A 72,089-nucleotide genomic window follows, 5' to 3' on the forward strand; every position below is an offset into this window, starting at 1 on the left:
ACATGATCGGGGAGGATGGTTGCCTACCCTGGCTATTTAAATGAGCCATCGAGCTCGGAATCGCAGTAGCTGTTTGGCATGCGGCCCCCATTCTGATTGTGCGGCGGCCTTATAAAATTCAGCCTATATTTTATATTTTCCCAATTACCATCTTTCTGGTTCCCTTTGCTGTTTTCTAAAACACCCCCAATCCTCAGGCTTACTACAATTCTTTGCAACATTACTAGCCTCTTCTTTTAATTTAATATTATAACTAACTTTCCTAGTAAGCCATGGATCGATCTTTCTTGCTGAGTCTTTGTTTTTTAATGGAATGTATTTTGGTTGAGCATTTTGAATTGTTTCTTTAAAGTTTCCCACTGTTTGTCTTTCGCCATACCTTTCATTCTATTTGCCCAAGCAACCTTATCCAGCTCTCCCCTCATAGCTATATAATTGACTTTAAGTTCAAGATTCTTGCTTGGGACTGGAGTATGTTGCTTTCAGGTTTAAGATAAAATTCAATTGTATTATGATCACTTTTTTCCCGAGGATATTTTACTATGAGATTACGAATTAAACCTGCCTCATTGCACAATATTAGATCTAAAATAACTTTCTCTCTTGTTAGTTCACAATGCATTGTTCCAGGAAGCTGCCACGAAAGCATTCTTCCAGACTATCTTTGCCAATTTTATTTTGTCCAGTCTACATGAAGATTAAATTCCCCCAAAATGATTACATTGCCTTTGTTACAAACTCCAATTATTTTTTGCTTAATGCTGTGTCCAACAATATAACTACTGTCAGGGGGCCTATAAACTACTCCCACCAGCCTTTGCTAACCCTTGCTCTTCCTATTCTCCACCCAGTATGATCCTAATCTCCACCCATACTGATTATACTGCCTGATCTTCTGAAGCAAGAAGCTTACTCACTACTATCCTTATGTCATCCTTTACTATGAGGGCTAATCCTCCTCCTTTGCCATTCTGTCTATCTTTTCAAAATGTTGTGTACCCTGGAATATTTATTTCTCAATCTTGGTCACCTTAGGGGAGGCGGTGGCAAAGTAGTATTGTCACTGGACTAGTAACCCAGAGACCCAGGGTATAGCTCTGGGGACATAGGTTCAAATCCCACCACAGCAGAAGGTGGAATTTGAATTCAATTAATAAATCTGGAATTAAAAGCTATTCTAATGATGGCCATGAAACCATTGCCGATTGTTGTAAAAACCCATCTGGTTCACTAATGTCCTTTAGGGAAGGAAATCTGCTGTCCTTACCTGATCTGGCCGACATGTGACTCCAGACCCACAGCAATGTGGTTAACTCTTACATGCCCTCTGAAATGGCCTAGCAAGCCACTCAGTTGTATCTAACTGCTACAAAGCCAATAAAAAGGAATGAAACAGGACGGACCACCCAGAATCGACCTCGGCACCGGAAACGACACCGGCAAACCCAGCCCTGTCGACCCTGCAAAGTCATCCTTACTAACATCTGGGGGCTTGTGCCAAAGTTGGGAGAGCTGTCCCACAGACTAGTCAAGCAACAGCCTGACATAGTCATACTCACGGAATCATATCTTACAGACAATGTCCCACACACTGCCATCACCATCCCCGGGTATGTCCTGTCCCACCGGCAGCACAGACCCACCAGAGGTGGTGGCACAGTGGTATACAGTAGGGAGGGAGTTCTCAACATCGACTCTGGAAGCACTGAGGGTGGCGAGGGCACAAAATGTACTCTGGGTGGAGGACTTCAATGTCCATAACCAAGAGTGGCTCAGTAGCACCACTACTGACCGAGCTGGCCGAGTCCTAAAGGACATATCTGCTAGACTGGGTATGCGGCAGGTGGTGAGGGAACCAACAAGAGGGAAAAACATACTTGACCTCGTCCTCACCAACCTGCCTGCCGCAGATGCATCTGTCCATGATAGTATTGGTAGGAGTGACCACCACACAGTCCTTGTGGAGACGAAGTCCAGCCTTCACATTGAGGATACCCTCCATCGTGTTGTGTGGCACTACCATCGTGCTAAATGGGATAGATTTTGAACAGATCCAGCAATGCAAAACTGGGTATCCATGAGGCGCAGTGGGCCATCAGCAGCAGCAGAATTGTACTCAACCACAATCTGTAACCTCATGGCCCGGCATATCCCCCACTCTACCATTACCATCAAGCCAGGAGATCAACCTTGGTTCAAAGAAGAGTGCAGGAGGGCATGCCAGGAGCAGCACCAGGCATACCTCAAAATGAGGTGTCAACCTGGTGAAGCTACAACACAGGACTATCTGCGTGCCAAACTGCGTAAGCAGCATGCGATAGACAGAGCTAAGCGATCCCATAACCAACGGATCAGATCTAAGCTCTGCAGTCCTGCCACATCCAGCCGTGAATGGTGGTGGACAATTAAACAACTAACTGGAGGAGGCTCCACAAATATCCCCATCCTCAATGATGGAGGAGTCCAGCACATCAGTGCGAAAGATAAGGCTGAAACATTTGCAACAATCTTCAGCCAGAAGTGCCGAGTTGATGATCCATCTCGGCCTCCTCCTGAAGTCCCCAGCATCACAGATGCCAGACTTCAGCCAATTCGATTCACTCCACGTGATATCAAGAAATGACTGAAGGCACTGAATACTGCAAAAGCTGTGGGCTCTGACAATATTCCAGCAATAGTACTGAAGACCTGTGCTCCATAACGTGCCGCGCCCCTAGCCAAGTTGTTCCAGTACAGTTACAACACTGGCATCTACCCTGCAATGTGGAAAATTGCCCAAGTATGTCCTGTACACAAAAAGCAGGACAAGTCCAACCTGGCCAATTACCGCCCCATCAGCCTACTCTCAATCATCAGTAAAGTGATGGAAGGTGTCATCAACAGTGCCATCAAGCGGCACTTGCTTAGCAATAACCTGCTCAGTGATGCTCAGTTTGGGTTCCGCCAAGGCCACTCAGCTCCTGACCTCATTACAGCCTTGGTTCAAACATGGACAAAAGAGCTGAACTCAAGAGGTGAGGTGAGAGTGACTGCCCTTGACATCAAGGCAGCATTTCACCGAGTATGGCATCAAGGAGCCCTAGCAAATGGGAATCAGGGGGAAAATCCTCCACTGGCTGGAGTCATACCTAGCACAAAGGAAGATGGTTGTGGTTGTTGGAGGTCAATCATCTGAGCTCCAGGACATACACTGCAGGAGTTCCTCAGGATAGTGTCCTAGGCCCAACCATCTTCAGCTGCTTCATCAATGACCTTCCTTCAATCATCAGGTCAGAAGTGGGAATGTTCGCTGATGATTGCACAATGTTCAGCACCATTCGTGACTCCTCAGATACTGAAGCAGTCTGTGTAGAAATGCAGCAGGACCTGGACAATATCCAGGCTTGGGCTGATAAATGGCAAGTAACATTTGCGCCACACAAGTGCCAGGCAATGACCCTCTCCAACAAGAGAGAATCTAACTATCTCCCCTTGACATTCAATGGCATTACCATCGCTGAATCCCCCACTATCAACATCCCAGGGGCTACCATTGACCAGAAACTGAACTGTAGTAGCCACATAAATACCGTGGCTACAAGAGCAGGTCAGAGACTAGGAATCCTGAGACGAGTAACTCACCTCCTGACTCCCCAAAGCCTGTCCACCATCTCCAAGGCACAAGTCAGGAGTGTGATGGAATACTCTCCACTAGCCTGGATGGGTGCTGCTCCAACAACACTCAAGAAGCTCAACACCTTCCAGGACAAAGTAGCCCACTTGATTGGCACCCCATCTACAAACATTCACTCCCTCCACCACCGACGCACAGTGGCAGCAGTGTGTACCATCTACAAGATGCACTGCAGCAATGCACCTAGACTCCTTAGACAGCACCTTCCAAACCCGCGACCTCTACCAACTAGAAGGACAAGGGCAGCAAATGCATGCGAACACCACCACCTGCAAGTTCCCCTCCAAGTCACACACCATCCTGACTTGGAACTATATCGCCGTTCCTTCACTGTCACTGGGTCAAAATCCTGGAACTCCCTTCCTAACAGCACTGTGGGTATACCTACCCGAAATGGACTGCAGCGGTTCAAGAAGGCAGCCCACCACCACCTTCTCAAGGGCAATTAGGGATGGGCAATAAATGCTGGCCTGGCCAGCGACGCCCACATTCCATGAATGAATAAAAAAAAACCTTGTAACCATGTCTCTGTGCTGGCAATTAGATCTAAACCATTCATCTCCATTTATGACACTAGTTCATCTATCTTATTGCGCATGCTTTCCACATTCAGATAAAGACCCTTTAATTTCATTTTTTTACAACTATTCTTTGCATGGATCTTATTTTCTGATGCATTGTTACCATTAAACTTTCTGTTCATTCCTGTCCCACTCTGCTCGTCTTTACCCAAATCACTACACTGCTATGTTGCCTTAACTTTTGTCTTTAGATTTTTAAATCTCCCTTCACATAACCTCTCCCCCTCCTCTTCTAGTTTAAAGCCTTGTCCAGAGCCCTAGTCATTGTTACGACTAAGGCAAGAGGATGCACTGTTAATTCAGTCCCACTTCTCCACAGATCACAACATGTCAATAAATGTTCTCACTTACCGAAACAGCCAATTAGATACGCTACTTATCCCCAGAATAAAGCACACCCCACCAGGTTTTTTAACAAACAAAAAAATTATCCGTTTATTATAAACAAAGTCTTAACCAATAATGAAATAAATATATACGTGAATTGAGATATGCAAGACCCATATTTTTATCCTAGCCCACATGCACATACATCCAAAAACCGGTGAACCGGGAATAAAGGGTTTTTTGGTTTACAGCAGTTACAAAGAAATAGAAAGAATAAAGAAAAAACTTAGTCTGCAAAGATATGGAAGGAAGTCCTTTGTTTTTGTGAGGTGTCCCAAAGTCGAATAATTGGCTGCCACTAGGAATCTTTCCAGGCGAGATTGATGAACAGTCTGTTTGGGGTAGGCGTTCAAGAAATTCAACTGCAGAAGGCTTCACATAGGTCTTACAGCAGGTGTGCAGCAACAAAGGTGTCAATTCTCACACATTCAATGTAAAGTTCTTTTAAAGATACAAGGTTTGTGAAAACATTCCAGATGTCTTCAAAAATACAGGAGGCAACAATACAATTTCATACAAGCTTTTGCTTTTCAAGAGCAGGGCTTCTTCAAACAGATGCAACAGTGGCCTGGATGTTCTTCTGATCACCAACAATTCCTTTCGTCCAAAAAAAGTTGGCTTTTAACAGTTCAAAGTGAAACCAAAAACATTTCACCAACCGTCCTGTGACAGCCATATATTATGGTCTGTCATTTCCTTGTCAACATCTGTCGCTTCAGGTTAGAACCCCCTGTGGTGTTTACTTGAAGTCACAAGCTTTCCAGTGAAAACTTGTTTACTGGTCAGCCTTTTGTTGAACTTCCTTTTAAAAAAACACCCAAAGTTCATCAACCTCCAGATGATTCAATGTCCATGAAATCCTTTTTTAAAAAAATATAGATCCCCAAGTTTTAACATAAAAATGGAAATTCTCGTGATATATATGATTCGCCAAGGGACTGATTCCATCCTGGTTTAAGTGGATCCCATCCCAATGGAACAGCTCCCTTTTCTCCAGTACTGGTGCCAGTGACCCATGAATTAAAACCACTTATTCCCACACCATTCTTTGAGCCACACATTTATTTCTCTAATTTGCTTGACACTGTGCCAATTGACGCGTGGCTCAGATAACAATCCAGATATTATTACCTTTGAGGTTCTACATTTTAATTTGGACCCTAACACCTCAAATTCTTTCAGCAGAACATCATTTCTAGTTCTACCTATGTGATAAGATTTGCCTGATAAACACTTAACATTGATCAGTATTGATATTGAGATTGAAATTGAGAATCTGTGCATCCCTAGGTAGTAGGACTTTTTTTTTGTCTCTGTATTAAATATTGTTTTTTCTACATATCTATAGTCCAAATAATTAGAATTAGAATTAGAATATTACAGCGCAGTACAGGCCCTTCGGCCCTCGATGTTGCGCCAATCATCTGACCTACACTATTCCATTTACATCCATATGTCTATCCAATGACCACTTAAATGCCCTTAAAGTTGGCGAGTCTACTACTGTTGCAGACAGGGCGTTCCACGCCCCTACTACTCTCTGCGTAAAGAAACTACCTCTGACATCTGTCCTATATCTTTCACCCCTCAACTTAAAGCTATGTCCCCTCGTGTTTGCCATCCTCATCCGAGGAAAAAGACTCTCACTATCCACCCTATCTAACCCTCTGATTATCTTGTATGTCTCTATTAAGTCACCTCTCCTCCTCCTTCTCTCTAACGAAAACAACCCCAAGTCCCTCAGCCTTTCCTCGTAAGACCTTCCTTCCATACCAGGCAACATCCTAGTAAATCTCCTCTGCACCCTTTCCAAAGCTTCGACATCCTTCCTATAATGCGGTGACCAGAACTGCACGCAATACTCCAGGTGCGGCCTCACCAGAGTTTTGTACAGCTGCATCATGACCCCGTGGCTCTGAAACTCGATCCCCCTACTAATAAAGGCTAACACACCATATGCCTTCTTAACAGCCCTATTAACCTGGGTAGCAACTTTCAGGGATTTATGTACCTGGATACCAAGATCTCTCTGCTCATCTACACTACCAAGAATCTTCCCATTAGCCCAGTACTCTGCATTGCTGTTACTCCTTCCAAAGTGAATCACCTCACACTTCTCCGCATTAAACTCCATTTGCCATCTCTCAGCCCAGCTCTGCAGCCTATCTATGTCCCTCTGTACCCTACAACACCCTTCGACACTATCCACAACTCCACCGACCTTCGTGTCATCCGCAAATTTACTAACCCACCCTTCTACACCCTCATCCAGGTCGTTTATAAAAATGACAAACAGCAGTGGCCCCAAAACAGAACCTTGCGGTACACCACTAGTAACTAAACTCCAGGATGAACATTTGCCATCAACCACCACCCTCTGTCTTCTTTCAGCTAGCCAATTTCTGATCCAAAGCTCTAAATCACCTTCAACCCCATACTTGCGTATTTTCTGCAATAGCCTACCGTGGGGAACCTTATCAAACGCCTTACTGAAATCCATATACACCACATCCACGGCTTTACCCTCATCCACCTGTTTGGTCACCTTCTCGAAAAACTCAATAAGGTTTGTGAGGCACGACCTACCTTTCACAAAACCGTGCTGACTATCGCAAATGAACTTATTCTTTTCAAGATGATTATAAATCCTGTCTCTTATAACCTTTTCCAACATTTTACCCACAACCGAAGTAAGGCTCACAAGTCTATAATTACCAGGGCTGTCTCTACTCCCCTTCTTGAACAAGGGGACAACATTTGCTATCCTCCAGTCCTCCGGCACTACTCCTGTCGACAATGACGACTTAAAGATCAACAACAACGGCTCTGCAATCTCCTCCCTGGCTTCCCAGAGAATCCTAGGATAAATCCCATCTGGCCCAGGGGACTTATTTATTTTCACTCTTTCCAAAATTGCTAACACCTCCTCCTTGTGAATCTCAATCCCATCTAGCCTAGTAGGCTGTATCTCAGTAATCTCCTCGGCAACATTTTCTTTCTCTACTGTAAATACTGACAAAAAATATTCATTTAACGCTTCCCCTATCTCCTCTGATTCCGCACACAACTTCCCACTACTATCCTTGATTGGCCCTGTTCTAACTCTTATCATTCGTTTATTCCTGATATACCTATAGAAAGCCTTAGGGTTTTCTTTGATCCTATCCGCCAATGACTTCTCGTGTCCTCTCCTTGCTCTTCTTAGCCCTCCCTTTAGATCCTTCCTGGCTAGCTTGTAACTCTCAAGCGCCCTAACTGAGCCTTCACGTCTCATCCTAACATAAGCCGCCCTCTTCCTCTTGACAAGCGCTTCAACTTCTTGAGTAAACCACGGCTCCCTTGCTCGACAACTTCCTCCCTGCCTGACAGGTACATACTTATCAAGGACACGCATTAGCTGCTCCTTGAATAAGCTCCACATTTCGTTTGTGCCCATCCCCTGCAGTTTCCTTCCCCATCCTACACATCCTAAATCTTGCCTAATCGCGTCATAATTTCCTTTCCCCCAGCTATAATTCTTGCCCTGCGGTATATACCTGTCCCTGCCCATCGCTAAGGTAAACCTAACCGAATTGTGATCACTATCGCCAAAGTGCTCACCTACATCTAAATCAAACACCTGGCCGGGTTCATTACCCAGTACCAAATCCAATGTGGCATCGCCCCTGGTTGGCCTGTCCACATACTGTGTCAGAAAACCCTCCTGCACACACTGGACAAAAACAGACCCATCTAAAGTACTCGAACTATAGTATTTCCAGTCAATATTTGGAAAGTTAAAGTCCCCCATAACCACTACCCTGTTACTCTCGCTCCTGTCGAGAATCATCTTCGCTATCCTTTCCTCTACATCTCTGGAACTATTCGGAGGTCTATAGAAAACTCCCAACAGGGTGACCTCTCCTCTCCTGTTTCTAACCTCGGCCCAGACTACCTCAGTAGACGAGTCCTCAAACGTCCTTTCTGCCGCTGTAATACTTTCCTTGATTAACAATGCCACACCCCCCCCTCTTTTACCCTCTTCTCTGTTCTTTCTGAAACATCTAAATCCCGGAACCTGCAACATCCATTCCTGCCCCTGCTCTACCCATGTCTCCGAAATGGCCACAACATCAGGATCCCAGGTACCAACCCATGCTGCAAGCTCACCCACCTTATTCCGGATGCTCCTGGCGTTGAAGTAGACACACTTTAAACCAAGTTCTTGCTTGCCAGTGCCCTCTTGCGTCCCTGTAACCTTATCCCCTACCTCACTACTCTCAACAGCCTGTACACTGGCACTGCAATTTAGGTTCCCATTCCCCTGCTGATTTAGTTTAAACCCCCCCGAAGAGCACTAACAAATCTCCCCCCCAGGATATTGGTACCCCTCTGCAAAATCAGAGTTCTAACCAAACATCTCAGGGTTTGGATAAAGGATTTTTTTTAAGTTGTTTTAAAGTTGTTGCTGCATTAATTTTGCATTCCAAACAACAGAAGCAGTTAAGCTGTGATTTTAACCCAACACCCCTGGTAAAAACAGGGCACATTCGGGTCAGACACCTGATTTACGCTGTCTATTCTCATTAGTTTAAAATCATGGCTTTTGATTTTCATTGAAATTACTTATTGGTGGCAAAATTAGTCACACAAAACTGGTGAAAGCTAATTGGCAGCCAGTTTTACACACGCCCAATATTTTACCAATGGCAAAGAAAGTTAGGCAGAGTGTATCATGGGCTGACAAATCGTTTGTACCTGGTTTACGTGATCAATTTAATCTCCAATATCCATACAGGAGGATATATACTTTTCATGTCTTCATGACTTCTGCTTTTGTTGTATCGATTTAGAACTTAAGTTCAACTTGATAATAGTCTCAAAAGTTATGCTTGCGCTATCATAACATTGAATTTATTTATTTCTTACTTAACTACATTAAAATAATGTGCCAGGCTCTTGAAATCTATCTTCAAGTCCACCACCACAAGATGGCAGTCTTCAGGAAAAAAGAATGATAGGTACTGTTTGGGATGAAACCTTTAACACTGTGATCATCATGTATTCGGTTAAGTTCCCACAGAACCTTTATAGTTGATAGTCAAGCTTTAAACCCTGGATTCTACCTTTTACCTTGAGAAGAAATGCATGACATCTGCAAATTTCCTGTCCACACCTGTATTTTAGGTTGTATATTTCATATTCCTCAACTGTAGGCCAGAAACTGCTGTGGATGATCATCAAACTTACCATGAATCCACACACATGAGTAATGCAAACAGTAATGAACAGATGCAAGGCACTTTTCTACATGAATTCATATCCTCCCTCTTTCACTCACCTTTTCCTTACTGTCTTCTCACAGACTTGACTTCCTTTCCTCTTATTTGGCAATTTAATTTTTAGGCTGGATAAGCACAGGCATAAAGCTGTTGTGGAATCCTTTGCAAACTTGATCTCATTTCCATGAAAGCACTCAGTTCCTAACAACATAGAATTACATGTGGACGATGATTTGTGTTGCATTAAGTGCTTCCACTCTATTTTGTCAAAAAGGTTTCAGTTTCAATTTCAGATGTTAGTCATCAGACTCTAAATCATAATAAAACAGCCACCTTAGTATTGATCCCAGCCACATTCACCCATGAAAAATTCATTAAAAATTAAGTTCCTAATAAAGTAAAAATGGGAAAGAGGGTTCCATACCATTTAGGATGTCTTCCATTTTCTGACTTTATCCAGCCAAGACTGCTATCAAACTACATAGAGGATATGTAAATGTGTTTATTATATATATTGTGGAAAAGCCTAAATTTCAAATTGCTCTTTTCTCATGCCTGTAGACACTTCTGGCATTGTGCCTCATTCTTATGCCTATGATTATAGAGGCAAAATTATTTCCCCCCCCTTCCAAATGTTTGAGGAAAAACAATCTTAGTTTTATCTTTAACAGAGCGGATTTACTCATTTTCTCCACCGATTGTAGAAAATTAAATCAAAGGAAACATTTAAGCATTTGGAGCATATGAACACATGGTTTAACAAGTCCACCAAATACCAGAGAGAGGAGAGATATTGGCTGTATCCCATCAATAACTTAGTTCAGCTTTGGTTAATAGTTTTTTATTTATGCTCAGCTGCAAAAAAACATAACTAAAGAGATTTGAAGTATTTTTTTATTACTAGTTCTCAACAGTCTGATTTTTAAAGTAAATATGAAGAATTTTGATAACTATGAATATATATTTTTCATTTGACTAACTGGTTGTTTTATAGTTTATCTTGCTGTGTTCACATAATGGAGTGTGCAGTAATCTACAGTATTTTCTATAATCAACATTACATCGTCTTTTCACCTGTCTCTCGTTACCAACTGCTGTTGATCTTCTTAATCTCTCCATTTGTTTTTTTCTTCTTACTGGAATTCTGTTAAAATGAAATTTTGCTGTAAGCATTGAATGTGACCAGTGTCTGTAGCATTGTTTATAATAGTTCATTAGATTATCCAATATTTGACTTTCTAAGTTCTACAAAGTGTATATCCATGTAACACTTTGGTTGTTTGTTTTCTCTTGCCACAGGTTCAGTAACTGGCAGCGTCAAATTTTCTACGTTGTTTAGTGCAGAATTCAGTCTTGAGTCTGTGGCCACATAATCTGCCTTTGTATTAGATTTGAAAAGGGTTATTACTCAGCTTTTTAATAAACTTTGTTTTTATTCCTGCTAATTGATAACACATTTGCTTTCTTGTTTGCTGGGACTATTCATTCAATCTCTTTCCTTTCTCATCTTCAGAACTTCTTGGTGGCAGCAGCCTACGGGGAAGCCTTATGGGATTATCCTACGGCGATCTGACCCAGCTCTGGCTTTGCTAGAGTAACTTTGTTCATACTAACACTTCTGACCCCTGGTGTCAGTGATAATCTCCAGTGTGCAAACTACTCTATGAAAAACAAAATCAAGGTCTTTATTTTAAATCACACATTAACAATTATGCTCTAACATAGCATGCAATGCAGAATCCAACCAGAAGTATAGTTACTGTCTTTATTTTTCATATTCTTCATTTCAAAAGGGCAAAGAACTGAAAGAAAGTTCACCAGATATACTGCAACAGAAACAAAATCACTCCTGTGCTTTAGCTTCAGTATTTAAAGACACGAATCTGACTTGCTTTATAATGCAAGACAAATCTATTGGAACAAGATGCTAGAATGGATCCAAGTAAATTGAAAATCTTTGTGATTTCATGTCCTGGGTTAGGAATATGAGTATCAAATCAAATTCTAATATCCAAGCCAGTATTCTTGGGAACATTACCACAGAATTTAGCACTTTGTTTTCTAACTAAATACAGATAGTGTTTTGTGCATGCTTTAACATGTATTTTTTCAGGAAGATAATCTGTGTGAGGCAAAGGAAAACAGGACATCAGTTGAATCTAGGTACCAAATCTTAATCCCTTCCCAGGAGGAGCTGTAGACCACAGGAAGTGCTCTGCACAGTGCTCAGTCCAAGACCCCCAGAGATGTCCTATTTTGATGCCTGCTGATAGGTTGCCTTCAGAGCAAGAAGTGGTCACAAATGCAATGTACATTTCCACAGATGATTAAGATGAGAAGCAAATTCCATAAGATTTTTGCTAAATTAGGATAACATAGTTTTTAATGCAGACTAGATCTTTTTAAATTTTTTCACCCTCAAGCATTTCTTTCTTTCATTTTTAACACTTTTTTTGCCATTTTTGTTCTCTCTCCTAACACTGTCTTTATTTTGAAATTGTCACAGTTGCTTTGTTTGATATGCAAGGTCAAAACTTATTTTTCAACAAACTAAGATACCAAGTCCTCTTATTTGTTGTTGGCTGAGTGAGCTTGAGAAAGAGTTTTATTTGCATTATAACTGCAGACTCAGTGCAAGTAATCTAATCCTTCAAGGCCGACTACAATTAAAGACTGATGTCATGGCAGGAAAAGCAAAAAAGAAATTTTTCCCTGAAAGTTAACTTTTCTTATAAAACTGCATGCATTGAATTCCATTACTAGTACTGCACAAAGTGCAAACAGCAAATCATTTTCAAATTTTATTACAAAACAGATAATGACAAACATGTTGAAATATTATTACTAAGACATTATTTTAAGATGGCCAGTGTTTTTTTAACGTAGCTTCCTAAAAGTGTTCTGCAGAAATTCGTGCTATATGTCCAGAGGTGTCTGTGTGGGAATGTCATGCTAGTGCTGTGCCCAAAACTGTGCCTGCGACATGAAAACTGAAAGTGCTGCCTGAAGTACTTTTCACAGCTTGATCACTTATGTTACAGTATTTAACTCGTAAAGAAATGTAAAACATTTTAACAGTAGCTTTTCTTTTAAATTAAATAAATACAATATTACTTTTAGTTCAATACAGATGCACTTTCATAGCACTGTAAGCACCAAAGAAGACTGGCAAATTTATTTTATTTTCTTCTTTTGGAAAAATACTTGGCTCACTTTTTTCTGTTTCCCTTATTTGTTTCTTCATATACACAAAAAAAGAAATTAGCATTATAACAAAAGGTTAATTTTATATAGGAAAATGGGTGCAAAGGATCCACAAGTCTTAACAGAACTCTTCAATCTTTGCACAGTGAATTGCTCAGAGTTTTCTATTCAATAGGGAAATCCTTTTCCTTGTACAACACTAATTAGGTGATGATAATTGGGTCTCTGCAGAAAACAGTAAAGCAATACAAGGCAGCTGGGCTGACTGGTGCAAGAAATCTAAAACCATCAACAGCTTTAGAGTTTCATAAAACCAGGAAATTTTTTCTTCACACCTTAATGGCTGCTAAGGAATGCTCACTCTGCTCCTTTCTAACTTGATGCCATTTGAAGAGTGGCATTTGGTTTTGCTGATGATGGTAAATATCTCGCTTCACAGAAGAATATTTTAAAAGAAAACTATTTTGTGGAAAAATATCCACTATAGTGACTTTGTAAATATTAACTCTTTTAATTCAATGAAACAGGTTGCAGAGAAAAGTGACCACTTTGGAGTTCTAAATCTCCAGAGGGTCGACTTATTTGGGGATTTTAATGTTGAGTTTCTGGCAGTGGTGGAATGCAGCAGTTAACAAAAGGTCAGAAAGATATGTTACATCCAAACACAGGTGCAAAAGTACTGTTAGAGTTAAACCCCGACAACATTTGGACAATTGGAACATGGCAAATTGTAGATGAGCATGTTTAACAAGGGTAATAACATAAAAAGTTAGAAAAATTACCAGAGTTTATCAGAGAATTGTTAGATCTATAGCATTGTAGTAGCATTAAACTCTGTATCATGAGTTTTACTAAAAGAAAGAAAGTTAGCCTTTTAAAAGTTTTGTATGTTGAATAGCAAATACCTTGATTAGATTATTAAGTATACACTATCATGATAGCATTTAATGCATAAATTATCTGGAATAATTGATTTTATTTTTAATAGTAAATTTAATTGGATCAAAAAGGCAAATGTTGTTATTTTTAATTTTTTTTATAGTATTTCTCATTATAAATTGAATGTCTAGGAATCAGAAAATGCAGCCTGGGTGTACAAAAAGAATGTTTTACCCACACAAACAAAAATAATTGAGCCAACAGTGCATCTTCAAGTTAATTTATTTTTTTCTACAGTTTGGAACTAGGAGAATTTAAAGTTCACACAGTTAGAGGAGTTAAATGTACATTTGAGGAACTGAACTGTCAAGCTTTCCTAGTAAGATAACTGCTGATCATTGAGTTGCAGATAATTAGATTGAGTCAATTTAGCTAAATTGGTGTGTCATCTTGGCTAAATTTGTAGTCCACTCAACTATGAGTTAGAAGGTTGTGAGTTGAAGGCCCAGTCTAGGTCCTGAGCACATGATTTAGGCTGACAGTCCAGTTTAAAACTAAGGGAGAGGTGCCAGTGTAGTTAACTAATGCCCTGTCTGCTGGTTCAGGTTGATACTCAAGGTCCCATGGTGTAACTCAAAGAAGAGTAAGCAGCTCATCTGACCAGCACTCCTTTCTCAATCAACACCACCTAAAACAGATTATTGGCTTTGCTGTGTGGAATATGGCCGCCATATTTCCCTAAATGAGAGCAGCAACATATCAAAATAACTACAGGTAGTTGTGAAGTTTGGAGAGATCTGATAAAGTGCTAAACAAATTTTACTTCTTTCAATCGTCAATGAAGCATCTTGGATGGATTCCTGGACTCAAAATAAAATTAAACCAGTTATGCTAGTTCCTGCATAGGACTTAACATGTGTCTGCATGTACTTTTTCAATAGATCACGAATGATAAGGCAATTGAAAGTTAACTTTGTGATCATCTTTAAATCTTATAAAGTGCATGTAACTGCAGTACGTGCTAAGAGGAGCCACTCTGCAGGATTTTATATGGCCATTGTACCACAAATACTGTTTGAGAACAATGCAGTAAGTACTTTGAAAGCTCTGTTAGCAAGCAGCACTGACATATACTGCTAACAAATGAGACGTGCACAGCCCTGCTAAGTGCAGACTGACTGCTAGGAAAAGTTTAAATATTAGTAAGGTGAAGACTTCTCTGCAGCTTTCTACTAATTTAAAACTGCAAAGGCAGTTCAGTAGTTTAGCTGTGTACATTTTAGAACTTTATAATTTACATACTTTGCTTTGTACCATTCACCGTTATCCTGCAGTCAATTTGAAGAACAATAACATTTCTTCTTGTGTGAATCCAAAATCACTTTACAACCATTTAAGACATAGAATAAAAATATGTTCTACAAAAGTGACAAAGAAAAAGTATAATCACTTATTTTCTGCAAGGTGCTCTTCACCACTGCAACTATTTGAACAGAAATTGAAAGGGACTTAGTTAATACATTCTTCAATAAGTTCAGCTAGTTCAGAAAGGTAAATTATAGTATTTATGAATATGAATAGTAATGTCATCCAGTGCTCATGCAGGTCCTCATCAAAATGTTCTGTTTTATCTGAAATGATCTACATCCTGGTAGTTGAGTCTGCTGTCAGCAGACTCCTTTTATGTTCCCGGTAGCACCGAATCCCCATTCAATAATACTTGTAGAAATGTATATTTATAATGTCCGTACACTCCATTTCATTATCTGCTAACTAGGCTTTTAAATACCATGATCTCTCAACTTGTTGGTAGCACAGTAATACCAAATAAAAATATTTAGAAGACTCCTAACAGGAAGTAATGTTTAAGGAGTTTTTTTTTATAAGAAAGCATCCACAAACCAGTATAGCATACATAGCAAATGCATACAAAATAAATATTTCAGACCTATATTTTGTTCATTGCTGGACTTGAGTTACAATCAAATTACAGTAACCACATATGTTTTATATGTTATTTCGGGTAATTGGGATGTGGTTGTGCTTAAGTTATTTTTATAATCACTATATATGCCAGCCAACAAATCCATATTAAGTATAAGACAGAAATTGCCAATATGATAAGTCAATCTATCTATTAACATATTTGCCCAGAAATTGCTGGAAAAATAATGGCGAATTACTGGCACCCATCATTATTAGTTCATAAATAATCTAGCAATTTGTAGTGAAGAACTAATATGCCATGAGTTCTATTTCTCCACAAATTAGTGGACAATTTTGTGCTACTGCTCCGCCATTACCCCTGCAAAAACTGAAAGAAATTGCAACCTCACCATGATCCTCTCCATAGAAATTCACTGCATGCCATTACATTGTTGGATTTACACTTCTATTATATAATAATCTCGCCGCAGCCAACTAGGACTGGAAATTCATGTTATAAGGACCCAGATAACGACAAAATCTAAGATCCTGATGTGCGACTCAACCTTAGCCCAGGAAAGGAACAATGAAATGCAAGGCTCACTCCCACAGATAATAAATTGTTCTTGGAAGTTTTTTTAAGCTTTTCTTATATATCTTGGCAGTATTATTGTGCCCATTGCTATCCACATGCCTGTTGTTGTACCATGCCGCTACCAGGATGATAGAAGGCGAATTAGAAGGATCCTGGTCGTCTTTCGTCTAGCAATTCCTCTGTGGCAATGAAAGCAATTCCACTGTACCTGATCATGGTGATTATCCTGGTTTAGTACTTCATAGCTCAAGAAAATTATTACATTTCACACAATTACCCTGCTAGTAACTTGTCAAGTACTAACACAACAATTCCAAAACAAAACTGGATTACTATGTCCTCTTCTGCTTATTCTTTTTAATTTTTCTTGCTTTTTCTTTGTCTCTTTCTTTGCTGTCAAACTATTCTCTCTCTCTTACCATCTCTTTATTTCTTTTTCTGTGTCTAATTTGGCTCCAATTCCTTTGTCTATTATTTGCTCTCCTTTACTTTCATTGGTAAGGACAGAGATCACTGAGTATGTCATGCATGATGTCCTAGATGCAAGATTGACATAATGTCATTATCAATTCGCACTTACAGCAATTTGTGATGCAAATATTGATCTGAAGGGTGAGGAAAAAGTCCAGTTCACATTGCTTGATAAGAGATGCACCATTCCAGTAATTTCTGGGCCAATAAAAGTTTTTTGCACATAGAGTGAACTTCCTGTAAGTGTCAAACTTGCTTCCTGTACACTTGTCACAATATTTGTCATATTTTTATTGTGATTTCCTATTGCTATTTATTATATTGAACTGCCATTCAGTTCTTCCAGCTGAGTCTCTAAGCTAGGTGATCTGGTGTCACTATTCAATTGATTATACTTACCCCTGATTTGTTGATTGGACGATGTAAGCAACTTCGGTAACTCCCACATCTGTTAAAGATCAGCAGGTATAACCTTAGTAGCAGCTCTGACTAGCTGTGTTCCCTACTCTGTGTTTTTTAAGGTACATTTCCGATGTGTCTTTTGTTTGTGTGTGTGGCCTTGGCCAGTCCCTCCCATTCTTTAAGTGCCAGCCTGTTGCCCAGATCAAATCATTCTGCTCCCTAAAACACGACCTGTGGCCCAGACAAATCCTGCCTATGACGGAAACTAAAGAAGAAAAGAGAGAGAAAAAGAGAAAGATAAAAAAACAGAAAGTGAGAAGATGCAAGAAAGTAGAAGAGTAGAGTGGTCAGAAGAGGAGAGAGAGAAAAGGACAAGGAACAAATTGCAAATGTTAGAGAGAGAAAGAGAGAGTCAAATGTAAAGAAGAGCAATAAAATAAGAGAAAGAAACGGAGAGTATTTAAGACAGAGAGTATCTGTGAGAGACACAGAGAGGCTGGATGTTTGAGAAAAAGAGAGAGTGCATCAGAGAGAGTCTGAGAGAAACACATGGAGCTATTCGAAACAGAAAGACGGAGCAATAGAATGTGTCTTGTGACAGACCTTTTTCACATCTGAACCCCCTGCTTCCTCCATAGGACATTTCTGACCCTTGATGACCTTTGCCTACCATGCCATCTGATCAATTTGCAACTTTCCAGTATCTTCCCCCATCCATAATCCACACAAGATCTCTGAAAAAAGCTGGTTTCAAGCACAAAAAACAGTTACCCTTTAAGAAGCCTACATGAGTAGGCCAATTCCCAGTACTCCCAACATGCTCAATTTTTATGGAACCCTCATGCAGTCAATTGATTTAGCATGAGACCTTAAAACCAAATTTCAATATGAGGTTTTGTGTGTCTTAATTTTTTTGCTCTCAAATTGCCTGTTGGGAATTCAAGCACTCCATGCAGATACATTACATGAGGTCAAGAAACCTGATTTTCTAACCCGCGCCTGGTCCCAGTAAAACCTCATGCACCAGTGGGACCTTGGAAAATCAGGGCTCTTGAGGCCTTAAGAGTAGAAACTAAAATCATTCAGCTGCAGAATAATAATGAGTTTTATATAAGGCAGACCTATTGTGAAATGTATCATAGAATATACACTGGTATAAATTTCCTGATCCCATTATTACCACTTCAAGATATCCATGCAAAGCTCTTCAAGCCTAGATACCTTTTTATTCTTTACTAAGATCCTAGACTTCACCCAGCAGACAACCAAAAAAAACATGCTTTGTCTCTATAGCTAACAGCAAATATGAAAACATTTTGCAATTGATAATGGAAGGATACTTTATTTTTAAATTATATATCATTTATGATTTGTGGTTCTGATTGAAATATATCTTTTCAGACAAGTAGTTTAGCCGTAACAGCCATATTAAGGGGTTAGCTCTGTTTTAGAAATCCAAATGGCCCAGAACTAAAGATATGACCAGTGATTATGACAAAAGCACCAATTTTAACTCCTGGGGGCAGAAGCTGCTGGAAGTGGATGGCAATCCTGCACAAGAGTGAAAGTCAGAGGTCGGGCCTTGTCTGAATGTTGTGGGTCAGGTGCTCAGCCATTTCTGAAAGATAGTGGCAGCTGGCCAACAGGAAAAGAGAAAAATCGGATGGTATCAATAGAAGGCTGCCTGTGGCAAGGGAATTCTAGGAGTGGGATGGGGTGGTCGTGTGGCTGGACATGGGGTGGGGGGGACGGGGAAGCCTGAGACAGCAGAAGCCCACTAAGGAACGTTTTTTTTTTAAAACTTACTTTAATGGCCCTCACTGACTTCCCAACAACTTCACCTGGTGGGGTTGCTTCAGTGCCTACTGTACGTCCCCACTCTTCTTCCTGCCCCACTCAAGACTGTGTTAAAATTCGATCAGGGTCTCATTTGTGTCATAAGACCTCAATTTGTATTTCTTAATGACATTTCCACTGGAATCAGGGGGAAACTTCATCTGCTGCCAAAACCAGCAAGGTTAAAATTGCAGATTGTCGGGAACAGAGCAGGAAATGGAGCTGTTCTATTTGAACTGTTCCCTTGCTCCAATCCTACTGATCGGGGAGAGTTAAAATCACCACAGACTATTAACAGTATGTTATACATCATATAGCTTTATTTAAAAAATGCCATTTAAGATAAAATAAACAAGCATGTTTTATATCCAAACTGAATTTGCCTCTCTAACTGCAGTATAAAACAATCACTGCAGCACACTCCAGCATTATGCAATATTAGAAAATATCAATCTCTTTGGCAAGTTGATTTAGATAGAATCATAGCAGTTTATGGCACAGAAAGAGGTCACTTGGCCCATAGTCAATAGCAATTAGTTTTTAAAAATCCTTCCAAATGTTCCACTGACTTCTTCTCACTGGTTTTGCAAAAACAAAAGTATTAATGACTTTTTCATTGTTGCTTACTTTATTATACTTTTAAAATGACTTTTAATGAATCGGGGTCAAGGGTATACGTAAAATCTGAAGTACTTTTAACTAATTTGTGAAAATAGCCGATATACTGAATATCTGTTGCACGGCAATGGGTTGAAAGACTAAAGGCATAATCTCAGTAATGAAAGAGTGATAACATCTCAAGGACACTTTACAGCAGAGAATCTGTATTAATTTGATATATAGAGTGGTGCATTCTATTAAAATATATAGAGTAAATTATTGACATCCTGTGATTGTATAGAATTTTAACATCTGTTGCTGAGTATCTGAAGACCTCCAAATCCAACATTTTTAGTAGAAAATGTACATTTAAGATAGGCTTAAAAAGGCTCACACTACTGTTTCCTAACACAAAACTGCATTTGGTACTCAGATTGTCATCTGGCTCAAATGCAAGCAAAACAGATTAATATGAGAGTCAGGTTGAATTCTAGACAGGCTTCATTGTCTACAAGAAATGTCAGAATTAATATTTATATTTTCAAGCAATTAGTTTGTTTTTTAATTCTCTCAGTGTGATAGTCAAAGTTTAAAAAGGGCTTTCTTATATGGTTATAAATACCAATTTTGAGATTAGCTGCACTCCAGGCAATGAACCTCAGCATTATGTTGTGAAATAAGCATAAGTCTGACTGTAAATTGACATTTGATACACATGTTTCTGAAAGCAGAAGTATTCATATTCATTCAAGTCATGGAATTGGATTTGAAAACTGAGTAGATTAATAAAGATATCCTTAATTTCATTTAAATTGCCTTCCTTCATTCACTGATAGATTACGTTTAATTCTTAATCGAGTACTTGTACTGATGATAGTGGTAACTTATTGTTTACTGGAGTAGAAAATTGATGCTATTGTCATTTGAATTTTAACACGTATTATTTCAGATTTCCAGGGATTAACCACATCACTAGATTTTAGGATATATCTGAGGCCATTTGGCTAATATGCTGTAATAGAATGATTATATTTAAGTTATGACCCTAACTACAGCCACAATTGGGTGGGGGCGATGGTGGAGGGGGAGCATAAAATTGAATGGGAGGCTGGGTGGCCATTTCCGACGACATCCCAACTCCAATTTTAGACGGGGCAGCGAGGGTGAGAAACGGACCGCCCGCCCCAGGCCAATCATGGTCCTTAAGTAGCCAATTAACTGGCACTTAAGGGCCTCCGCCCACTGGCACGGGTATTTTAGCCTTGGCTGAAGGGTGGCTAAAGTCTCAAAAAGCCCGCCTGGTAAAACCAGGCAGCCTTCTTGCGGGCTTGGGAGTCCCGCCTGGTCAGGCACCAAGTGCCATGTGGAGGGCCGCCCCCAAAGCCCCAACTGCCCCCAAAGCACAACACTTCCCCTGCCCCCCTAACCGACCCCCCTTGCCTCTCCAGAGCCTAACCAATTTTTTCGGGCATTGCCAGGGACACTTACCTTTTTTACGGGGACTGTCCTTCATCTTCTTGTGATAGCCAGGTGTAGTCCCAGCAGTGGCCAGCGCTCCTGGTGGTGCTGCTGGGACAAAGAGTTGCCGGCCAGCTGATTGGCTGGCAGCTCCATTAGGTGGGACTTCCTGCCTCAATGAGGTGGAAGTCACACCCAAGACCAATTAAAGGCCTGGGGAGTGAAAAATCTTGCTCTGGTACCCAAGGACCAGCGGAGGCGGGCTCGCCACTGACTTTTCCCAATGTTAATTTCATTCATTCTGGAGTCAGCCTGTATGTTTTTCTCTTATAATAGAGAAATTTGACATTCCACACACATAAAATTAGTTTTTCAGTGTTACAGAGGTTGTTTTGTAATTATAAAGTTAGTACATACTTGGCCATGTGAGCCGCATGGAAGATGGCAGGATCCCCAAAGACACATTGTACAGCGAGCTCGCCACTGGTATCAGACCCACCGGCCGTCCATGTCTCCGTTATAAAGACGTCTGCAAACGCGACATGAAATCGTGTGACATTGATCACAAGTCGTGGGAGTCAGTTGCCAGCATTCGCCAGAGCTGGCGGGCAGCCATAAAGACAGGGCTAAATTGTGGCGAGTCGAAGAGACTTAGTAGTTGGCAGGAAAAAAGACAGAGGCGCAAGGGGAGAGCCAACTGTGCAACAGCCCCAACAAACAAATTTCTCTGCAGCACCTGTGGAAGAGCCTGTCACTCCAGAATTGGCCTTTATAGCCACTCCAGGCGCTGCTTCACAAACCACTGACCACCTCCAGGCGCGTATCCATTGTCTCTCGAGATAAGGAGGCCCAAAAGAAAAGAATACTGTCAGGCAAACCCTCCACCTGCCAAGGCTGAGGCACACATTATTTCGCCACATGAACATTAAAACTCAAAAGTGCTAGCCCCTGACTGGAAAGACATTTTTGCCCAGTAACAGATGGTGTTGAAACAATGGGGACCCAGTAGTTACTTCCCCAATACACAGAAGTGGTCAGACCAGTTTTAGTCACATGACTAACTGCCTGTTGCAGAGAATTTGAACTTCCAACAAAGGATTTTGAAGGCAGACAAAGTCATGTGCTCATGGAGTAAAGATCTCTCCTGGAACTGAAGCAAGAATTACAGCCTGTCCTGCCTGCCTGCCTGCTTCCATCTCCTTCCCATGGAACTGACTATTGTGAAAACATGTGAAACTCAAAGAGAGAAAGGTTTCCTACATGAACCAGGTTTTAAGAAGACTACTGGGCTCCAAGGAAAAGCAAGACTACTTACAAAAGGACTACAGTGAGCACGAAGCACCGTAACAAGATATTGCCTCAAACTTGTCCCTACTATGTTTTCCTTTCCTCTTTTCTGTCCCTATCTGTATGTTTATATCAAGTGTGCATGCTAGCATGGTCGCAACGTATATCTGTAGGCATGAACCGTATTAGAGTTTAGGTTTATGGTTTAATAAATTTCATTTTTCTTCTTTAAACCAAAGAAAATCTGTTTGTGCTCATTTCTTTGCCTTATAATTGTCAAGTTGTGAACAAGGATTCACAAAAAGGGGAGCTCAAAGCACAGTGTGTTTAAAATTAAACCCTGTTACAATAAGACCAGGTGAAGATAGTAACAGACCCCTAGACACATTTCTCACCTGGTTGTAACAAATGAACATAAGATTAGAAGCAGGAATAGGCCATTAAAAACCCAGTTACACCTCATTCAATAAGGTGTAACTTCTTCAAAGGTTTTTGCAATGAGACTAATAGTGTAAAAAGTGGAAATTCATGTCAAATTATGTGATTTCTAAAACTTTCATCTGCAAGAGCTTCAACAGCGCACCCCTTGGAAGTACAGAAAACCATTGACGACCACTTCTGAATATCGTGTTTCACTGTGCATATGTGGACGCCAGAAGTTGCTGTCAGTTTCACAAGGTAATGACGGCAAATGCTGAGAGTTTGTTGTAATACAACCACAAAATCAGGGCCACAATATTCTTCTAACAACTGAGTCAAGCTGACATCAAATACACTGCCATAAAAATAATTGTGTTCCCCCAGTAACCCACTGCCTATCCAAGTATTATTCTAAATCACATGCTGCTCCTGCCCAATCTCACCCGCTGCCCAATGAATCTCCAATCAGCTGTTCCTCACTGCTCAACCTAAAAATCTGGCCAAATAACAGCCCTATTGATGGATAGTTTTAATCAAATACACACATCTGTGAAATTTAAGTTGAGTGGGGAAGTTAAGAGGAAAATAAACCTGGCAATGCGAGAATATGAGAATAGAATGGCATTTAATATAAAAGTAACCCAAAATTCTTCTACAAGCATCTAAATAGTAAGCATGCAGTAACAGGCGGGATGGGGCCTGTGAGGGACAAAGAAGGTGATATATGCTTAGAGGCACAGGGAAAGGCTAGAATACTTACTGAGTACTTTGTATCAGTGTTTATTAAGGAAGAGAATGCTGACAAAATATTGGTAGAAGCGGAGAAGGTGTAGAAAATGGATGGAGTGAAAATTTGTGTTGGAAACAATAATCAGGGAAAAACATTAACAGGACCTTGAGGAGGTTTGAGTTTGTTAAGGAGATCCAGCGCAAATTTGTAAAGGGCATAACATAAGGTCAGAAGTCGTGATCATTGCAGTGTTCAGTACCATTCGCAACTTCGCCAGATATTGAAACAGTCTGTGTCCACATGCAGCAAAACCTGGACAATATTCAGGCTTGGGCTGATAAGTGGCCAGTGACATGCATGCCACACAAGTGTCAGGCAATGACCATCTCCAACAAGAGGGAATCTAGCCACCTCCCCTTGACATTCAACAGCATTGCTATCATTGAAACAACCACCAACAGCCTGGGGGTTACCATTGACCTGAAAATTAACTGGACCAGTCATATAAGTACTGTGGCTACAAGAGCAGGTCAGAGACTGGGAATTCTGTGGCGAGTAACCCACCTCCTGTCTCCCCAATGAACAAACAAAGAACAGTACAGCACAGGAACAAGCCATTCGGCCCTCCAAGCTTGTGCCGATCTTGATGCCTGCCTAAACTAAAACCTTCTGCACTTCCGGGGTCCGTATCCCTCTATTCCCATCCTATTCATGTATTTGTCAAGATGCCTCTTAAACGCCTCGATGGTACCTGCTTCCACGACCTCCCCTGACAACAAGTTCCAGGCACTCACCACCCTCTGTGTAAAGAACTTGCCTCGCACATCCCCTCTAAACTTTGCCCCTCGCACCTTAAACCTATGTCCCCTAGTAACTGACTCTTCCACCCTGGGAAAAAGCTTCTGACTATCCACTCTGTCCATGCCACTCATAACTTTGTAAACCTCTATCATGTCGCCCCTCCACCTCCGTCGTTCCAGTGAAAACAATCCGAGTTTTTCCAACCTCTCCTCATAGCTAATGCCCTCCAGACCAGGCAACATCCTGGTAAACCTCTTCTGTACCCTCTCCAAAGCCTCCACGTCCTTCTGGTAGTGTGGCGACCAGAATTGCACGCAATATTCTAAGTGTGGCCTAACTAAAGTTCTGTACAGCTGCAGCATGACTTGCCAATTTTTATACTCTATGCCCCGACCGATGAAGGCAAGCATGCCGTATGCCTTCTTGACTACCTTATCCACCTGCGTTGCCACTTTCAGTGACCTGTGGACCTGTACGCCCAGATCTCTCTGCCTGTCAATACTCCTAAGGGTTCTGCCATTTACTGTATACATCCCACCTGCATTAGACCTTCCAAAATGCATTACCTCACATTTGTCCGAATTAAACTCCATCTGCCATTTCTCCGCCCAAGTCTCCAACCGATCTATATCCTGCTGTATCCTCTGACAATCCTCATAACTGTCCGCAACTCCACCAACCTTTGTGTCGTCCGCAAACTTACTAATCAGACCAGCTACATTTTCCTCCAAACCATTTATATATACTACAAACAGCAAAGGTCCCAGCACTGATCGCTGCGGAACACGACTAGTCACATCCCTTCATTCAGAAAAGCACCCTTCCACTGCTACCCTCTGTCTTCTATGACCGAGCCAGTTCTGTATCCATCTTGCCAGCTCACTTCTGATCCCATGTGACTTCACCTTTTGTATCAGTCTGCCATGAGGGACCTTGTCAAAGGCTTTACTGAAGTCCATATAGATAACATCCACTGCCCTTCCTTCATCAATCATCTTTGTCACTTCCTCAAAAAACACAATCAAATTAGTGAGACACGACCTCCCCTTCACAAAACCATGCTGCCTCTCGCTAATACGTCCATTTGTTTCCAAATGGGAGTAAATCCTGTCCCGAAGAATCCTCTCTAATAATTTCCCTACCACTGACGTAAGGCTCACCGGCCTATAATTTCCTGGATTATCCTTGCTACCCTTCTTAAACAAAGGAACAACATTGGCTATTCTCCAGTCTTCTGGGACCTCACCTGTAGCCAATGAGGATGCAAAGATTTCTGTCAAGGCCCCAACAATTTCTTCCCTTGCCTCCCTCAGTATTCTGGGGTAGATCCCATCAGGCCCTGGGGACTTATCTACCTTATCTACCTGTCCACCATCTACAAGGCACAAGTCAGGAGTGTGATGGAATACTCTCCACATGCCAGGATGAGTGCACCTCCAACAACACTCAAGGAGCACAATACCATGGAGGATAAAGCAGCCCGCTTGATCAGCACCTCATCCACCACCTGCAACATTCAACTCCATTCATCACCACTGCACAGTGGCAGCAATGTGTACCATATACAAGATGCACTGCACCAACTTGCCAAGGCTCCTTCAACAGCACCTTCCAAACATGCAACCTCTACCACCTAGAAGGACAAGGGCAGCAGACACATGGGAACACCACCACCTGCAAGTTCCCCTCCAAGCCACTCCATCTGACTTGGAACTATATCATTGTTCCTTCACTGTCGCTGGATCAAAATCCTGGAACTCCCTGCCGAACAGTACTGTGGGTGTACATACTCTAGATAGATTGCAGTGGTTCAAGAAGACGGCTCACCACCACCTTCCCAAGGGCAGTTAAGGTTGGGCAACAAATGTTGGCTTTGCCAGTGACGCTCACATCACATGAAAGAATTTTTTTTTAATCATGTTTGACAAATTTAATCGAATTTTTTGACAAAGGGATTGTAATGGATATTGTCTATTTGGATTTTAAGAAAGCATTTGACAAAGTACTGCATAAAATGCTTGTTAATAAAATTGAGGATCATGGAATAGGAGGGTCAGTGTGGATTAAAAAATTGGCTTAAGGGCAGAAAACAGTGAGTCGTAGTAAATGGTTGTTTTTCAGACTGGAGAATGGTAGACAGTGATGATCCACAAGGGTCAGTGCTGAGACCACTGCTATTTTTGATAGATATAAATGACTTGGATATTGGAATACAGAATAAAATATTAAAATTTGCCAATGATACAAAACCTGGAGCTGTGGCAAACAGTGAGGATAATACTGATCGACTGCAACAGGAGGTAGATGGACAAGCTGAATGGGCAGACAAGTGGCAGATAGAATTTAATACAGAGAAATGTGAGATGGTGCATTTTGGCAGAAGGGATCAGGAGAGGCAATATACACTTAATGGCATAGTTCTAAAGAGTGTGCAGGAACAGAGGGACGTTTATGTGCATAGATCTTTGAAGGTGGTAGGACATATTGAGAGCTTGGTTAACAAAGCATATGGGATCTTGGGCTTCATAAATAGAGGTATTGAGTACAAAAGCAGGGAACTTATGCTGAACCTTTATAAAGCTCTGGGTCAGCCACAACTAGAGTATTGCATTCAGTTCTCGTCACCATACTTTAGGACTAATGTGAAGGTCCTTGAGAGGGTGCAGAGGAGATTTACCAGAATTTTCCAGGTATGAGGGAATTTAGCTACAAGGTTATGTTGGAGAAACTGGGGTTGCTCTCCTTGGAGCAAAACAGATTGAAGGGAGATCTGATAGAAGCGTACAAGATTATGACAGGTAGACAAAGAAAAGCTCATAGTACAAGGACTAGGGGATACAGAATTAAGGTTTTGGGCAAGAGATACAGGAGAAAATGTCAGGAAGAACTTTTTGCACAGCATGTGGTATGACCTCGAACTTGATACCTACAAGGGTGGTGAAAACAGAGTCAATCAATGATGTCAGAAGGAAATTGGACAGGCACTTGAGGGAAATAAACTTGCACGGTTTACCGGGATAGAGCGGGAGAATGGGACTGTCTGGATTGTTCTACAGAGAGCCGGCATGGATTCGATGGGCCAAATGGCCTCCTTCTGTGCTGTAATGACTCTATGGCCAGGATTTTATTGGCCCCGGGGCAATGGGCTGGGAGGCAGGTGGGCCAGTTAAATGCTGGCGAGCTGTGTCCCGACGACTCCCCGATGCAGTCACGTTGCTGGATAAGTTTCCCAACAGTGGGCACGGCAGCAGCTTGGATGTCCACCGACCAGAGGCGAGTGGCCAATTTGAATAATTAAAGACTCAATTAAGGGCTATTTCCAGCTGCATGGAGGCGGCCTCCCACTGGTTTTCCAGGAGGGGATCATCGTAGCCAGAGGCTCCATGACCTAAGGAGGGGACCGCCAGCTGCAAAGGCTGACGTGCAGTCCCAACACAGCCACTAAAGGGGTTTCCTCGCTGGGGCCTGCCTGCTTGGACTGAGCAAAAAATCAAATCTCTGCCACCCCATGAGGGCACCTCAAAATGGGGGCGCTTTTGCGTGCTCTTTGCTGCCTCAGCAATGTCAACCTGTCTCGGTGGTGCTGCCGAGCTGCAGAGCTGCTGGCCCTCTGATTGGGTTGGCAGCATGGAAGGCACACCCACATTCCTTAAATGTCCACCTCCCCTGCCTGCTCATTTGTTAACTGGACGGCACCGACAATATTGCTTTCTCATTTCTGGCCTCCCTGCCCGCGCTGCCAGGCCACCTGCTTTGTGTCCTGACATCAGGACATTGTCGCTGCCAGCAAAATTCAACCCTATGACTCTATGGGGGGAGTTTTATGCTCTCTCCCACATTCGGTTTGGAGGCAAGAAGAGCATATAATCGGGTGGGATGGTGGTATGGTCCAGTAAAATTAAGTCCGGGGCAGGAAGGCTTGTGAATGGCCTTCCCATTCCACTGCCAATTGAGGCCCTTAACAAAGAACAAAGAACAATACAGCACAGGAACAAGCCATTCGGCCCTCCAAGCCTGCGCCGATCTTGATCCCTGCCTAAACTAAAAGCTTCTGCACTTCCGGGGACCGTATCCCTCTATTCCCATCCTATTCATGTATTTGTCAAGATGCCACTTAAACGTCGCTATCGTACCTGCTTCCACCACCTCCCCCGGCAGCAAGTTCCAGGCACTCACCACCCTCTGTGTAAAGAACTTGCCTCACACATCCCCTCTAAACTTTGCCCCTCGCACCTTAAACCTATGTCCCCCAGTAACTGACTCTTCCACCCTGGGAAAAAGCTTCTGACTATCCATTCTGTCCATGCCACTCATAACTTTGTAAACCTCTATCATGTCGCCCCTCCACCTCCGTCGTTCCAGTGAAAACAATCCGAGTTTATCCAACCTCTCCTCATAGCTAATGCCCTCCAGACCAGGCAACATCCTGGTAAACCTCTTCTGTACCCTCTCCAAAGCCTCCGCGTCCTTCTGGTAGTGTGGCGACCAGAATTACACGCAATATTCTAAGTGTGGCCTAACTAAAGTTCTGTACAGCTGCAACATGACTTGCCAATTTTTATACTCTATGCCCCGACCGATGAAGGCAAGCATGCCGTATGCCTTTTTGACTACCTTATCCACCTGCGTTGCCACTTTCAGTGACCTGTGGACCTGTATGCCCAATCTCTCTGCCTGTCAATACTCCTAAGGGTTCTGCCATTTACTGTATACTTCCCACCTGTATTAGATCTTCCAAAATGCATTACCTCACATTTGTCCAGATTAAACTCCATCTGTCATTTCTTCGCCCAAGTCTCCAACCGATCTATATCCTGCTGTATCCTCTGACAATCCTCATCACTATCCGCAACTCCACCAACCTTTGTGTCGTCCGCAAACTTACTGATCAGACCAGCTACATTTTCCTCCAAACCATTTATATATACGACAAACAGCAAAGGTCCCAGCACTGATCCCTGCAGAACACCACTAGTCACAGCCCTCCATTCAGAAAAGCACCCTTCTACTGCTACCCTCTGTCTTCTATGACCGAGCCAGTTCTGTATCCATCTTGCCAGCTCACCTCTGATCCCATGTGACTTCACCTTTTGTACCAGTCTGCCATGAGGGACCTTGTCAAAGGCTTTACTGAAGTCCATGTAGATAACATCCACTCCCCTTCCTTCATCAATCATCTTGGTCACTTCCTCAAAAAACTCAATCAAGTAATTGAGACACGACCTCCCCTTCACAAAACCATGCTGCCTCTCGCTAATAAGCTCATTTGTTTCCAAATGGGAGTAATTCCTGTCCCGAAGAATCCTCTCCAATAATTTCCCTACCACTGATGTAAGGCTCACCGGCCTATAATTTCCTGGATTATCCTTGCTACCCTTCTTAAACAAAGGAACAACACTGGCTATTCTCCAGTCCTCTGGGACCTCACCTGTAGCCAATGAGGATGCAAAGATTTCTGTCAAGGCCCAGCAATTTCTTCCCTTGTCTCCCTCAGTATTCTGGGGTAGGTCCCATCAGGCCCTGGGGACTTATCTACCTTAATGCTTTGCAAGACGCCAAACACCTCCTCCTTTTTGATAATGACATGACCCAGACTATCTACACTCCCTTCCCTCGACTCATCATCCACCAAGTCCTTCTCTTTGGTGAATACTGATGCAAAGTACTCATTTTGTACCTCGCCCATTTCCTCTGGCTCTACACATAGATTCCCTCCTCTGTCCTTGAGTGGGACAATCCTTTCCTGGTTACCCTCTTGCTCTTTATATACGTATAAAAAGCCTTGGGATTATGCTTAATCCTGTTTGCCATTGACTTTTCATGACCCCTTTAGCTCTCCTGACTCCTTGCTCAAGTTCCTTCCTACTGTCTTTATATTCCTCAAGGGCTTCGTCTGTTCCCAGCCTTCAAGCCCTTACGAATGCTTCCTTTTTCTTTTTGACGAGGCTCACAATATCCCTCGTTATCCAAGGTTCCCGAAACTTGCCAAACTTATCCTTCTTCCTCACAAGAACATGCTGGTCCTGGATTCTAATCAACTGATGTTTGAAAGACTCCCACATGTCAGATGTTGATTTACCCTCAAACAGCCACCCCCAATCTAAATTCTTCAGTTCCTGCCTAGTATTGTTATAATTAGCCTTCCCCCAATTTAGCACCTTCACCCGAGGACTACTCTTATCCTTATCCACAAGTACCTTAAAACTTACGGAATTATGGTCAATGTTCCCGAAATGCTCCCCTACTGAAACTTCAACCACCTGGCCGAGTTCATTCCCCAATACCAGGTCCAGTACGGCCCCATCCCTAGTTGGACTCTCTACATATTGTTTCAAGAAGCCCTCCTGGATGCTCCTTACAAATTCTGCCCCATCCAAGCCCCTCGCACTAAGTGAGTGCCAGTCAATATAGGGGAAGTTAAAGTCACCCACCACTACAATCCTGTTACCTTTACATCTTTCCAAAATCTGTCTACATATCTGCTCCTCTACCTCCCGCTGGCTGTTGGGAGGCCTGTAGTAAACCCCCAACATCGTGACTGCACCCTTCCTATTCCTGAGCTCCACCCATATTGCCTTGCTGCATGACCTCTCCGAGGTGTCCTCCCGCAGTACAGCTGTGATATTCTCCTTAACCAGTAATGCAACTCCCCCACTCCTTTTACATACCCCTCTATCCCACCTGAAGCTTCTAAATCCCAGAACATTTAGCTGCCAATCCTGTCCTTCCCTCAACCAAGTCTCTGTAATAGCAACAACATCCCCTGCGACACTAGTTTAAACCCTCCCGAGTGACGCTAGCAAACCTCACAGCCAGGATATTTGTGCCCCTCCAGTTTAGATGCAACCCGTCCTTCTTATACAGGTCCCACCTGTCCCTGAAGAGATCCCAGTGATCCAGATATCTGAAACCCTCCCTCCTGCACCAGCTGTTCAGCCACGTGTTTAGCAGCACTATCTTCCTATTTCTAGCCTCACTGGCACGTGGCACAGGGAGTAATCCCGAGATTACAACCCTAGAGGTCCTGTCTTTTAACTTTCTACCTAACTCCCTAAAGTCCCCCTGCAGGACCTCGTCACTCTTCCTGCCTATGTGGTTGGTACCGATGTGTACCACAACCTCTGGCTGTTCACCCTCCCCCTTCAGAATGCCCCCTGTCCATTCAGAGACATCCTTGACCCTGGCACCAGGGAGGCAACATACCATCCTGGAGTCTCTTTCACGTCCACAGAAGCGCCTATCTGTGCCACTGACTATAGAGTCCCCGATAACTATTGCTCTTCTGCGCTTTGTCCCTCCCTGCTGAACAACAGTGCCAGCCGTGGTGCCACTGCTCTGGCTGCTGCTGTTGTTTTCCCCCGAGAGGTCATCCCTCCCAGCAGTATCCAAAACAGTATACTTGTTGGAGAGAGGGATAGCCAAAGGGGATTCCTGCACTGACTGCCTGCCCCTTCTCGCGGTCACCCATCTATCTGCCTGCACCTTGGGTGTAACTACCTCTCTAAAACTCCTGTCTATGACGCTTTCTGCCAACTGCATGCTCCTAAGTGCATCCAGTTGTTGCTCCAACCGATCCATGCGGTCTGTGAGGAGCTGCAACTGGGTACACTTCCAGCAGATGTAGTCGTCCGGAACGCTGGAAGCGTCACGGACCTCCCACATCTCTCAGGTGAAGCCTCTAACTGACATTTCTAGCACTAATTAATAAATTAATTTTAAATAAATAAATACTTATTAAATCCTTACTAAATTATGTTACAATTAACTATATGGTCCCTAGTGCTAGATTTCTACTATAAATATTAAATGCTAACTAAATACAAATAATCTCCTCCCTCCGGTTTAGTTACTCTAATTAATTAGTTAATTAGGCATTTATGGGCCTCATCCCGCACTGCAATTAGTCATGTGGTGGGAGGCCCTGTCGCCACACAGTAAGTACGGCACGAAAAACCATGCAGCCTGCTTGCCAGGTCCAGGAGTGGGTGAGTCCCTCGTTAAAAGGTACTTATTGCCTGAAAGAGGGACCAGGCATCAGGAAAGAGTGGGGGGGGGGAGGGGGTGCCATCGTGAGCCTACTCCCCACCCTTGCTGCTGACCCCCCTACACTACACCCTCCTCCTCTGCAACCCACACCTCACAAGACCCTTCCCACCCTGACCTACCTGTGGCCTGGGTCCAAGCCACTCCTGGGCCTGGGGTAGGCATTCCACTGGCAGCAACCATACTCAGTTAAAGAGCTGTTGGCCTCTGAGTGACCAACAGCTCTCAGAGGGCGGGACTTCCATCACCGGGGTCCTTGATCCTGTGGAAGGCCCACCGCTGTCCACTTAAGTGCCTAATTGGCACTTGATTCGGTGGGTCTCCCACAGAAGAGGCAACACGGGGTTCTCGGCTTCGATATTTTCAGATGTCGCGAACCTGTCACCTGGATAAAATCCCAGCCTATGACTCTTTGGGCAGGATTTTGTGCTGGCTTTGGAGACTGGCCTGGAGGCAAGTGGTGGGCGGGGTGGGGGGGGTTGGGTGTGTGTGGGGGCAACAAAATGGCAGGGGTGCAATTCCCAACATTGTCTGGGATCCCTGCCATTTTGTCTGGGGCGGGGAAGGCCGAGGACAGCCTTCTCACCCCAGGTCAATTAACGGCCATTTAAGGGCCTCTTCCCGCCTCCACTTCAATTTTGCTGAAGGTGGAGGGGCCCACCACTGTGGGGGGGTGGTGGGGAGGGCGCTGGCAGCGTCGGTCTCCGAGTGGGCTCTGCGGTTGATACCTCCTTTGGGGGCAATCCATGACCCCCAGAGGACCCCACCCCACCAGCAGCAATGGCCGTCCCCCTGGGAAGAGCCCCCCCCCATCCGACCTTCACCAAACCCACGCCCTACTCCGTCGCCATGGCCTGCCTGAATAGCCCCGGTGACTACAACCCCACTTACCTGTCCTGGGATCTCCTCCAGACGTCTGTACTGCAGGCCTACCAGTGGCACTGCTGGTACTGCAGAGCTGTCGGCTTTCCAATTGAGTGGCAGCTCTGGGGGTGGAAGCTCATCCCTTAAAGTGACGGCATACCTGATGGCAGGCAGTTAATTGCCTGCCTGCCACTAAATAACAACAGGGTACAATGGAGGGCAGAGGCAGGCTCCCTCCCTGCCCCCCCCCATCCACCTTCCGGCCCATCGCCAGGATTCCCCGTCTCTGGAATAAAATCTAACCCTTTACAAAGTGCTATTTAACCTGCAAATTTATCAGAAAACATGTAAACTTTACAAGAAATAAATATGTATATTGAACTGAAGTTGTTATTCTGTCTACAAATAAAGTAATGGACTCTTTCAGTATGGAGGTTCTTAATGCTGTGGTCATATATGTCAATTGCAGCAACAGATTGTAGAGAAGATGACTATTTGATTGTTTATAAACCATTTTTGTTTCTTTTCTACTTTGAAAGAAAAGATGAAACATTAAGTTGTTGTGTTGCCAAAAGATTTAGTAGCTTTTGATATTTGATTATTCTCTTGACAAAAATGTGTTGACATTTACTCAACGTCCAGCAAAATCCAAATAATTGCTACTTATCAAGCTGTACTGTCTCTCAGGCACAGGGACACTATTATTTGGTGGCAGTGTGGGAATTATTCAGCTGTCAAATGTTACGAGTGAAGTGGGGCTGAGTGCATAATATGTTTGTGCACATATAGGTCGACATATTACCACACCAAGCAAACTAAAAAAGAAAATCATCCAATGCATTTCCCATCATTTACACCCTAGCAATGCAGCCACTTTGAATGCAATCTCTGCCATGCAGTGATGCTAATGGCCTTGTGATGTAAATTTAAAAGGCCAATTTCACAAAAGCTATCATAGCAGGCAAATGGCCACTGGGAACAATGGTCCTGGTTACACTGTGGCCCAGTAACGTAATGGTATAAGGTAGGTATCCCAACAATGCCAATAATGGGTAATTGCCCTTGATATGGAATGGGGTCAGAGTGCATCCCAGGGACAGGCAGAAGTTCCACCCTGTCCCACACCTTCCCCTAAAATTTCTCCTCCATAATTTCCTAATATTTATGTAGCAGATATCTTTCTCTTCCCCGCCCCCCCCAAAAAATGACAGTTATTCATTTTACTTTTAATTATGCATTTTCCCATGGTCCCCTTTATACTTCAAGTCCTACTACTTTAATGTAGCATGCAGTTTACTTTATGTCCTTTCATAAAAGTGTAACAGATTTAACAAAACAAAAAATCTCCATACAACCATTTTGCAAATGTGTTCATTCTCACTTCTAGTAATGCTGTGAAACAACTATGTTGATAAGAATTTTGCTAACAAATGTTAGCACACCCAATTTAGTCAGTTCATCCTTGCAACTTTTTTCAGTTAAAAATATTTATAATATGCATGGTTATAAATCTAATATTACATTTCAAAGAAAATCATTTTTTTCTTTTCTCCGGTAGACTGCAGTTTTTAACATGGTCTGAATAGCTTTAAATTTTGTGCATAAGAAAAGGCTAGTGCAAGGCTTAATGTAAGACTGTGGTGAGTCTAAAATTAATTGGATCTGCCCCGAATAATGAGCACTTTTTTGGCAGAACTGAGAATAATCTCCCAGGAAGATGGAAACTGATGTAAAATCAGCCAAAACGGATTTGCTTACATAGCAACAGTAGCCATAGTCCCCAAGAAAATTAATCCATTACATGAATCTCTTAAAGCTATTTTTGTACAATAAAGTATTTAAATAAATGCAAAGATTTATTTTATTCATTTCCATCCAATTCTACCTGTTAAAATTTGGATGGGAAATTTATCAATATTTGGAAAATTGCTCCATTATCTTTAAACTCATTACTTTATTTATATTTACACTTTTCCATCATACATACTGTATGTTATATGTTATGCATGAATAGGTTATCTAAAGAACAGGCAGAATGTGTACTTAATTTTCACTATTTATATGCCAACACTTGATATTCATTTCAAGTTCTGTACAATTAAACGTCAAATTTATAACACAAGCACCATTGCTCATGAATTTTTCTTCAGTGATGAATGCCTTTCCCCATCATTCAGAGAAGCAACATAGAGTGAAAAATAAAAGAGTCTGAAAGCTACAAATTCCAACTGATTTAATTGGGAAGTCAAGTCATGATCTTTAAGCAAGATCAAGGAATGATTGCTTTGGCAAAATTAAAACAAGCATTATAATATGTCAAGATAAAATACCAATTAAATTGAAAGATTAATTAATACTGGATCTTCAATTATTGAGGCATTCTGACTGAGTGTTATGGTTGTGTATTCCCAATAGGCAGCTAGGTGGTATCACTGTACTGTCTTTTCACACACTGAGAAAGAAGCTCTTGATAAAACTTATTAATGGGTAAAAATGAAACATGATACATTTAAATATATCTTCAGTCCAGTGACAATTGAGTAAAGTAAGTCCATTATTGCTGTTAATTTCTGATGGGGACTGTACTTTGGGTGTTGTTCTGTTAACACAAAAGATCTACTAAATGAATTTTATTTGAAAACATTCCTGTTATTAAAGATTTTTAGGTGACTGAAATATTTTTCCCAGAGGTTAAAAAAAAACTTAAAACCAGAATGTAGAAATGAGACAGTGGCCTAGATTTTGCGGTCCATGGTGATGGAATGGTTCTCAAGGTTCACCTAGATATCCTTAAAGGTTTCTCAGGGTAGATTTGCTCTAACCAGTGTCTGATCCAACTAGGGATCTTGGCATCTGTCAGCAGGGCAAGAAACAGCAAGGCTCTTCAACCAAATTGGAGGGTCCTCACTGAGATATACAGGGCTGAATTTTACCAGCCCCTCGAGGCCGTGGGTCACAGTGGGGGGAGGCCGGTAAAATTCTGTGGGGAGAGGCCCGCCTCGACCCCCAATGTCCCCTTGGTGGAGGGGCCTTCATCTACATATTTAAATAAACATAAATGAATCTACCACAGGCGGCGGCCTCGGTGTTCCGAGGCAAGAACCTGGTGGGGAGGGGGGAGGAATAAAATTTTCAGGGAAGGAAAGGAAAACACTTTTTATTGGATGTGGGATGTGGATGTGGGAAGGGGTTGAAGGGCAAAAGTTAGAAGGTTGGTGGGGGGGGGGGGGGGGGTAAAGGTTGGGTAGGTAATAAGGCAACATTTGCAAATATCGGGCAGTGAAATGACCATTGGGGGATTGGGGAAGGGCCTCCATCTCCTAATAATTTATTAAAAACAAATTACATACAATACATCTTTAAAAATTGAAATCTGTGTTAAGGGCTTAAAGCTCTTTAAAAATGGTGCTGCTGCCTACGCGGTGGCACCGGATGCCATTGCCGGGGACATGGTGGCCGCCCCCACTACGTCATCGGGGTCAGCCGCCCCGGCCTCCTCTACCTAAGTCAGCCCCGCGCGTAATATCGTGGGGGCTGTGCAGCGGCACTTTCATGTCGGAAGGCCACCGCTGTCACAGTGTGTCACCGCGGAGCGTGGAATGTGGCTCACTAATATAATCCAGCCCACAGAGTCTGAACTAGGAACTATAAAGCATGAAGTATAAATTAGATTTAAATCATGTACAGAAAGTGAAGCAAAGATGAGAAAGAAAGTTGGGATTAAGAGAAGCAGATAGACAAAAATGGACAGAAAAAGTAACAACTAAGGTTCATCTCCAACACAAATTAACTTCTGACGAAATGAGACTCTGCACACATAAAATTAAATTTTCAGGGCCAGTGAGTTGTTTGATAATAATTATCACACCATTAAAAATTCACTTACTTCTGAATGCACCAGCCTAACTTTTTTGGTGTCTTTGGTAGGAGACCAGTGCGCAAGTATCCCAAATTCATGCCATTACAGTGATTTTAGTGCCAAGTCTGTTGGTGAGGACTGATACTGCTCAGCCTGTGGAGGAGCAGGATATCACTGACAGTAAATTCTGGATTTCCGTGTTTAACTACGCATGCGCATGCTCCAGAAGTTGCTGTTAGATTTTCTCCATTATAACGGTGAGCGCGGTTAGCCTCACCATTATTGTCTGCCAAAAACCTGGGCCAATAGTATTAGCCACAATTTGTGTTTCATATGTTAAAACATCACTTAACAAAATGAAAAATGACTAGTCCATATAGTGTAGATTAATATTTACTTATTGGTTTTTCCAAACTCCAGCACAATAAATATAGTATTGAAATGTTAGCAGTTGGTGGAGCATTTTTTGTACAGTGAGAGGGGAAGGTACTGTGAATGTGTAAATTAGATGACTGAGTTACCTTTATAATTAATTCCAAGTGGCACCCATCAGAATATCTACTTTCTATTTAATACTAAAACATTTGCGGTCATAATAGTATTTATATTGCAACAAAACTTCTTTATTTACAGGATTTCTAGTTATTTTTTCACCAAAGACTTTAACAGATTCAAAACTCACTATGGAAAAAGGTACATAAAGCTGTCCATTTGTAAAAACCGGCCAAGAAAATAAATACAAATTTGGTCAAAAGTCTGGTCTTGTGACTTGTTTATAGTCATAGAATATGACAGTCTAATTGGGAACTGTTCTCTCCCGAGTTGAAAAGGCAGGTTTACGTCTGGTGGGCTCAATATTATTCGAGAAAGAAACACTCTATTTCCTTGAAATCTGCCTATTAATTTCAGTATCACTGAAACAGCTTCCTAATAACCAATCTTGTTCCATGACAAAGTCCTTGTTTCGGATTCAAGTTTTGTAGCAACATTATAAGTGCTCCTTCCTTGAGTCTCAGCTGAAAGGATACTTACTTTTCACAATTACCAAAACACTTGGTACATTCTATACCCTGACATTAAAGTAAGGAAAGCTAATAAATTGAAAGGATTTTGGCTTAAAGTACATTAAGTTATCAAGTGTGGACTGCCATTTGAAAAAGTTCTAATCAGCCACATTATAGTAGTACAAGTATAACTTCTTATGAATATGTAAAAGTGCATTTACATTTGTGGCAAAATAAATATTGGAACAGATTTTATATCTTTTTTGTTGTAGCATCTGCTGTAGCTAATAACAATTCAATTTATTTCTGACAAAATGTAAAATTAGTAATTAACATACAATAGATCTTCTTTAGGTATTAGATGACCATACGTTTTTTCTGTTTCATACCGTTATTTGATTATTCTATGCAATAATGGATGCAGTTGTGAATATTACATAGAGGGCCTCGGCCCATAGCAAAAGCTACTACCAAGATTGAAAAGAGAAGGTAAATCAAAAAGTACTGATTAGATTTGGGTATTTAAAGCTTCTATAATGCAGAAGAATGGAAAACTGAGGAAGAGTTAAGGAATTCCATAATATTCAGAGCCTAAGAGTTGAATTGGAAGGTGGTGTGTTTATTCTTCATTTCAATGTTGGAGAATAAAGGGCATGTGGGATATTGTATTTGGGACTTAGGAGAAACCAAGCCACAAAGTCATGAGAGCAATGTTCAAAGTTCTGTGGATAATATAGAGATCCACAAGAAAAGTTGTGATGGCAGGAGAAAAATTGGAAACTAAAAGCGACAGGATTATATATCGGAAAATATTTTTCTTGTCTATTTTCCAAAAATGCAAACAGACATTAGAAAAGTCTCACTTGTCAGCTTCCCCCTGTGCAAGACATACAGAATGTATGGCTTGGATATTAACAGGGGAGGGGCGGAGATTCGGACTGGAAACCCAAATGTCTGGGTTTTCCCGTATGCTGTGGTGTTTTAAATCCGCACCATGGGCTGGATTTTGTCTGAAGGCCTCAAGTTCTGGCAGCGGAAGCAGATGTCACTTCCGCGCGAGAGTCATGCAATCGGCTGAATGCGATCACGCAGCGGCCAGCCAATTAACTACCTGGAGGTGCATGGCTCATCCAATTAAAGAGAAGTGGGCACCAAGACGCTGATGGCAGTGTCACCTGACTTAAAGGCAGCCACTTTTAAAGGGCCACCAGCCCTGCATACAATGCTGCCCTGCTGTTAGTCATTGCTTCAGCAACGTTGTTGAAGAGCCCTCCAGCAAAAGTGAAGATCCCTGCACCCCCTGGAGTAGGATTGAAGACCCCTCCACCCCTGGAGTAGGATTGAAGACCCCTCCACCCCTGGAGTAGGATTGAACATCCCTGCACCCCTGGAGTAGGATTAATGATCCCTCCACCCCTGGAGTAGGATTGAAGATCCCTGCACCACTGGAGTAGGATTGAACATCCCTGCACCCCTGGAGTAGGATTAATGATCCCTCCACCCCTGGAGTAGGATTGAAGATCCCTGCACCACTGGAGTAGGATTGAAGGCCCCTCCACCCCTGGAGTAGGATTGAAGACCCCTGCACTCCTGGAGTAGGATTGAAGATCCCTGCACCCCTGGAGTAGGATTGAACATCCCTGCACCCCTGGAGTAGGATTAATGATCCCTCCACCCCTGGAGTAGGATTGAAGATCCCTGCACCACTGGAGTAGGATTGAAGACCCCTACACCACTGGAGTAGGATTGAAGACCCCTCCACCACTGGAGTAGGATTGAGGATCCCTGCACCCCTGGAGTAGGATTGAAGATCCCTCCACCACTGGAGTGGCATTGAAGATCCCTGCACCCCGGAGTAGGATTGAAGATCCCTGCACCCCGGAGTAGGATTGAAGATCCTTGCACCACTGGAGTAGGATTGAAGATCTTTGCACCCCTGCAGTAGGATTGAAGACTCCTGCACCACTGGAGTAGGATTGAAGATCCCTCCACCCCTGGAGTAGGATTGAAGATTCTTGCACCCCTGGAGTAGGATTGAAGATTCCTGCACCCCTGGAGTAGGGTTGAGGATCCCTACAACCCTCCACCAGAAGTCAAAACCCCTGCAATCCACGACCAGGACACAAGACCCGAGGAGATGACCGAGAGCCTGCTACCAGCATGGCAGAGGTAAGACAACGGGTGGCCACATGGCTCAGCGATGACTCCCCGCAGGTTCTCCTCCAGGCTGCAAGGGCAAGGTGGTCCTCCTCCTCTCACTGCACTGCTCCTACTCCTCATGGGAGAGCCACAAAGACTGGGTGGATCATCTCCATGCTGGTTGGTCTCTCTCCTTCTCTTGTACTTCCTTTGCAGTCCACCTCCCCCAAAACCTTCCCCTTTCTACTCCCTTGGGAGCAAGTGCCACTGCTCCACTATGTTCCTTGCAGAATGTCCCACTTTCACAGGCACAAGGCTGAGTCCAATCCCCAACCCCAGGGTCATTTTATGGGGTGGGGAGGGTCACATAAGAGCCAGTGAAAGTATTCCTTCTCACCCTGGCCCACCAGCAGTGCTGTAAAGACTCTAGCTCAAAAATGGGTAGGACTGGATTCCAGGTGTTCAAGAAAGATAGGGTAGGAAAGAAAAGAGGAGGGGTAGTAGTATTGATTAAGGAGAATATTACAGTGGTGGAGAGAGAGAGAGGACAAAATCTATTTTGTGAGAAAAAACAGAGGTACCATTATACTATTGGGTACATCCTATATATTACCAACAAATGGAAATGATATAGAGGAGCAAATTTGCATGGAAATTACAGAGAAGTGCAGAAACCATAGAATATTGATAATAGGTGATTTTAATTATCCTAATATAAACTAGGATAGCAATACTGTAAAGGGCAGAGAGGAGGAAGAATTTTGAAGTGTGTTCAAGAAGATTTTCCTGAGCAGTATGTTTTCATCCCAATGAGGAAGGAGGCATTGCTGGATCTGGTTTTGTGGAATGAGATGGATCAAGTGGATCAAGTGTCAGTAGGGGAACTTTTAGTGAACAGTGATCATTGTATCATAAGGTTTAGGTTAGTTATGAAAAAGTACAAGTAGCAATGCAGAGTAAAAATACTTAATTGAAGGAAAGCCAATTTCAGTGGAGTGTTCAGCATCATTCGTGACTCTGAAGATACTGAAGCAGCCCATGTCCAGATGCAGCAAGACCTGGACAACATCCAGGTTTGGGCTGATATGTGGCAAGTAACATTTGTGCCACACAAGTGCCAGGCAATGACCATTTCAAACAAGAGAGAATCTAACCATCTCCCCTGCATGTTTAGCGGCATTCCCATCACTGAATCCCCCACTATCAACATCCTGGGGGTTACCATTGACCAGAAACTGAACTGGACCAGCCACATAAACACTGTGGCTAGAAGAACAGGTCAGAGGCTGGGAATTCTGCAGTGAGTAACTCATCTCCTGACTTCCCAATGCCTGTCCTCCAAATATAAGGCACAAGTCAGGAGTGCAATGGAATACTCTCCACTTGCCTGGATGGTTGCAGTTCCAACAACACTCAAGAAGCTCAACACCACTCAGGACAAAGCAGCCCGCTTGATTGGCATTCCATCAACCACCTTCAACATTCACTCCCTCCACCACCGACACACAGTGGCAGCAGTATGTACCATCTACAAGATGCACTGCAGCAATGCACCAAGGCTCCTTCGACAGCACCTTCCAAACCTGCAACCTCTTTCAACTAGAAGGACAAGGGCAGCAGATGCATGGGAACACCACCACCTGCAAGTCCCCGTCCAAGTCACACACCATCCTGCTTTGGAACTATATCACCGTTCCTTCGCTGTCACTGGGTCAAAATCCTGGAACTCCCTTCCTAAGAACACTGTGGGTGTACCTATACCCCAAGGGCTGCAGCAGTTCAAGAAAGCAGCTCACCACCACCTTCTCAAGGGCAATTAAGGATGGGTTGTAAATGTTGGCATAGCCAGCGACACCCACATCCCATGAACGAATAAAAGAAAAGAACAGATATGGCCCAGGTAAATTGGAATTAAAGATTGGCAGGCAAAATTGTAATGGAACAATGAGTTGCCTTTAAAGAGGAGATATTTTGGGTACAGTCGAGGTACATTCCCATGATTGGGAAAGGTAGGGCAAGCAAAGCCAGAGTTCCCTGGTTTACGCAAGAGATAGAGAGTAGGAAGAAGCTGAAAAAGGGTGCTTATGACAAATATCAGGTTGAAAATACGTGAGAACCAGACTGAATATAGAAAGTTCAGAGTGGAAATGAAAAAGGAAATAAGAGCTGCAGAGAGACAATGTGAGATGAGATTGGCAGCTAACATAAAATAAATCCAAGACTCTGCATTAGGTGTTTATCTGGTAAAAAGGTAGTGAAAGGAGGGGTGGAGCCAATTAGGGACCAAAAAAAGGATCTACACATGGAGGCACAGGGTGTGGCTGAGGTACTAAATGAATACTTTGCTACTGTCTTTATCAAGGAAGAAGATGTTGAAGTCATAGTGAGAAAGAGGATGTAGTTGAGACACTGGATGGGCTAAAAGATTGATAAAAAGGGGGTATTAGAAATGCTGGCTGTAGTTAAAGACAAGAAGCACCAGGATGAGACAGGATGCACCCAAGGATACTGAGGGAATTCAGGGAGCAAATTGTAGAGTCACTGGCCATAATCTTACAATCCTCCTTAGATAAAGGGTTGGTACCAGAGGACCAGAGAGTTGCAAATGTTACACCCTTGATTCAAAAGAGTTTTACGGATAAGGTCAGCAACTACAGGCCAGTTAGTACATGGACTTCCAAAAGTGCCAAATAATAGGCTTGTCACTAAAGTTGAAGCTCATGGAATAAAAGGAACAGTGGCAGTATGAATTTGGAGTTGGCTGAGTGACAGGAAACAGAGAGTAATGGTGAATGGTTGTTTCTGGACTGGCGGCAGGTTCCCCAAGGACCAATACTAGGACCACTTTTCTTGATCTGTATTAATAACCTAACTTGGGTGTACAGAGCACAATTTCAAAATTTGCAGATGGCACAAGACTTAGAAGTATTGTGAACTGTGAGGAGGATAGTGATAAACTTCAAGAGGACTAGACAGGCTGGTTGAATGAGCGGAGATATGGTAGATGAAATTTATTGCAGAAAAGTGTGAAGTGACACATTTTGGTAGGAAGAACAAGGAGAGGTAATAAAAAATTAAGTGTGCAAATCTAAAGGGGTACAGAAACAGAGAGGCCTTGGGGTATATGTATGCAAATCGTTGAAAGTGTCAGGGCAGGTTGAGAAAGTGGTTAAAAAAATCACACAGGTTCTGGTTTTCTAATCAGAGGGATAGAGCAGAAAATCAAAGAAGTTATGATGAACAGTTAAAAAACATTGGTTCGGTCTCAACTGGAGCTTTGTGTCTAATTGTGGGCACCACACATGGAAGGATGTGAAGGCTTTAGAGAGGGTGCAGAAAAGATTACGAGAATGGTTTCAGGGATGAGGGTCTTCAGTTACGTGGATAGATTGGCAAAGCTGGAACTGTTCATCTTAGAGAAAAGATTGACAGACGATTTGATAGAGGTGTTAAAAATCATGAAAGGCCTAGACAGAGTAGATAACGAGAAACTGTTGCCTTTGGCACAAGGGTCGAGAACCAGAGAACACCAATTTAAGATGATTGGCAAAAGAACCCATGGTGACATGAGAAAATAATTTTTATACCCAGCGAGTGGTTAGGATCTAGAACACACTGGCTTAAAGGTACTGGAGGCAGATTCAATTGAGGCTTTCAAAATGGAATTGGACAAAGAACAAAAATTTGCCAGTCTACGGGGAAAGGGCTGGGGAGTGGGACAAGCTGATTTGCTCTTGCAGAGATTCAGCACACACACGAGGGCCAAATGACCTCCTTCCATGCTGAAACCATTCTATGATTCTATGAATTACCTTCTCCCCGAAGCTGTCTTCACCTCCCTTTAGCTGTTGAGTTTCCCAAGACCTGGTAAACCCAACCAGTCACTATTAAATCTGCAAAGCAGGTTAAATCAGAGGCTGCCAACCCACATCCTGGGAGCGAGTTGGCTGCCCACCCTTTGTCCCAGCTCTGTTAAACCCAGAAGTGAGCAGGTTGGTGGCAAATTGGGGTCGAGTTTCAGATTTATTTTACATTTTTAACATCTGTCCCAACCTCACCCACTCACCCATGTATGCTGCCTAGTTTAAGGCATCACAGGATCCACTTTCCTCTGTGTGTAAAGTGCAAAAAATATATTTTTCTAAACTATTATAAACCAGTGACAGTTTAGTAAAATAGTGTTCCTTCAGCTTTATGCATGGAAGAAATTATAGAAAGCAAGAACAGCATTTATACAATATATTTCACATCCTCAGAAAGTTCCAAAGTACTTCACAGCCAATTAGGTAGTTATGAAGTGGAGTTATTGTTGTAATGTAGGCGATTGTAGTAGCCAATATGTGAACAGAAAGCTCTCACAAACAGCAATGAGATAAATGATCAGGTAATCTGTTTTAGTGATGTTGGTTGAGGGATAAATATTAGCCAGGACACTGGGAGAACTCTTCCGGTCTTCATTGATTCATGCCATGGAATCTATTACACCTGCCCGAGAGGGAAAACAAGGGCATGGTTTAAGATCTCATTCAAAAGATGGCAGCTCCCTCAGTTAGCCCAAATTATGTGCTCAAGTCTCTGGAATGGGGCTTGAACTCACAACCTTCTAACACAGAAGCAAGAGTGATATTACTGTTCCAAGACTGACACTTAATTTAAATCCCTGTACCTCATACAAAGATAAAGAACACAGTGCAGTGGAGCCCAACAAGGGAGATCTAGTACTTTCCAACATTTCACTGTGAAGACATGGAACTAGACATATTCTCTTTAGAAAAACCTATATTAGAAGTGAGTATGGTTTAATGTTTCAGAATAAGGGAAAAAGATAAATTATGAATTATTGAAACAAAATCTGAATGTGAAGATTTTAAAATCAGGAAAATATAAATTGAACAGGTGTTACACTAGAACTCTTCCTCATTGGAATGTACCAAAATTTTACCACTGCAACGAATGATGAGTCTACAGGCTGTTTCAAAGGTGATCTCAACAGATTTCTGCTATAAGAAGGTGCAAAGTATAATGTAGAGGGGTTATTTAACTTTCAATCATCCAATGATGATTGAGAAAAAAAGTGCCTATTTTTAACTGTATAATTGAATCTTTTAAGATATTTAGTGGCCTATGAAATATTAAGACAAAAAAATGCTGTCCCCCTTTGGTTACAAAATGAATGTGAATGAAAGGCTGAAGAAGCAAAAGATAAAATACTCTCAATCTGCAACTATCTCGAAGCACACAACTAAAAAGCATATACACTGCAGATTGATTCTGTTGGTTATACTGAATTCGGACTTTTTTTTAACCAAATGTACACAAGCTCCTAGAATAAAATAAATTGGAGCACCAAGGATAAATCTTTCGCACAACCTCTCAGGTAAAACTGATATCTGTAGTTTCATGGAAGTAGAAATAATATCTCACAACTTGTTAAATTTATTTTGGTGACATTCATTTGTAATATTTTCAAACAGTTCAACATTTACGACTTGTATTTCTATAGTGCCTTTAAAATAATAAAACATCCCAAGGCACTTCACAGGAGCCTAATTAAAAATCAAAGTTTGACACTGCCGCATAATGAGACATTACAGCAGACAATCAAAAGCTGAGTCAAAGAGTTAGGTTTTAAGCAGAATCTTAAATGAGGAAAGAGAGGTAGAGAGGCTGAGATATTTAGAAAGGAATTCCAGAGCTTACGGCCTTGGCAGCTGAAAGCATGGCCTCTAAAGTGGACCGATTAAAATTAGGGATGCTCAAATAACAGCAATTTGTAACCAGAAATCATGATATCTTCATTTGCTCACCCAGTGGGCTAACATATAATGAAATATATCATAATCCTAATTAGCCTAATGAAAAATGGTTTGTGATGGTGGTGTATATGTCACAGAAATTAAATGTGCAATAAAGTGCATGCTATCACAGTATATAGATATTTCCAGGAGACAAGTTAGATTGGAAGTTACACGTGCAATGTTAATTGTTGAAAATCTCATTAAGTACCTGAACTTTAATTCCTGAACTTTAGGACAAGACTAAGGGAAATAAAGTACCCATCTGTCTGCACTGCTTCTCTCAGACGGATTGTCGGTGAGATGTATTAAATAATAATTTAAACTTGATGTAGCCATATTATCATAGGCACGATGGGCCGAATGGCATCCTTTTGTGATAGATGATTCTATGATGATGAATCCCAATAATCATATTCTGAGCTGCAGTCATATTAGCACACTACAGAGATCTACATTTTCATGAAACTTAGTCTACCTGAGATCAGTTTATTAACATCTTGAACAAGTCATCATTAAAGGAAAGTTAACTTTTTCAAGAAAATATTCCACAATTGGGATTCATTAAATAATAATGCCATTGCAGAAGCATTGAAAAGACTGAACCTGGCAGGTAATGTGATTTCTAAATTAATTTGAATGATTTAGCTCCGTGGTCCAAAAATTACATCCAAAATACTATAGAAATCTCTCAAGTCTCTCACTTGAAACCTACATAAAATCCCAGTGAAATAAAATCAGATGTTAAATAGTGAAGCAATTGTAGAGATGCCCAACAATATTAGAACTAATCATTTTTTCCCCAAATAACTGGCTTTCTTCTCCCCTTTTCTAGCAACCATTTAAGACCTTGCCTACATTACTGTGCTTCGTGTGTGACTGCCAACAGGTTATATTGTCATGGAGACCTTCACAATCAACCCTGGTCCTATCTTCCCTCAGCTTCAACCTACATGCCTTCCAGTCGGCATTACTAGATATTGATCAGAATCAGGAATCCGGTCTGATTGGTGCCTTTTCTAATCCAGTGGTGCTGGCCCCAATTATAGTGCCCTGAGATGAGATCAGCTAAATAGACATAGATTGAGAATTAGACCTGCAACCACCCAGTCCATATAGCTTGGTGCTGGACAAGTGGTATTTTACCCATTGAGACATCAGGGGAGTTGAACTCAGTTATGAATTACATTCCAAAGCTGCAGTCAATTCTATCATTGTGTTATCTTTCCAATATTGCTTCTCATTTTATAAGAACATTATGCTTAGAATTTTTAAAGAAACAATGTGTTATGATGACAGATATTTCACAGAATCACTTGAGCATTTGCATGAGATTTGTTGCTAGGCAGTAGTGGTACCTGGCTTGGAACTCACTTAAGTAATTACATGAGTTATTTATTGTGTTCAGATGCAATGTGAAAATTGTTTAATTGAGCTCCTAGCTAAATGATCTCTCAGAACCACAATAAATCCTGGGAAAAAAGTGCTTGGGTAATTCTACAAAATGTCACCCACAGCCATCTTTTTTAAATGAACACCTATTAATAACGGCGGCACAGTGACACAGTGGGGGCGGCACAGTGACACAGTGGGGGTGGCAGAGTGGCGCAGTGGTTAGGACCACAGCCTCACAGCTCCAGCGACCGGGGTTCAATTCTGGGTACTGACTGTGTGGAGATTGCAAGTTCTCCCTGTGACGGTGTGGGTTTTCACCGGGTGCTCCGGTTTCCTCCCACAGCCAAAGACTTGCAGGTTGATAGGTAAATTGGCTATTATAAAATTGCCCGTAGTATAGGTAGGTGGTAGGGGAATTGAGGGAAGGTAGGGATGTGAGAGGGTAATGGGATTAATGTAGGATTAGTATAAATGGGTGGTTGATGGTCAGCACAGACTTGGTGGGCCAAAGGGCCTATTTCAGTGCTGTATCTCTAAAATAAAAAATAATGTGAACAGAAACAGCATTGTAAGGTCAGATCAGGGATTTTTCATTATGCTATGGAACATAGATGGCAGGGAGCTGAGCTTGATATATTCCTTTCAACGTAGGGCAAGATGCCTAACACAATACCGAAGCACTGCACTGCCAATAAGGAGACTGATGGCTGCATCCCAGCTCCTAATGCCACTCAGGCAATAATATCTTCATCTGAAGACTGAGAGAACTGTCTGGGAGGACAAATTCCTTTAACACATCAAATAAGCAAGTCTCATGGTAGGTCTTCAGTACTGACGCTATCCTTGATAATATCCACAGGCATATGTATTCTGTCAACATACTGCATGACATATGACCTCAGCTTAGTTTTAGTCAAATAGTTAGTCCCTGTATCTAATTTGTTACCATCAGAAAATCTTCTAACTATAGATTGACAATGTTGTAAATGTTTTAAACTGACTTAAGAAAGGATATGGATGAGAAACTACAGTTTCAGAAAATCTAGAGTAAATATGTATTAGCCCAGATTGAGGTTTCCAATAATCAATGATCAGATTCAAAAGTCTACCAATAGATGATAGTTGCATGAAACTACAAGTCTATCAGGTAGAATGAGCTTCATGGATCAAATAGTCCCCATTCATTCCACATTAACCTATACTATGATGTTACTGAATAAAGGATGGGCTTTGATCATCTCACCTAGAATTTAGCAGCATCAGTCACCATTTTACAGGTAACTCATCCACCCTAATATTGTTATGCTATTGCACCAAAATGATAAAGGGTTAAACAGTAAATAATATTTCATTTTTAATTTAATATCAGTAATTTTTAATCCTTTGTAAAGTACTGTGCAATTCATGCAGAGGGCCCCAACTACCAACATTTGAGACAGTACAATGAGAAGAGCACTGGGATATCATCAAGGGAATCTCAGTTCAATGCAGTTGGCATTTGCTGAAAGATTGAAGATAGTTTTCAGCCGTTCAAATGTGGTATGCCTGAATTCAATATAAAGGAAACAAACCTAATTTGAAATATTAGAATAAGATGCATAACCATGTGGAAAGTGAAAATCACATGTTTTATTTTCTAAGCATCGTTGCCAGATGAATAACCATTTCCATTCTCTTCCCTTTTGCGAGCACAAATGACCTATATTTGAACATTTAAAAGATTTTATAAGGAAGCAACAGATTATTTCCTGAGGTTCTGATCATCTATACATTGCTAGGTCAAGGATAAGGTCGCTGAGTGATGCTCTTCCAAATGTCTGGAAGCATTTATTAAAATGTTTTTGCATTTACTTCGGTTCCTGAGGAATTGGGGATAAGAAAATCAGGAGAAAAACAGGACATTAATAATGTTCAATATTTGCTGAATCAGAGATGAAAATGCACTACTGACTTGATACTTAAGCATTTCTTGTTTATTTATGATTTGAAAAGCTCAAAAATTAAACAACGTGGTTTCCAGTATCATGCTTTTCATCACAACAGGCATTTTTCAATAAATTCAGATTTAGTAACCAATAATAAATTGTGTTTGCTTTTATATTATTGTGCGTGGCTTAACTGAACCCACGTGAGTCGAGATGTAAATGATCCTCACCTAATCCTTATGCTATTTTAAATCTAGTCATTTCAATTTGTAATTTGAGAGCTATAACATCTCGCTGCGGGCATATAATTGCCTGGTTGATTTAATCTATGTCAATATATTGTTGGGTTTTATTAATGATATTTTAAGTAATGCACATATTTAAAAGAATTTAAAGATTTATAGACACGTCTCTGCTAAATGGTTGAAAAAAGTCTGTACACTACTGGATAAATATTATTATAATCCATGCTGGAGGTCTTTTTATACAAACTTTCAGAAATTGGCTTCTGTTCAGAAACCTCAAAGAGTTAGGTTTTTGGCACACTGCAGCAATTATTCACCTTAACACTGGACATTTGAAGGCGTATTATATTTTCTTTTTCAAGAACAATTAACCCTTTTTAATTGTTGTACTCCATTGTCCTTAGAAGTTCTAGAAAGGAAACCCTATAGATTTCAAAAGTAAGTATTGTCAACTAATTAGCTTAAGATTCAGATCCAAAAACATTACACTGTATGTAATGTATTACAATTATGTGACAGGGGACAAGTTGAGAGAACGGTATACAGCTTCCCATAGGTTTCCGCCAGCGATAAGAAAGATAAACACTCAGCCTGCTCCACACAAACGCTTTGCAGTTTCCTGACAGCCATTTTAATGGAAGGGGATTTTGCCTGAGTCTTCAGTTTTCAGACAATGATCTGTGTGATGTGGGAAGCTGTGTGTACAAAGTGAGGAAGCCCCCTGGACTGAGGTGTGTATCCCCTCTGTTTCCTGAAACTGCGGGTTATCTAAAAGGCAGCGCATTCCAACTACATGCTCTGCTGCAAATATTGGCAGAGTCTGTATTTTTTTTTCTGTCCTCATTTCAGAATTGGTGAAATTTTTCAAAAAGTCCTTTTGAGACAGGGGATACAATGACACCTTTTTTTCTTTGATAACTATGCTCAGTAAAGTATGTATAAAACATTTTTGTTCACTCTTCTGAAGAACCAGAGACTGAATCTAGCTGAAAGTTTGACAGAGTACTATATACTATAGAGTGCAATACCATACTAGCGCTCAGCAATTATCAATAGTAATGTTAGGAAGGAACGTTTTAATCCACTATTTTAGTAGATGTGTTATCCATTTAAATTAAATAGGTAACAGTCGCAGTAAAATCGCGGAGGAATGTCGTGCAGTTATGTTGGAATTCACCTGCCAATACCACCAACAATAATTTCTAGGCTTAAATATTTAGATGGTCACAGAGAACTGGAGCTAAACTTAGAAAGGGGAACAATATTCAGCTCTGGAACTAAACCAACTCATAAACTGAAGGTCATCTAGAAGTAGAACCATACCTGAGAGTTCATCTGGCTAAGGAGCAATCAGAAGCAGAAACATGCATAGGAAAGGAATTATAGAGAACCAGAAAAAATCTTTCTTTCTGTCTGTCTGTCTGTCTTCTTTGTCTTCCTTTTCCTTTCCACAGTAATAACAAATATTTTATTGAAATCATCTGTGTAATTCTTCCTGAATTGCTTCATTTTCCCATTGGATAAGAACATATAGGCCATAATTTGTTGCAGGAATTAATCCAGCAGTGTCTGCAATTAGACTTGCCCTTTCTCGTTTAATTTCAATGATATTTGTGTCACAAGCTCCTGGAAGTGCAAGCAGAAAAACTCGCAACAAGGGAAACTGGGTATCTGGGACCTGAGTGAACAACAGTGTACAAAAGCAAAATACTGCAGATGCTGGAAATCTGAAACAAAAATAGAAATTGCTGAAAATATTCAGCAGGTCAGGCAGCATTTGTGGAGAGAAAACCAGAGTCAATGGCAGGAATTTCATGCCCCGCCCCCCGCAGCAGCAGGCTGGAGGGGAGAGGGGGGAACGTAAAATTGAGTGGCCAATTAACTGCCACCGCTGGTATATTACCAGCGGCAGGTGGGCAGCTCAAGACCTCAGGAGGCCACTCAGTAAATCCTGGCACCCTGCTTGCAGACTGGTGGGGCACCCTCTTGATCAGGCACCCTGTGCCCCATGGCACAAGCCCATCATTACTGCACTACATTCCCCCCCCCCCAACCCCCCACACCCCCCACCACAACTGACCCCACCCCCTTGCCTCGCTGGGGCATGGCTGATTGTCCCAGGTGAGGCCCCACACACTTATCTTCATTCCGGGCCGGTGTCCCTCTTGCTCTTTTCGCTGGGTGCAGTCCCAGCAGTGGCCACCACTCCCAATAGTGCTGTTGGGACTGTGAGCTGCCAGCCTGTTGATTGGCGGCAGAGCTTGGAGGGGTGGAAGTCCCGCCCAGGCCAATTAAGGGCATGGGCCACAAAAAAAATCAGAGTGGATCCCAGGCCCGGCAGAGGTGGGCTCGCACCTAACTTTAAGCCAGTGTTGCAGGGCCTCCAGCCCAACATAAAATTCCTACCAACATTTCAGGTTGATGACCTTTCAACTGTGTATCTCCTTAACCAATCAGATTGAAGGATTGGAAAATAAACAGTGCAGGGACTGAGAAGGAAGTGTGAAATAGAGTGGGTGAATTTGATATCAAATAAGGACAGAAAAAGAAATAAAAGGGGCAATTTTCCCAGACAAGAGAAGGTGGGTTTGGATACATGTGGGGAGTTAAATCCTCTAAAAGAGACATCGCGTCTGGATCCCAACATAATCCCGCCTTCTTTCGGCTTTCATCCAGGCGGGTTCGAAGGCGACTGGGGATCCCTGTCCAGCTTTCGGGAAACTCATTAATAAATGCAAATAGAGCAATGAAGTCTGTCTTTAACCCTGTATTCTGGCTTTAACTGCCAGCGCACAGGTTCCATGATCTCTTTACATCTTTCAAGGTTGGAAGAGGTGACTGCACAACGGGGAGTAATTGTTGAATGAAATTAACCTGATTGGAACACTATATCGGCTGAAACTGACAAGCTTGCAGTTAGCCAATGTGAAAGGCGAGCGCTGACTGCAGTACTAAAACAAAATCCTGCAGATGCTAGAAATCTGAAATAGAGGACAGAAAATGCAGGAAATACTCAGCAGATCTGGTAGCAACTGTGAAGAGAGAAACAAGAATTAATGTTGCAGATTTCTTTCACCAGGAGTTCTGCTGACAGCAGTAGATCTTTCACTAGTTTCTTTGGGAACTGCAATATTGTGCATTAACTTTGAAGTGCTTTGGAGTCTACTGAGCTAAATCTCAACTTCTTGCATGTGACACTTCCCTGCAACATGGGAGCTACCTATGCTGCAGTAACTTGGGCCTCTGAGGAGGAGCAGCAGAATGATCCAACCCAGCAACTGGAACAGCAACAGCTGCTGCCTTCTCCACAGCCACATGCAGTTCCAAGGGACAGATGGGATGGACACAGAGTTACACTTCAAAGGAGATGACACCCCAGCACGGGGTCTATAGGCCAAGGGTGGGCTTCCTCAACATGTCTGAACAATATTGCCTTCAAAGGCTCAGAGTGTGGCAACAGGTAGTGGCAGACATCTGCAGCCTTCTGGAAGCAGACCTCAGCCCAAGAGAACCAGGTGGCCATGCATTGACCGTGGCTGTCAAGGTGACCTCATGCTGTAATTTATTTGCATCCAGCTCCTTCCAAGGATCTGCTGGTGATATCTGCACCATTTCCCAATCTGCAGCCCACATGTGCAGCACCCAGGTCACCGAAGCCTTGTTTGGCAAGGCCACAAGCTCTATCCACTTTGACATGGATGGCTATGGGTGTCGCATCACTCGCAGGATTTCTACAGGCCCAGGGGGTGATTGCCACATGAGTGCAATCAATCAAGGCACCTTCAGAGTAATCGGAAGAGCTTCCACTCCCTTAATGTGCAGCTGGTCTGTGACCACTTCAAGATCATCAAGCATGTCTGCGCCAGATATCCAGGGAGATGCCATGACCCCTTCATCCTTCAGCAGTCTCCTGTACTACAGATGTTCTCTCCACCAAACAAACAGTCTCAGTGTTTGGCTCCTGGAAGACAAGAGATACCACTGAAGACCTAGCTTCTGATACCAGTGAGGAACCCTACCACAGAGGCACAGGAGATGTAACAGGACCCATCTCATCATCAGGGCAACAATATAGCAAGCCACTTGCTTGCTCAAGGTGAGGTTCTGGTGCCTGGACAGATCTGGAGATGCCCTTCAATATGCCCCAGGAAGGTTCTCCAGGATTGTTGTGCTCTGCAGTGCCCTTCACAACATGGCACATGGCACTGCAGAGAGGATGTGAGTTTGGCATCCTCTTTGATGTGTCACTGGTGCCTTCAGCTCCAGACTTGGCTGCTAAAGAAGCCTGTGACAGACTCATTCAGGCACCCTTCACTGCAATGTGTGCTTGCAGCAATCCAAGCATTCCATCAAGACCCCAGTGCCACCACAACCCCCACCTCCTAAAACACACCTCATTTCTACAGTCAACTAGCAATCATCACACTCATACCCTTTCCTCCTTATCAAGGCTGATCATTCCATTCACTGGAATGAAACTGACCAGGGTGAACGCAGGATGCAACAAAGTGGAGGCCATGTGAAGGAGGAACATCAACTCATGCTTTCATTAAAATAAAGCACATTATTGAAACATTAGCAATGTTATAGGCACCTGAGTGAATCCCTTTTGTACAACTAAGGCATCTTCCGCTTACACTTTCTATTACTTCTACATGGTGCTACCCCTATGGCTTCAGCTGAGCTGGAGACAGGCTGCTCATTCCCCAGTTCTGACACATGAAATCCCCATGGTGGGCATCCTCTGGGTTTTGGAGCCCATGAGGGTCCCACAAAAGTCTGCTTCATTTGCACCTGTGAAGGCACAGACTCGTCATTGGGGCAGGAGGCAGCATGCCCCCAGAGGGGGCAAGGGTAAAGGCTGAGAAGTGGGGGCACCTTGAGAAGAGTCCCACTGTCATATGCCCTTTCTCCATTTTCCCTCTCAGGGCCCACCTGCACTTCCTGCTAGCTAAGAGTGGGAGAGCACTTGGCTGCATATCAGTGTGCCATTGGCCACCAAGGCGATGCTTTGCTCGATCCTCTGTAAACTGGCAGCCACACTAGGCAGGCCATTGGTCTGGGCCAGCATGCACTTGGTGGCCTGCGGTGTCTGATTCATCATGAAGTTGGCCACTCTTTCAAAGGGAACTTGTGGAGCAGCAACGGGGAATGTGGGTTCTGCTGTCAGAGTGTATATTTAGAGAGAGAGAATGAAGGAGTCACTCTTTCAATGGAGGTGGTCATCAGCACAAATGCCTGAGACATCATTCCACTTATGCTTGAAATGGACACCTTCATTCTCTCGCCAAAGGTGTGCTCTGTCTCTGGAAATGCTGACAGCAGCACACACATTTCAGGTTGCTGCTCCACAAGTTTCCTTTCATGGATGACCCCCAAAGCTCAGCATCTAGGTCCAGCTGAGCAGAGCTTGGAGTGTCTTGCGCCCTTCAACATAGACTCTCCACTGCTGTCCCTGTGTCCAGCATCTGGCCCTGCCCACATGTTATGTGCTCATCATCACGTTCCACAAATCTATCTGTGATGCAGGACCCACTGAGGTGTGTGTGTCGGTGCTGGTGGAGGGCACGCAGGAGTCATGTGATGGTGCATTCTCTGAGGCATGGTCCTCTTCTGAGGACTCCTTGCCCTCCCCCCTTATCTCCGTTGGGACCCGCAATGCATCAGTGGGAGATGAAAGACATGAGTTAGTGCTGAAAGTAGGTGAAATAGGATGTTAACTTAGCATAGTGCACATCATAACAGCTCATGTATTGGTGACATCGATTTAAAATGAGTGACAGTTAAGTGTCAATTGGCAATACTTCATCTAATACTGTCACCAGGTCTCTGGGCCACCCCCATCTCTCCATTGCCAATGTCTAGTACTTGTCTCGGATCGAGTCCACAGGATTCTTAAGGGGGAGGGGGAGCAGCCAGAGGTCGTGGTACATATCGGTACCAATGACATAGCTAGGAAAAGGGATGAGGACCTGAAAAGCGAATATAGGGAGTTAGGTTGGAAGCTGAAAGGCAGGACAAGCAGAGTAGTAATCTCAGGATTGTTACCGGTGCCACGTGCTAGTGAGGCTAGAAACAGGGAGCGAGTGCAGCTGAACACGTGGCTACAGAACTGGTGTAGGAGGGAGGGATTCAGATATGCGGATCATTGGGATACCTTCTGGGGAAGGTGGGACCTGTACAAGAAGGACGGGTTGCATCTGAACTGGAGGGGCACCAATATCCTGGGCGGGAGGTTTGCTAGAGCTCTTCAGGAGGGTTTAAACTAGTTTGGCAGGGGGATGGGAACCGGAGCCACAGATCAGTGGATGGGGTAGCTGTTGAACAGGCAGATACCGAGTGCAGAGAGTCTGTGAGGAAGGTTAGACAGTTGACAGGGCAAAGTTGCAGCCAGTATGATGGTTGAAGTGTGTCTATTTTAACGCAAGTGTCAGGAATAAGGGTGATGAACTTAGAGCATGGATCAGTACTTGGAGCTACGATGTTGTGGCCATTACGGAGACATGGATATCACAGGGGCAGGAATGGATGTTGGATGTTCCGGGGTTTAGATGTTTCAAAAGAAATAGGGAGGGATGTAAAAGAGGTGGGGGAGTGGCATTGTTAATCAGGGATAGTATCACAGCTGCAGAAAGGGAGGTCATCGAGGAGGGTTTGTCTACTGAGTCAGTATGGGTGGAAGTCAGAAACAGGAAAGGAGCAGTCACTTTGTTGGGAGTTTTCTATAGACCCCCCCAATAGCAACAGAGACATGGAGGAACAGATTGGGAGGCAGATTTTGGAAAGGTGCAGAAGTAACAGGGTTGTTGTCATGGGTGACTTCAACTTCCCTAATATTGATTGGAACCTCCTTAGTGCAAATAGTTTGGATGGAGCAGTTTTTGTCAGGTGTGTCCAGGAAGGTTTCCTGACTCAATATGTAGATAGGCCGACTAGAGGGGAGACTATGTTGGACTTGATGCTTGGCAACGAACCAGGCCAGGTGGCAGATCTCTCGGTGGGAGAGCATTTCGGTGATAGTGATCACAACTCCCTGACCTTTACTATAGTCATGGAGAGGGACAGGAGCAGATGGGATGGGAAAATATTTAATTGGGGGAGGGGGAATTACAATGCTATTAGGCAGGAACTGGGGAGCATAAATTGGGAACAGATGTTCTTAGGGAAATGCACGACAGAAATGTGGAGGTTGTTTAGGGAGCACTTGCTGCGACTGCTGGATATGTTTGTCCCGATGAGGCAGGGAAGGGATGGTAGGGTGAAGGAACCTTGGATGACAAGAGATGTGGAACAGCTAGTCAAGAGGAAGAAGGAAGCTTACTTAAGGTTGAGGAAGCAAGGATCAGACAGAGCTCTAGAGGGTTACAAGGTAGCCAGGAAGGAACTGAAGAATGGATTTAGGAGAGCTAGAAGGGGACATGAAAAAGTCTTGGCGGGTAGGATTAAGGAAAATCCCAAGGCGTTCTACACTTATGTGAGGAACAAGAGGATGGCCAGAGTGAGGGTAGGGCCGATCAGGGATAGTGGAGGGAACTTCTGCCTGGAGTCGGAGGAGGTAGGGGAGGTCCTAAATGAATACTTTGCTTCAGTATTCACTAGTGAGAGGGACCTGGTCGTTTGTGAGGACAGCGTGAAACAGGCTGATATGCTCGAACAGGTTGAGGTTAAGAGGGAGGATGTGCTGGAAATTTTGAATGATATGAGGACAGATAAGTCCCTGGGGCCAGACGGGATATACCCAAGGATATTACGGGAAGTGAGGGAAGAGATTGCTGCGCCTTTGGCGATGATCTTTGCGTCTTCACTGTCCACTGGAGTAGTACCAGATGATTGGAGGGTGGCAAATGTTGTTCCCTTGTTCAAGAAAGGGAATAGGGATAACCCTGGGAATTATAGACCAGTCAGTCTTATGTCGGTAGTGGGCAAATTATTGGAGAGGATTCTGAGAGACAGGATTTCTGATTATTTGGAAAAGCATGGTTTATTTAGAGACAGTCAGCATGGCTTTGTGAGGGGCAGGTCATGCCTCACAAGCCTTATTGAATTCTTTGAAGATGTGACAAAATACATTGATGAAGGAAGAGCAGTGGATGTGGTGTATATGGATTTTAGCAAGGCGTTTGATAAGGTTCCCCATGGTAGGCTCATTCAGAAAGTAAGGAGGCATGGGATTCAGGGAAAGTTGGCTGTCTGGATACAAAATTGGCTGGCCCATAGAAGTCAGAGGGTGGTAGTAGATGGAAAGTATTCAGCATGGAGCTCGGTGACCAGTGGTGTTCCACAAGGATCTGTTCTGGGACCTCTGCTCTTTGTGATTTTTATAAATGACTTGGATGAGGAAGTGGAAGGCTGGGTTAGCAAGTTTGCCAATGACACGAAGGTTGCTGGAGTTGTGGATAGTGTGGAAGGCTGTTGTAGGTTGCAACGGGACATTGACAGGATGCAGAGCTGGGCTGAGAAGTGGCAGATGGAGTTCAACCTGGAAAAGTGTGAAGTGATTCATTTTGGAAGGTCGAATTTGAATGCGGAATACAGGCTTAAAGACAGGATTCTTGGTAGTGTGGAGGAACAGAGGGATCTTGGGGTCCACGTCCATAGATCGCTCAAAGTTGCCACCCAAGTTGATAGGGTTGTTAAGAAGCCGTATGGTGTGTTGGCTTTCATTAACAGGGGGATTGAGTTTAAGAGCCGCGAGGTTATGCTGCAGCTCTATAAGGCCCTGGTTCGACCACACTTGGAATATTGTGTTCAGTTCTGGTCGCCTCATTATAGGAAGGATGTGGAAGCTTTAGAGAGGGTGCAGAGGAGATTTACCAGGATGCTGCCTGGACTGGAGGGCATGTCCTACGAAGAAAGATTGAGGGAGCTAGGGCTTTTCTCATTGGAGCAAAGAAGGATGAGAGGTGACTTGATAGAGGGGTACAAGATGATGAGAGGCATAGATAGAGTGGATAGTCAGAGACTTTTTCCCAGGGTGGAAAGGGCTATCACCAGGGGGCATAATTTTAAGGTGATTGGAGGAAGGTTTCAGGGAGATGTCAGAGGTAGGTTCTTTACACAGAGAGTGGTGGGTGCGTGGAATGCGCTGCCAGCGGTGGTAGTAGAAGCAGATACATTAGGGGCATTTAAGTGGCTCTTGGATAGGTACATGTATGATAGTAGAATGAAGGGTAGGTAGTTAGTTTGATCTTAGAGTAGGTTAAAGGTTCGGCACAACATCGTGGGCCGAAGGGCCTGTACTGTGCTGTACTGTTCTATGTTCTATATGTTCTATGTGCCGCCCTGCCAATCTGAAGGATGTACTCCTCCATCACTATCAGGCTGGCAATGGCTACAGGTCACCAACCCCCCCACCCCCACCCCCACCCCCACCCCACCGGTTCTCTGCCTCTCCCTGGAGTTGTGGGCTCTCCTCCTGCAATAAGAAAAGGCAGAGAGTAATGAGTGTGAGAAATGAAATGAGTGCTGAGGATGGAATGAGAACACTTGTGGACAGTGACTGTGGGGAATGGGTGCGAGGGGGCAATAGGATGAGAGTGAATGTTGTCTGCTGAGATGAAAATTTGAGAAGGTTGGAGAGAAGGGAATGTGGGTAACAGCAAGTTGTGTCATTCAGAGGAGTGCTGTGCAGGAAACGCTAGGGAGGTAAAAAAGTGATGGCTGCAGCTGAGCATGGTACAACACTCACCTTGCCAGAACTCATGAGGTGATTAAACCTTTTCCAGCACTGGATTCAGGTCCTGGACACCACACTCCTGCTGCTCACAGCCTCTGCAATCTTCAGCCCAGCCTGCCATCCTCAGGGAAGAGGCCTTCTTTTCTGGCTTTGATTACATCCATCACTACCTCCAGGGGCAGGTCCAAGAACCGGCAGATGCAGCCTTTCCACGTCTTGCTTCCATCATGCGGCAGTTTCCTCCTTTCCACTACAATATTCACTGCTACATTCGCTGCTGCCATTATGACCTCTGCTGGAGTTGCTTTAAATGAAACTCCTTCAATGAATGATTGCATCATCCCGCCCACCCTTCCTGATTGGTCAGGCAACCCGGAGGAGGGATGCTAATGCTGTGGCTCAGTTAAAGATCCTTGGAAAAGTCCGCTCATTAATCAAGTGGGTTTTCAACTCACTAATGGTCCTGCCATTTTGGCAGGGACTACGTCCATAAAATTCCACCCAAAGTGAGGGAAAGAAAGATTGGATTAAGCAGGAGAGAAAATGTGGCAATAAGGAAAGTAAAAAAAAAATAATTCAATTTTTAAAATATCTAACAACAATTCAAACCTAAAGGAATGTGTTTTCACACATGTAACAGTTAATTTGCAGTTATTAGCAGTGATTAATGCCTATCACATTGTTAAAAGAATCTGTGGTAGCTAATGACAGGATTAATTAAATATGCACAGACCTTAAATTGCTCCAAAATGGGCTCTTTGCATCACTTCACAACAGCTTTAGCTTTCTGTATCAAGTTTTGTTTGTATCTATGGTGTAAGTACAGTAACTTCACGATGCTCAATCTATTTCAATGGTGAACCAGACAGAGAGATCCATTCTCATGAAGCTAATGGGGAAGCAGCAGATCTTGGACAGCAACTTTTGGATTTCCACGTTTAATGGAACATCTGCCCTTGTCTTAAGTTGCTGAGGTGTTTGGGCATATAACAATTAGCAGTATTAGCCTCACCATTGTTATGACAACAAGTGTCATTGTTCTGTGTTAGCAAATAGCTAACATATTAGTATTTCTCAATCTACAGTTTTTAAGTAACATCATAAACTGTATTCGATTTTACATCTGGCACTTGACTGCCTGATCTCCACACCCAGGTGGCTGACATCCATGTAATAATTTCTCAGGCTCAATAACAATGTAAGGGCTTTGCTATTCCAGCCACGTGATTCAATATTCACATCACAATTGTGTTAATTATCACTGTCATATGCACTGTTGCTTTGTTTCTTCAAAGGACATCAGTAAAGGCCTAAAACACCAAAAAAGGGCCTGAATTATAATTGCCACTGGGGCAGATCCCCTCTTCTCCCCATTCCCCCCTCCCCACCCCCACCCTTTGAACTAAATATGTTTCTTTCTGGAACTTTGTAGTAAATTCCAGTGCATTTATAAAAATGTGCCAATTTCTTATTTAATTAGGCAGTGTTTTATATGACTTTCTGCCGCTTATGTTATCTTCTTTCTTTGTCTCGAGAGACAATGGGTAAGCACCTAGAGGTGGTCAGTGGTTTGTGGAACAGTGCCTGGAGTGGCTATAAAGGCCAATTCTAGAGTGACAGACTCTTCCACAGGCGCAGCAGATAAAATTGGTTGTTGGGGCTGTTACACAGTTGGCTCTCTCCTTGCATTTCTGTCTTTTTTCCTGCCAACTGCTCAGTCTCTTCAACTCACCACTCTTTAGCCCCGCCTTTATGACTGTCCACCAACTCTGGCTATCACTGGCAACTGATTCCCATGACTTGTGGTCAATGTCACAGGACTTTATGTCGCATTTGCAGACGTCTTTAAAGTGGAGACATGGCCGTCCGGTGGGTCTGATACCAGTGACGAGCTCGCTGTACAATGCGTCCTTGGGGATCCTGCCATCTTCCATGCGACTCACGTGGCCAAGCCAACTTGAGCGCCACTGGCTCAGGAGGGTGTATATGCAGGGGATGTTGGCCGCCTCGAGGACTACTGCATTGGAGATACGGTCCTGCCACCTGATGCCAAGTATTCTCCGGAGGCAGCGAAGATGGAATGAGTTGAGACGTCGCTCTGGCTGACCTACGTTGTCCAGGCCTCGCTGCCATAGAGCAAGGTATTGAGGACGCAGGCTTGAAACACTCGGACTTTTATGTTCCATGTCAGTGTGTCATTTTCCCACACCTTCTTGGCTCATGTTATACGCACATGTAATTCATAGCCTCGTCTTATATTTTTACTGTATTTAATGGCACCCTTTCCAAAGTAATCAAAGGACATTAATCTTAAGGATTTTTTAGATTAGATTAGATTAGAGATACAGCACTGAAACAGGCCCTTCGGCCCACCGAGTCTGTGCCGACCATCAACCACCCATTTATACTAATCCTACACTAATCCCATATTCCTACCAAACATCCCCACCTGTCCCTATATTTCCCTACCACCTACCTATACTAGTGACAATTTACAATGGCCAATTTACCTACCAACCTGCAAGTCTTTTGGCTTGTGGGAGGAAACCGGAGCACCCGGAGAAAACCCACGCAGACACAGGGAGAACTTGCAAACTCCACACAGGCAGTACCCAGAATCGAACCCGGGTCCCTGCAGCTGTGAGGCTGCAGTGCTAACCACTGCGCCACTGTGCCGCCCTATTTCCCCTAGGGACAGAATTTGAAACGTGACTAATTTAGGTGATTCTTCCTGATTTAAATGTTATTACTGGTGCATTCTATCTCACTCACAGTAACCATTTTCCACTAACAATACAATGGTATGGTTGAAAAATGTGAACATAAGGTGACAGAGAAGCTCTCCATTTCATATATATGACAATTCATATTTAATCATTTTAGTTGGCTTGGAGTAAAACATTTAATCTTTTAAACGCATTCATGATACATTATTTATGATTATATTCAAATGTAGATTAGACAATGTTTTTACAATTGACACTCCCTTATTCACATTCTTAGTCTTGTATTCCTTGTACAAAATTAATAATGTGAAAGTAGCAAGAATAATAGTTACACAGTTTTCTATAAACATGAGCAATGTCGCTTTTGTTGTATATTTGCCTTTAAGAGTGATGTCTCTTTAAGAGCTCAGTATGCTAATGAGCTAAGTACCAGGCTGTGACTACAAGCCAGCGTGACTCTGCAACTGTAACACCCAGATGAAGGTTCTGCAAATAGTTTGTTCTGCACTGTATATAATAGTTTAGCTGTTAATAAACCTGTTTGAGATTGTCATTAAACTAGACGCCATGCATCTCATTTATGTTGCACAGGACAACATAAAGAACTCATTACATGGTGGCAGCTGTGGTGAAAACACAAGTTCTAAGTTTGAAGACCACGGGTAAAACAGCTGTGAAAATGACCCTTCCTACAGCCAAAAGCAAGTAAGTTCAAAAGAAATATTGGCCCTAAACAGTGGAAAGAAAAAAAGAACATACCTCCAGTTGTACAAGACAGAGTTCAGAATGACAGGCTGCAAATAACTTGCTGCAATCAGGTGAGTCATTGTGCCGATGGTCGAGGAAGCCCAGTTTAAAAGAAAAACAAGCTTTGAAGTGCTTAAAAGATTGATTTTTTTTTGTCAAAGGCTCCAAGGGAGAGAAAAAAATGGGGTAAACCCGATTCCTCTCCCAGGCTGATCAAGGTCGGCGCATTACAAGAGGCGTCCAATAGCAAAAAGCATTGGAAATGTCTGAACACTGCAGCATCTCCATCCACACAGCCAAAGTTACAAAAAATCATTAAATCACTCGAGTGTGACGAACATAAATAAGCTCTAGCAAAAAAGAAATTGAATGGCCGCTTGAACAGCTGTGTAAGCAGACAAGCTTAAGTGTTGAAAGCAAGATAAACAGAAAACACTGTTAAACACCTGATCCTCTCCATCCAAGCAGCTGGTCTAAATAACAGAGAATTTCTTAAAGGGGAAACAGCACAGAGTCATAGAACAAGTCTTAAAGCAAGTTTTATGCAAATGAACAATAGAAAGATGGATATCAAAACTTCCAACATGAACTGGAAGGCCATTGATATCTTATATGAGCTCAAACCTTTTAAACAAAGAATGCAGTTATGCTTCACAGACCAAGTGATTGTAGAACCAGAGATGCAGACTGTAAAAATACTGATAGCAGTTGGAAATGAGGGATTACACAGAATCAATATATATGGCTTATGTGAAGAGGACTAGAAAGATCCCACAAAGATATGGAAAGTGCTGGAAGCTCAGCTCCGATTAAGAGTGAATTTTAGAATTCACCACCTGGAATTGATGTCCTACAGGCAACAGCCACAGGAACCAATAGGTCACTTCATTATTAGATGCCGTAGTAAGGACAACAAATGTGATCTTTCAGAAACTGAGCTGACAGAGCAGCTAATGGAGTTGGTAATTGTCTCAACATCCATTGAAGCATTTCAGAAAGACCTCTTGGGGAAAAAGAAAGGTGATGGCAGGAAATATGAAGCCATCGTAGCTGGACAACAGCATCTGCAAGCACTAGGTTCAGCCAACAGTATCGGCACAATAACCAGGTCGAAAACAACAAGCAAGCTGTATGGTAAGTGTAGTTTGTCCCACTCACCGTAAAGTTGTCCTGCATTTCAAGATCTGTGCAAGGTGTGCGGTGCAAAAGGACACTGGGCCTGCCTTTGCAAGAAACCTGGCTCCAAAGACGTGGCCAGAAGTCACAGCAAGACACAAACAAACAGACGACAGGTGCAGCAACAGGCCAACAGCAGCAAGAAGGGCTCCAGAGACATGCGTAAACGCAAGCCAATACATGAAATCCACAGCGAAACAGACCTGAGACACGATTCAGAGAGAAGCAATTCTCAGTCAGAAGACAAGCAGGCATTTCACATTGTGAACCTGACACATCGAGTTGATGAAGTCAAACAAATAGAAACTTTTGCTACTATTAACATCACTTGCCCAAAGAAAATTGGCAAGCACACACTCAGCTGAAGGATTCGTTGGAAATTAATGATGCAACCAACAATTGCAAAGTTATCTGCATATAATTGGTCACCCATCCCTTCCAGTGGCACACTGACATTGCAATGCTGCTATGGCAAGTTGGCATGGAAACCACAAATATTTTACCAGATAGACATGAATGGATCAACAGTGGAAGGACTACCAGTGTGTAAGGACTTCAACATCACGACTATCCACGAAGTCACCAAGTTGCCCATTACAGCAGAAGAGACCATTGAGTCACAGTTCCTCCAGGATCTCAGTGGTTCTGGCTTGGAGAGTATCAACCCCGTCCCAGAGACACCACACCAAGAGAATGAAAATCCAAATTCAGATGGTGAAAGATCTTTGTCAACAGGCAGTGTTTCTTCATGCTCCAGCAACTCAGAAGAAGAGATTGACGTTGTAACCACTGAGAAGCAAAGGCTGGCAATGGGGAGCATTGCCAAGGGGAAATCTCCAAGGACTGGAACCTGCTCACAGACTCTGGCCAGCATCAAACGATTCAGTCTGGAAACCCAGCAACAGCGCAACTATACCATGCCCTCACCTCTGTTATCCAGAGAACCGCCAGCACCAAAACAGACAGAACGGACAGGTACCGCCATGAGGCCAAGTACTCCTCCCCCAACAAGTCCTCGACTTTGAGCCCAGGCCTTCAAACATAGAGGATGAGGAGAGGTGAAGGACACTCAATGCCCTGAAGAGGCAGAGGAGGAATGAATTGAAGCATTGAATCTTGGCTCTTCGAGATAAGGTGAATGAACTTTCCAAGAATAACAAGGCCTCAAAAGTGGTCATCCTGAGAAAAGCCACAGAGCAACTTAGCAGGCTGAAGGCAGAGCAGCAGAAACTGAGTGCAGAAAGGGAGAAACTTCATTAAAAAAAAAGCAACAGCTGTGACGCAAATTCTCCGACACATCATAATGATATATGAACTCTTAAGTCTCTGCACATGAAAATTTCATAATATCTATCCCTGTATAAATAATTTTGTTATCTAATTTTATGTGTTTTACTTGTTGCATACGAAACATAAAAAAGGGGATGCTGAATGATTGCCTTTAAGAGAGATGTCTCCTTAAGATCGCAGTATGCTATTGAGCCAAGTACCAGGATGTAGTCATGTGACTACAAGCCAGAGTGACTCTGCAACTGTAACACCCAGATGAAGGTTCTGTAAATAGTTTGCTCTGTACTGTATATAATAGTTTAGCTGTTAATAAACTTGTTCAAGATCTTCAGCAAACTGGACTCCATGCATCTCATTTATGTTGCGTAAGACAACATAAAGAACTCATTACAGTTGTACATCCAACATAGTAACTGTAATGAATGGCATTGAGTTGGATTTAATCTCTGGTCGAAGAAAATATATTTTGTACATTATGAACAAATGACTACAACTGATCAAGATAGAGACAGATGGAAGAAAGGAAACATTACTAGGAAAAAGATTGAGAGTTCATGGAAGGCACATAAGATTACAAAGTGTTTTAATGGCAAGCAAAGAGAATAGAAGGTGCAACTCAAAGACAATGCCCAAAATCACTGCATTATTGTCAAGTCAGCAAGAATGATAGGCATTTCTTAACAAATAGAAGTGTGTAATAGGCAAGAATAATAGGCATTTCTTAAAAAAATCTTATAGGGATGAGCTAAATAAGGGAACTGAATGTTTTTCAATAGCTTAACACCAAAATTCCCAGCGCAGTTGAGTCAGGAACATTAGATTTCAAATGGTTTGAATGAGGTTATGTTGAAAATGGGGCACAGACTAAATAACAGCCCAAAATGATTAAGTCAGGGAAGCAGACAATAGTAGAAGGAGTACTGGGAATCTGTAACATCTGGAGAAGACTGGGAGACTGGGGAATGGAGTAATACTTAGTCTGTCTAAAAGGGCAACCTACTGAATTATAATGGAGTTAATTTCTGATAAACATATGTCTTTTCCATAAATTATATGTTTGAATCCTAATTTCCTTAAAAAACAATAAACATAATTTATTCAACACCTCAATTTAACACAATTAATAAAAATTATGCATTTTCCACAGAAATACTAAACTTTTAAAATCTGCTGCTACATTTAAATGATATTTGGCAATGACTGAACATGTTTTATGTACTGGGAGTTATAGTCTGGAGAACTGGGAATGTTTTATTGTTGATCGGGGTTTTGTGTTTAATGTTATTCTTGGGTCTGGAATGCTAAATAATGGGAATGAATGGGAAGTAGTTTTTAAATTGGGGTTATGTGCTTGGATCACACCAGACATTTATGAGTCGACTGTAATTGGAGCAGTTGGTTGTAAGTTGCCCTAAGGCAAACAAGCAGTTACCTGAGCAAAAGTGCATGTGCCAATAAGAACATCCTGTTGTTTTAAATAGTACAAAGAAAAATAAAAAAATGCAAGCACTGAAAATCTGAAATAAAAGGTGGAAAGACAGCAGGCTAGTCAATATTTTATATGGATAAATAAAGAAAATAAAAATATTAAACCAGCATTAATAAAGGTTTTCAAATTAATCAGTTTGAATAGAATAATATTCAAATACAAGGCATTCACCTATTCTTCTCTTTTCCAAGGTGCTAGTCTTGGCTCAGTGATAACAATCTCACCTGTGTCAGGAAAAGGAGCAGAAGTAGGCCATTCAGCCCCTTGCGCATGTTCCACCATTCAATGAGACCATGGCTGATCTGTATCCGAACTCCATTCACTCAGCTAGGCTCAACATTCCTTAATACCATTAACTAGAAAAAAATCTATTGATCTCAGATTTAATATTATTAATTGAGCTAGCATCTGCTGCTTTTTGTGGGAGAGAGTTCCACACTTCTACCACCCATTGTTTCCTAACTTCTCTCCTGAATGACCTGGCTCTGATTTTAAGTTTATGTTCCCTTGGCCTGGACACACATCCAGCAGAAAATGTTTCTCTCTAACTACCTTATCAATTCCTTTCAAAATTCCAAAAACCTCAATTTTCAGACTGGAGGATGGTAAACAGTGGTGTTCCACAAGATTCAGTGCTAGGACCACTGTTTTTTTAATCTATTTAAATGACCTGCATATTGGAATACAGAGTAAAATTTCAAAATTTGCCGGTGATATAAAACTTGGAGGTGCAGCAGACAGTGAGGATGATAACAATCAACTGCAACAGGACATAGATAGGCTAGCAGAATGGGCAGACAAGTGTCAGATGGCATTTGACACAGAGAAATGCATTTTGGTAAAAGGGATAGGGAGAGGCAATATAGACTAAATGGTATAGTTCTAAAAAATGTTCAGGGAGACAGGTATCTGGAGGTTCATGTGCATTGATCTTTGAAGGTGGCAGGACCTATTGAGAGCATAGTTAGCAAAGCATATGGGATCTTGAGCTTCATAAATAGAGGAATTGGGTACAAAAGCAGGGAAGTTATGCTGAACCTTCATAAAGCCCTGGTTGAGCCACAGCTAGAGTACTGCATCCAATTCTGGTCATCACGCTTTTATAGGAAGGATGTAAGGGTCCTTGGGAGGGTGCAAAGGAGATTTATCAGAATGGTTCCAGGAATGAAGGATTTTAGCTAGAAGGTTAGGTTGGAGAAGCTGGAGTCGTTCTCCTTGGAGCAGAGAAGATTGAGGGGAGATTTGATAGAGGTGTACAATATTATGACAGGTTGGATAAGGTAGACAAAGAAAAGCTGTTCCCATTAGCTGATGATACAAGGACTAGGAGACACAGATTTATGGCTTTGGACAGAAAATGCTGAGGGATGTGAGAAAGAACTTGTTTATTCAGCAAGAGATCGTGACCTGGAACTCGCTACTGTTGAGGGTGGTGGAAGTAGAGACAATCAATGATCTCAAAAGGAAATTGGATGTGCACTTGAGGGAAATAAACGTACAGGGCTACGGGAATAGAGCCAGGAAATGGAACTGATTGGATTGTTCTACAGAGAGCTGATATGGCCTTGTTGGGCCGAATGGCCTCCTTCTGTGCTGTTATGACTCTATGACTCTAAATCACCTCTTAACCTTCTATATTCCAGGGAAAACAAGCTTAGTTTATGTAATCTTTCCTCATAATTTAACCCTTGGAGCACTTGTATCATTCTGGTGAATCTGCACTGCACTCCTTCCAAAACCAATATATCCTTTCTAAGATGTGGTGCCCAAATCTGTACAGTACTCCAAATGTGGTCTAACTAGGGCTTTTTATAGCCCTAGTTCCTTCTTGATATTTTAGCCTTCTAGATATAAAGGCTAACATTCCATTAGCCTTTTTGATTATTTTTTGTGCCTGACCATTACATTTTAGTAATCTGTGTACATGGACCCCCAAATCTCTTTGGACCTCCACTGTTGTGTTCAAGTTCCACTCCAGAGATTTCAGCACATAATCTAGGTGACACTTCAATGGAGTACTGAGAGGACTGCTGCTTTGTCAGAGGTGCCATCTTTTAGATCAGATGTTAAGCCATCTGCCCACTTAGGCAGACATAGAAGATCCCATGGTACAATTTGAAGAAGGGAAGGTAAGTGTTGCCCAATATTTATCCCTCAACCAACATCATTAAAAACAAATTATCTTATCACTAACTCGTTGCTGTTTGTGCCAACTTGCTGTGTGCAAAATGATTGCAATTTTTCTGTAATTTACAATAGTGACTACTCTTCAAAGTACTTCATTGGCTATCAAAAGCATTTTGGGATGTCCTTAAGTCATAAAAGTGCTATATAAAATAATTATTTATTTAAATCTTCCTTTCTTGCAGTGTATTACTAACATGTTGCAAGCCAACTTTCCTCTGCAAAGATTGTGCCATGTCTGGAATGTTATTTTTCTGTTAGTTCCAAGCAAAGCACTTACTATTACAGTAGCTTAAAGAAACTTCAGCTACAAGGATAAAAGAAGCAACCCATTTTAAGATAGGATGTCATGAGCAGAGTAATTCCTTGTTTAGATAAATAATGGCTAAGTCCTTCAATTTACTTAACAACACAATCCACTGACTGCAAAAAACCTTTGCTAATGTGGACAGGACATCACTTTACACTGTCTTACATTATAGTTTGGTACTATCATGTAATGCATGTCTTTGATAAGGGCAGCAGATGCAGGGGAACACCACCACCTGCAAGTTCCCCTCCAAGCCACGCATCATCCTTACTTGGAACTATATCACTTTCCTTCACCGTCGCTGGGTCAAAATCCTGGAACTCACTTCCTAACAGTACTGTTGGTGTACCTACATCCCAAGGACTGCAGAGGTTCAAGAAGGCAGCTCACCACCACCTTCTCCAGGGCAATTAGGGATGGGTAATAAATGCTGGCCTAACCAGCGACACCCACATCTCCTAAACAAATAAAAAAAATAAAGTAACAAGGGATTTCTAGTTTGTAAGGCAATGTTAGTAGCTACTTAATTACAACAACAACTACTTGCATTTATGGAGCAGCTTTAACGTAGTAAAACAGCCCAAGCTGTTTCACGAGAGCATTATCAAATGAACTTTAAAACCAAACCACATAAGGAAATATTAGGACAGATGACCAAAAGCTTGGTCAAGGAGGTAGGTTTTAAGGAGTGTCTTAAAGGAGACCAGAAAGAGGCAGGGAGGTTTAGGGAACTAATTCTAGAGATTAGGGTCTAGCCAGTTTAAGACACGGTTGCCAATGGTGGGATGATTAAAATCAGGGATAAGCAAAAGGCCAGAATTAAAGGAATACAGAGATATCAGAGGATTAATAGTAGAATTTGCTTAAAATATAAGTTAAATAATAAATGTTTGTCTTTATATTTAAGAACTCTGCATCTGAAATCAAAACTATAGAAAAGAAAAAGAGTAGCAAATACTACATAAGAACAACCAAATGTACAGTACTTCAGAACTTTTGGAGAGACAGTGGCATGGTGGTAATGTCATTGAACTAGAAATCCAGAGGCCCAGGCTAATGCTCTGGGGACATGGGTTCAAATCCCACCATGGCAGCTGGTGGAATTTAAATTCAATTAATTATATAAAATGTGAAAGTGAAAGATAGTCTCAGTAATGGTGCCATGAAACAATCGATGATTGTCGTAAAAACCATCTGGTTTACTAATGTCCTTTAGGGAAGGAAATTTGCCAGCTTTACCTGGTCTGGCCTACTTGTGACTCCAGACCCACAGCAATGTGGCTGACTCTTAGCTGCCCTCTGAAATGGCCACTCAGTTCAATTAGGGATGGGCAACAAATGCTGGCCTGCCAGTGATACCCATATCCCATGAAAGAATTTTTTAAAACTTCACACACTTCAGAGGCTAGATAACTATAAATATCACAAACCAACAGTAACCCTGCAAAGGAAAGCAAAAGAAAACAACATTCAGAAAACTATCTGAAATCTGGTTAGACAGCTTGTTTAGCAGCTTAACAGAAATTACAACACCAAATTGCATTTATGTAGCATCTTTAACATAGAAACTGGCATTTTACATAGGGACAAATTACAATAGGAGGTAAAAGTAATAAAAGATCAGACAAGGAGCAATGGTGCAACTGTTACACAAGGTGACTGAAAGTTACATCAAAAAGATAGTCTTTGGGAAGGTAATTTAGATGAAGTGAGAAGTGGAGGTGGAGACTTTGGGGAGGGTGCTCACAAAAATAAGCCCGAGGTGGTGACAGACTTTGCCAGCAGTGATAGGATGAAGGGTGGGGATATGTACAAAAGGGCAGAGTAGAAGCATTGAAGGATGTGGGAGGGGATGTAAGGCTGGGGGAGGTTATGGAGATAGGGTGGAGCAAGGCCATAGAGGAAGTTGAAGATGAGGACAGGATTTTAAATGAAATGTGCTGGGGGATATGAAACCACTGTAGGTCAGTGAGGATGGGAGTGCTGGTCAATTGGGACTTAGTACATTACATGATATGGCCAGTTGTGTTTTGAACCATTTATGGAATTTCTGGAGAGCAGAGTGTAGAACACCAACAAGGATGAAATTAAACATGAATTCAAGAGGTAGGGGAGGAGGTACACAATGTTGTGGAGGTGAAAGTAAGTAATCTTGATGATGGAGAGGATGTGTGTCTGGAAGTTCATCTCTGGGATGAACAGAACACTATGGTTTCATATGATCTAGTTCATCCGAATGAGGTGGCTGGTGAAGGAGATGCAGTCAATGGCAAGGATATTGAGTTCATGATGCCGCGGGAGCTGAAAATGATGGTTTCAGCTGGAGGAAATGTTGACAGCTCCACAACTTGATGTCAGACATGCATTCTAGCAACAAAGCTGATGTACAAAAAACAGCAGCTCCACACTGCTGCTGCAGCTGAGAATTCAGAAGGGCAAACTTTGATCAGCTGAAGAAAGGAAGATAAGAGATCAGGAGAACAAAGCACTGCCTTGCAAGTAATATTCTGCAGAAAGGAAAAGTGATGTGGCTTGGATCTGTGCTGGAAATCGGAAAAGGCTAACAGGCCTTGCACTGTATGGAAACAGATAACAGAGGGTGTTCTAAGAGAAGCAGGAACCACCTGGAAGGAGGCACATTGTGAAGGACAAAAAGATCTGAAGTCAGATGCTCTCCACCTTAGATGGCTCCGAAAGCCAACAACCTCATC

Source organism: Heterodontus francisci, chromosome 11 (assembly GCF_036365525.1).
Source record: "Heterodontus francisci isolate sHetFra1 chromosome 11, sHetFra1.hap1, whole genome shotgun sequence".
Classification (NCBI taxonomy): Eukaryota; Metazoa; Chordata; class Chondrichthyes; order Heterodontiformes; family Heterodontidae; genus Heterodontus; species Heterodontus francisci.